The 58,671-nt window shown below is 34.0% G+C and overlaps 3 protein-coding genes across 6 annotated transcripts in view; 1 reads left to right on the top strand and 2 right to left on the bottom strand.

The window, feature by feature from the left end:
* Positions 1–9,744: 9,744 nt before the first annotated feature.
* On the top strand, positions 9,745–20,375 carry LOC106078626 (beta-hexosaminidase subunit beta-like). The gene is made up of 13 exons (XM_013239566.2): positions 9,745–10,045; positions 14,147–14,265; positions 14,466–14,578; positions 14,725–14,835; positions 15,220–15,321; positions 15,507–15,615; positions 16,238–16,442; positions 16,796–16,879; positions 17,067–17,139; positions 17,271–17,442; positions 17,524–17,614; positions 17,850–17,954; positions 19,425–20,375. Exons 1-13 carry the CDS (start codon positions 9,774–9,776, stop codon positions 19,489–19,491), a joined length of 1,623 nt encoding a protein of 540 aa, XP_013095020.2. The 5' UTR covers positions 9,745–9,773; the 3' UTR covers positions 19,492–20,375.
* A 3,829-nt stretch (positions 20,376–24,204) lies between these two features.
* On the bottom strand, positions 24,205–44,800 carry LOC106078641 (WD repeat-containing protein 41-like). The gene is made up of 14 exons (XM_013239585.2): positions 44,556–44,800; positions 42,416–42,525; positions 41,583–41,631; positions 40,857–40,982; positions 38,755–38,817; positions 38,526–38,634; positions 38,174–38,236; positions 36,813–36,914; positions 35,603–35,757; positions 32,197–32,327; positions 31,015–31,134; positions 25,141–25,228; positions 24,836–24,904; positions 24,205–24,349 (listed from the first exon to the last, which is right to left on the bottom strand). Exons 1-14 carry the CDS (start codon positions 44,604–44,606, stop codon positions 24,275–24,277), a joined length of 1,311 nt encoding a protein of 436 aa, XP_013095039.2. The 5' UTR covers positions 44,607–44,800; the 3' UTR covers positions 24,205–24,274.
* Positions 44,801–52,502: 7,702 nt separating this feature from the next.
* LOC106078563 (disintegrin and metalloproteinase domain-containing protein unc-71-like) overlaps positions 52,503–58,671 on the bottom strand; it is a 29,332-nt gene continuing 23,163 nt past the window's right edge. For all 4 annotated transcript variants that reach the window (XM_056029280.1, XM_056029264.1, XM_056029273.1 and 1 more), the window contains 4 exons: positions 58,247–58,490; positions 57,820–57,916; positions 57,613–57,669; positions 52,503–57,457 (listed from right to left, as the gene is read on the bottom strand). In XM_056029280.1, the coding sequence (XP_055885255.1) occupies positions 55,756–57,457; positions 57,613–57,669; positions 57,820–57,916; positions 58,247–58,490 (2,100 nt within the window). In that variant the 3' untranslated portion in view covers positions 52,503–55,755. The remainder of the gene's footprint in view (positions 57,458–57,612; positions 57,670–57,819; positions 57,917–58,246; positions 58,491–58,671) is intronic.

Here is a 58,671-nt window from a genome sequence, read left to right as displayed (position 1 = left end):
CAGCTTTCATTTAATAAAAATAAGGCGAATTTTAACCAAAACAAGAAGTTTAAATACTTCATTGACTTTTATAGTCCCTGGCATACAAATAGGCCTAGAGATCTATATCTCGACCTCTTAAAAAACAGACAAAAGCGATATTTTGCTAGTCGATAGTAAAACTAAAAGGCAGATCCAACTGTTTATCTGCTTTTTGTTGGAAAACTACTATCTACTGTAGATGGCTCGTAAAGTTAATTTGGCAGTGATTTTGTACTTAGTAAAGTATGAATAAAATGCAAAGACGAATTTATTTTGTAATACAAAATCTTAATTTTCACTTATTGTCCTTTTCACAACCCAGAATGGGCCCCGCGCAATCCGTTTCGCATAGGGCCCCGCAATCTGTAGGACCTGCCCTGCTACCATGACATAGCGTGCCAAATAGGAAAGGCAGGGAGCATTTTCCAAAGGCTGCGGCCTATTTGGACAAGCTGCAGCTTAACACAATCTTCATTCCAACAGCAACGTATGCATGTGAGAATCATCTTCCAAAACTGAGAAAAGACTAAATGTGGCTCAACAAAAATGGCTAAATGACTGATTTTAGGAGTCAATAACAAAGATCGGATCTCAAATAAAGAAATCCTATGCAGAGCTGGGAGTCGACCACCTCATGAGGTTGTAACCGAGCGTCGCATGAGGTTTGCGGGACATGTCCTCCGATAGAATATATATGTAGTAGCCAGGATTTTTTTTCGGGGGGGGGGGGGGGGGGGGGACAGCGTGTCAGGTGGGTTTTGTCCTCGCACTCATCTAGGGTATGATGTACTCCGCCGGGCTCCCCACCTGAGCAGTGTTTATGAACTTTATGCCGGGGTTATAGTTTAGCCTTGGCTCGTCTGCCTGGGCACCCCTAACAGTCCAGTAATCAATTTATGCAATAAATATCTAGGAACGAATAAACCAAATATTAACGTATACTAGTGAATAACAATATTGCATATAACAACAAAGGTTTAATGAGTTAATGATATATATGATATTATGAGGCATACATTATGAATAAATATCAATAGCAATTACAGATTACATTCAAAGGGCTATAGCACACCTTAATCTCAGTGCCATAGTCAATCAGGCTTCACAACGCCAACCCAACGCCACGGGCAATAGTCAACTACAAAGCCTACAACTCAGACTTAACTCCAGCAGAGTCCCAAGCCTGCGTCCCTAGATAAGAAAAATACACACTCCTTTGATACCGCCATTCTCACGATTATAAAAGAAACGATTGTAAAGCTACGACATGTAGAGGATAGTAAAATAAACTAACTTACCCAATACTGGGGAATAACACCACACAGATAACTCAATCTCAAGGCACACCAAGAGAACACAAAGAGACTCATCTCAAGGCACAACAAGAGAACAATGACACCAATATAGCGCATCCTTAGGAACAGAACTAATAAGATCTTATGGTGCTCAAACGAAAATACCCTACAAGATGCGCACGACACAGCGATATATATATATACATAGGCCTATATATATATATATATATATATATATATATATATATATATATATATATATATATATATATATTAGTGTGTGTGTATATAGAATTAATTTTTTTTACATTCTGACTCTTCATTCTTTCAGAAGACGTTTATTATACCCTAGAATAAGTTTTTCTTGGAGTTAGTGGAAAATTTGTAGACTTCCCTACCCGCACCAGTAATGGGGTCTGGGGGAGCGCTCCCAGCGCGGGGCGAATCCCCGCCGCCAAGCACTATTTCCGGTATTAAAAGCCTAAAAATGCATATTCTGAGGTATCTACCGTGCATTATTCTGCTATTAAAAATTTTTATTTCAAAACCTGTGCTATTCTTACTGACTTAGATCCTCCCGCGCCGTTCGGCTCATTGGGTGGCAAGCTGTTTCCACAAAAATATGGCAATGTCTGAAGTCTCTTCACACCTGCTCTGAGGACCTCTCTGAAAGTATGGCGTGAAGTTGTACTAGGATGTTCCTGTTTGCGATTTCCTCGTAATGGCCTCCATGTCATTGCAACTCTTATTATGCGTAATTAATTCTGTAGAAATACATGTCCCGCAAACCTCATGCGACGCTCTGTCACAACCTTAACAAGGAGTTGACTCCCAGTTCGGCAAAACATTTCCTTGATTTAGAGCCGATCTCTATAACTGACTCCTAAAATCTGTCTTAGCCATCTTTGTTGAGCCACATAGGGGCCTATAGTCTTTTTCAATTTAGGCAGATGACTAACTACTGCACTTTATTAATGGAGCCCAGCTACTGGTAGAGATGTGTAACCTCTCTTGGCTACTCTCTTGGAATTAGGTGACTGCTGTAGTTTGCTTTAGATTTTATATCGAAAAGGGAAGTTTTATCGTCAAAATCATCTGTTGTGAGGTTTTTAACTTTTTAACAACTTCAAAACCCCATTTAGCTACGCTTATATAATTTTGTGACTGTAGTTTGCTTTAGAATAATATTGAAGAGGGAGTTTTCAACCTCAAAACTCTCTGTAGGGGGATTTGAAACTAAAAAACATCTGGAGTGGTGTTAAACTAAAAAAAAAAGCCATCTGGAGGAGGGGGGTTTAAACTCAAAACTCCCCTTTGGCTTGCGTAAGCTCAAAGAATTTTTAGTGTGCAATTTACTTTTTTTTTATATTGAAGAGGTATTTTTTAGCATCAAACCCCGATGAAAGGGGGTTTAAACTGAAAACCCTTTTTGGCTACGCTCATAGCATTTTTAGTGTGTAATTTGCATTTTTTATATAAGAGATATTTTTTTCGCTTCAAACACCGCTGAAGAGGGGTTTAAACTTAAAATCCCTTTGGTTACTCTCAAAGATTTTTGAGTGTGTAATTTGCTTTTTTTTATATTGATTAGGTATTTTTTTAGCTTCAAACCCACTGGTGGGGGTTAAATTTTAAACCCTTTTGGTTACGCTCAAAGATTTTTGAGTTTGTAATTTGCTTTTTTTATATTGAAGAGGTATTTTTTTTATCTTCGAACCCCACTTGATGGGGGGGGGGTAAACTAAAAACCCCTTTGGCTGCGCTGGGGAAAGTGATGGTTTAGTATTAAAATCTCAAAAAAATAAACAAAATCAAAGCAAAAAAGAAGTCACTAAAGTCCGTCTCCCCCCCCCCCCCCCCAGGCTACGCCCATGAGGCCTACCATCAACGCATACCAAGAGTTGCAATGGAATTGAGGCCAATACGAGAAAAGCGCAAACTGGGATATGTCCTCGTATAACTTGGCGCCACACTTTCATGGAGGACCTCAGAGCAGTGGGACCAGGTGGGAAGAGGCTTCAGGCATCGCCAGTGACATATCATTATGGAGACAGCTTGCCACCCAATGCACCGAACAGCGCGGGAGGACATAAGTAAGTTTGATCTGGAAACCACTGCTCAACTTCATCACATATAGATATAATAATATATTAGTCCTAGTAATAATCTTTACTATCCATGAAGAAATTAGCCTTAGTCTATACAATTTGTGCATTAAAACAAATACATTAACTATAGAAACAAAATCTACGTTCACATTAGTTTCACTTTCACACAAACGTTACACGTGAAATGTTTATGCCTACATTCATTTTGCCAGGAGAACAAATGAGCTGGGTTTTTTTTTTTCCAGTCTAGGCTATTTTGTAAACGGTATCTTGTAGGCCTAATATCTCATTTGTGATGGTACAATTTCAAAATCCTAGCTGGTTCCTAGTAGGTGTTAGTTATCTGAACTAGAGATGGGAATCGAACCCAACTTTTAAAGTTCGGGTTCGGTTCGGTTCGGTCAGATTTAAGTTCGAGTTCGGTTCGGTTCGATGACGAGTATAGTTCGGGTTCGGTTCGGTCATGTCTAAAGTTCGGGTTCGGCTCGGTTCGATGTTATGAAATTATGTAATAGCAAAATTAAGTTATAAGGTTTAATGCAATTTATTAGTTAAAACTTTTTTATTTGAATTTTTACATAAAATAAATACTTTGCAATATATAATAGGCCTATGGGCAATACTTTTGCCAAAATCTTATCTTATCTTATCTTATATAATACAGACGTTACTTCAAAAAAGAAGATGATTACGTCCTGCGCGTCATGCATTTAGTCATGCATATTAACCAATGACTTAAATTCTGCCAAGTCACTGGTTTTCCTGGCTAGCTCAGGCAACCCATTCCATGCTCTAATAGCACTAGGGAAGAAGGAGTATTTGTACAAATTTGTCCTAGCATATGGGACGAGGAATGTGCCTTTATCTTTGTGTCTTTCAGAGTATTTTATTAAATTTTGTTTTTGTATTTGAAGATTATGGTTCAGTGTTTTATGTATGATTGCTACTTTACTTTTGAGCCTTCTGTCCTGAAGGCTTTCTAAATTTAGTGATTTTACTAAAGGTGTTACTCTAGTCAAATGTGAATATTCGTTTGTTATGAATCGCACTGCTCTATTTTGTGTCTGTTCTAGTTTCTTAATGTTTTCTTGAGTTGAGGGGTCCCAAACAGAGGATGCATATTCTATTATTGGCCTAACCAAGGTTAAATAACATTTTAGTTTTATGTTCTTATTTGATTTATAGAAATTTCTTTTAATAAATCCTAATGCTTTGTTTGATTTTTTTGTAGTTTCATCAATATGTGGATTCCATGACAGTTTTTCATTTATTATAACACCTAGGTATTTTGCGTTTTTAGTCTGTGTTACTGGTTTGCCATGAATAAGATAAGTGGAATTAATTTGTTTTAGTTTTTTTGTTACTCTTAACAACTGACATTTTTCTGGGTGGAAAGACATGCTCCAATTTGATTCCCATTTCTGTAATTCATCTAATTCTCTTTGTAAAATATCTGTGTCTTGTGTTGTTTTTATTGTTCTATATATTATGCAATCGTCTGCAAATAATCTGACTTTTGTTCCTGAACTAATGCAATTTGGTAAATCATTTATGTAAATTAAAAATAGTAGTGGACCCAAGACTGTTCCTTGAGGTACACCTGAGTTTACTGTTATCGGTGTTGATTTAGAGCCATTTATTATTACAGTTTGTTCTCTCCCTATCAGAAAGTCTTTAATCCACTGATGCAGTGGACCATTAATGCCGAAATATTTTAATTTTTTAAGCAAACTATGGTGGTGAACTTTGTCAAAAGCCTTAGAATGTAAATAATGTTGCCTACATACATTTAAAGCGTAAAAATTTCTTAATGGAGATAGAAATGAAGATGCGGCAGGTTTTCGCTCAAGTCGGCAAGAGGTTTAATTCAGGGCGTGACTCGGCGCTAAGCGAATTTTTTTAAAAGGCTAATATCGATGTGCTTTCTTTCAGAACTCACTATTCATCATAATAAAAAATGTCGAGGGCCATATGAAATCTAATAATAAAGAGGCAGACCTGGCCAATAGAATTATGCAAGGGACACTCTAGGTAGGCCTACATATTGCGCACGTACTTCTATAATGGGCGTGATCTTTTTAAAGAAATATTCTTCGTGTAAAGACGTCTCTATCGATGATTTTTTTTCACAAATAAGTCGTCACTATTATAAATTGCAATATACGGAAGAAATTCGACTATTCTGAGACAAAAAAATGCAGAAGAATCACACTAGCGGAGATGTTTTAAAATGTTTTCTTCAAAACGTTTTGACCCATATTGTGCATACGCGCCTCGCAAAAAGCAGTCTTCAGTTGACAAGGTCTTATTAGAAGATAAAATGACATCTCCTCTTAATATATTTTAATTTTTAAACATGTAATTATACTAATATTCAGATAAGTTACAATAAAAATAAAACTTTTTTTTTCGATGCCCCCTCTCTTTGTTAGTTGGTCGTTGGTTTGTCGCTTACAAACAGCTAGTACAATTGAACCAATATAGGCGTTTTATATTTTTACCGGTAAGGATAGTATAGATGGACTTCTTATAGTCCGACAGTTACGCTGGGCAGGGCACGTATCCCGTATGGGAGACGAACGTATGCCAAAGGCAGTCTTTTTTTTTTGGTGAGCTAAAAGGTGGTCGACGTTACAGAGGCGCCCCACGGAAACGCTTCAAAGACCAGCTTAGGCGTCAACTTTGCTTAGCTAACATAGAAGAGAGCAGCTGGTTGCATGCGGCCTTAGAACGAATCAGTTGGAGTTCACTCCCGAAGGCCGCGGGATACACATTTGAGACCAAAAGAAAACCCGCTGCCGTGGACAAACGAAGACGCGAAAAGAAAAACTAAATCGACCACCTGCGAACAGTAGTTATGCTTGCCCTGGATATGGCAAAATATGTAGGTCACAGCTGGGCCTGCGCAGCCATGGGAAAAACTGCATTCCTATCTAATCTTCGGACTCGAAGACAAGCCTTATAATAATATATAAACTTAATAAACTTTAAAATAAAGTTCTTATGTGAACAACTCAATATAGCTTAACTGTTATTACAATATTCACATATTTAACTTGAGATAGAGATGTAATATTAATAGTGATGGGAACTAAACTAAATTTTTTTAGTTAAACTAAAACTAAGTTTGAACTAAAAAAAAGTAATTAAACTTTTAGTTAATCACAAATTGAAAAAAATTAGTTAAACTAAACTAAGAAACATAGTTAAACTTTTACTAACTATTTTGACCTTTTTTAAGGACAAAACAGCCAAACATGAAAATATAAAGTATAAAGCACAACCAATCTCTTTAGCAAAATGTTTGTGCACATGAAAAAAGATTTAAATGTCTTTATGGGATAGATGTAGATCTTAATAGAATCACTAGAATGATACTATTATAGAAAGAAATTAGAAGTAATTGTCGAAGTTCTAATATAAGTTACCTTTTAGAAATAATGATAAAACTGCATGTTGACTCTCTAACTAACTCTATGTTCTAGAATATTCTGGATCTAATATCTTCTACAAACGAAATGATCAGAAATATAATCTGGATCTAGAATTAGATCTAGCTACTAGACCTAGACCTAGATCAAATAATTAATATTTTAATCTAAAAATAATCTAAGAAATACTAGTTACTACTACTACTACTAGATCTAAAATCTAGATAGTCTAGTCTAGTAGATATCTCTTAGTAACACTAGATCTAGAGATTTTAGATTATTATTTTAATTATGATTATAACTAGGTATGGGTATTTAGATCTATATACTCTAGTAGATAATACTAGATCTAGATCTAATAGATCTAGATAGTAGATATAAGTATAATTATAATAGAAGTAGATCATAGATGATTAGATGTAGATCTAGAATCTAGTCTAGATTAAGTTAATTTAGTATTAGATCTAGTATAGTGACGACTATTATTAGTATTATAGATCTATCACCTATGCATCTTAGGTCTTAGTATAATAAGTAATCTAGATATATCTAGATCTAATCTAGACTCTAATTCTAGAATAGTTACATATTATATTATAGACAAGAATCTCTAAACTAATGGATCTAGTCTAATAAAGTAAAGTAATATAGACTTCTATATTATTGACTTATAATTTTAAATTTACATCTAGATTTAAGACTAAGACTACTAAGAGTTAGACTCTACTTAAGACCAAGAGACTAAAATAATTAAATATATAGACTATTATGACTATTGATCTAATAGTAGTATAAGTATTCAGTAGTAATAGACTAAACTAATAATACTAATAGACTTAGACGTCACTTGACTCTAACTCTAGATCTAGTAAAAAGTTTTTAAATAAAAAGAGTCGACATTTCTTTTAGATCTATAGTATAGTAAAGCAAAATTCTTTGCCTGCAGCTATACAGGAACACACTGGTATTTAATAAAAAGCAGCAAAATGTAGATCTATAGAATCAGGATTTATAAGGCAGTGAAACTTGCTAGAAATATAATGAACACGTGTATTTTTTTGAAAAGGCGGGAATAGCGACCATTATAGGGTAAAGGTCAAAAGGCTTTCTAGTGACCTGTGCACCCTCTTGTTTATTCTCCTCTCTATTATTCATTACATATATTCTCCAAATTACATCGATTTAAATATTTATTGGTATGTATGTTAAAGAGGTTTGTAAAATTTGTAATTAAACTTTTTAGTTTGTAACTAAAAAAAAATAATTAAACTAGGATTTTAACTAAACTTTTATTTTTTAATTAAACTTTGGCCTTAACTAATTTTTTTAAGTTAAACTAAAAGTTAGCAACTTTTTAGTTAACTTTTGCCCATCACTAGATATTAATGAAATATAGCCTACTGATATTTAAACAAAATCTAGGTCACCACAAAACAACGTCTTTACTCTTTCATGTCTCAAGATTGTCTGCCCTTTCACATTTGCATTACGCTAATTTCATCATCCTTAATGCATAAACACCAACCAATCGCTTAACCTCTTCTTACCGCCACCAGAAAAAACACACACACACTTTATGACACCCCTTTTTGTCAAGAATTTGCGTCTCCCCATCCCCCAATTCAAGGTACTAACCATCCCCACCCACGGGAGAGGACCCAAAGTTTGAGAAACGCTACATTAAAAATACTGATGATCAATAATGCAAAACACAATAATAGTAAAAATATTCAGGGGCGTAGATAGGAATTTTTCATCATTTGGGGGCCCGGGACGGGCTGGACCTCTTTGGGGGCCCCTGCATTTTTGCGTAATATTGAATATTTATTGTAAAAAAAACAATAATTTGGGGCCCCCCTCAAGTGGGGGCCCGGGGGGATTTTACATTTCTCACCCTCCTCCCCCACCCTTGCTACGCCACTGATAATATTCCAATATAGAATACTTCACAATTTTGTAAAAATAAATCACTTAATAGAAGATAATTAAAATGTATTTTAAACTAGAACACAAATGAACTTATTTATATCTACACTCTCTAATCGGTAAAAAATATTCTACTCTCAACTAATAGCCATCTCAAATAAAAGTGACAATATTTTAATGTCAACTTTCTACTTACTAGGAACTTGAATCTAGATCTAGATCTAATTAGAGGGCGCCTATTCGACTCAAAACCAATATTGCTAACAGCCCGCGAAAATTCAAGGTTAGGGGAGAGTCGGCACGTACGGAAAAACCCATGGGTATCAAAGCGCGCCGCTTTTTTTTTTCAAACTACCATCACCACCCCCTCCCAAGTTTTCAAAGTATAATGGAATCATTAGAATTTAAATAACATATTTAAGTAATTTTTTTTTAACCCAAAATATTAAATAGGGAAGTAAAAATTGCAAAATTAGTTCGGTGAAGAAAAGGAGGGTTCGTTCGGTTCGGTTCGTACCAAGCAGTTTCAAAGTTCGGGTTCGGTTCGGTCATAAGTGAGGTTCGGGTTCGGTTCGTTTCCCATCTCTAATCTGAACCCTCCAACATATTAATAAGAACGAAGAACATATAAGGGAAGAAAAAAAAGGTTTCGTCAATGGGCACATTTTGACGAGACCATTTGTATTGTAATCGGGTAAATATTCTTTGAATATAGTATGGTGAAAAACGCCTCGTTTTTTTTTCTGGTTCCCTACAGTTTACCTTGACAAGAAAAATTGGAGGGAGGGGGCAGCTTTTCAAAGAACATATCTAAAGAAAGCAGTAAAACATCGAGAACAAAAAAGGGAGGGAGGGGGTGTGGGAGATCGTCTCACGTGAGATTGGGAGCATTGATCTAGGTCGGCTACGTCTATATATAGATCTAGGTCTAAGTTTTTCCACAGACTATATATAATTGTGGTTTTTCTGTAACGGATCATGTGACTATCAAAATGGAGAAGTGGAATACAAGTGCATTTTTGTGCACTTTAATTTTTGCATTAACATCTATCTGCAACTCTTTACAAACCTACCCAACCGTCCAAAGTATTGGTCAACCATGGCCTTTACCTCGAATGTATTCACCAACTTCGACCGTTCTTCAGATTGATGCAATCAATTTTAATTTTGTTAGCGTCGGTGAAGTTGATTGTGAAATTTTGAGGAATGCATATAAAAGATATTACTCCTTGACATTTGGTGGCTATAAGAAACTTGGACTGAGGTAAACAACATTTCAGAAGATAGCTAGTGAGTAGCGTAGAAGTGAAGAAAGATCCACTCACCATCTAGATAAGTTAAGAAGATCTCTCTCACTCTCTCCCATGTAGATCTCTCTTCATCTATACTTAAGTTTAAGTAGAATGTATACTATAATTTAATAGAAAGTAATATTAGGCGTATGTATGTATGTATGTACCTGCATAGAAATCAAAACCGCTTGACCAATCTTGATAAAACTTGGCAGAAATGTTCCTTGGGTACTAACTTAGACTGTAGTGTATGTATTGTAGCCCTAAAGCAAACTTAAGACCCTAATAAAAACCAAAGTTGACCAACTCTATTAAAGCTATAGTATTTTAAGGATCTAGGCTTTGTTTACAATGTTGACATGAGAAAAGATCGAAAGGATTTAGATCTAGATCTATTTTTAAGAACTACACTTTGCGCATATAGTTTTTTACTTTGACATATGAAAATACAAAAGAAGGTCCATTGATTTCATTATTTAATAAAATTAAACTTCAAATTTTTGTTTCAAGATCATTTTTTACATAAATTCGTTCCTTATATCTGCGAATATAGAATTCCTGATGTACATTAATTCTTCCATTAGACAATACCGTAACGTTACACATCTTTCCATTGCTAGGTCTAAAACTCTAATTCAACTCTAAGATGTTATAACTTCTCTTTGCAAAGATAGTTTTATACTTTAACACATGAACATACTAATTATAGTCCATTCATTTCATATTTTAATCAAATTAACATTCAAATTTGTTTTTCTAAAGCATTTTTACATGAGTGCAACTCTATTCTTAATATCGCATGAAATCAGGTCAATTAGCTATTTTTAACTCCATTCATAATATTTTTTTATTCATGAATTCATGCATTCGCTTTACTTATAACATCATTATTTTCTTTAATTGTTTCTAATGCACCATATCAGTGACTACATCAGCGATACGCAAGTTAAGACCCGCGAGCAGCGGGTAATATCTGTCTAGTATATATATATATAGTCTATATATATAATATATTGTTATGACTTTGCCATGCGCACAGCCATCCAAGATAGTGCAGAAAGAAGGTGCGCACTATCTGTGACTAAACAAGTCGGATGTTGACATTAGGACTAACGATTTCCGCCCAAGTCGAGAGCCAATATGGAGATGCTGTGCTCAAGGCAGATGTCCTTTGTGTTTGTCATGTCTCCGTGTAAATAAACGTCTATGTCCTCGTTGAGTTGCCTCCTGTCAGTTATTACAATTGGTGTCAGAAGTGGGATTATAGGTGACTCAACGAGAGGAGGTAGGATTCTAGCACAATGGCATCTTTGAAACAACTAGACCAGCTTTTAGTTAAAGAGCTAAGGCAGGAACTTCGTTACAGACGCCTGAAGCTTGGTGGTAGCAAGGAGGTGCTTACAGCGCCTCTCCGGCAAGCTCTAATTGATGAAGACGAAGATCCGGAGACCTACCTATTTGAAATTGAACCGGAGATTTATGAGCTTATTGGCAAGATAAATGAAGGTATTGATGCAATGTGTGAACAAATGAACAGTATGGGGAACAAGGTAGATAAAATGGTGCCTCAGCTGAAAGAAGGAGTAGACTCATTGGTAAAGGAGCAGTTGCCTGTAGACTCGTTGGTCAAGAAGTTGCGTGGTCAAGACTGTGGTTGCACAAACAGTGGTGACGGAGACGCTGGGGATTTGAGCGCCGTCTGTGTTGTGGGCAAGCCTTGTGGTTGTGACTTTCAAGACAAGAAACGTGATGGCAATTGATGTAATTATCTCAACGGGATTTACCGAGTCGAATGGAAGGAGACAAATGAAGAAACTGAAGTCTGTTATGTGCCTGAAGCGTTTGTTCCTGTTGTACCTGTTACCAGTAACTCAATGAGCCGGACAAATCAAGACAACGTTGGGTCTGCGTTCGAGCCTGTTGCTGTGGACTTTAAAGACCTCTGCCTATCTTCTGGTGCCTACGAAGGAAATTCGAAGCTCGGCAACTGCATCCAGAAGTTTACCATGAATTGTACGTGCTGCGCATCACACATAGAATTTAGATGCCAAGAAAACCACCAACAGGGCATATGTACTTCTACCATCATCATCGACATTGGCATAGACGAATGTCAATCGGACTACTCTAAATCTGAGCCATCAAGAGGAAGACATTTTCCACTGTATTCTGGACGTGAAACTGTTGTCTGAGGATGACTGCGGTGCATTGGACTTTGTTTGCAACGTGGCTGCATGTGAACCTGCAGCTCCCTTGAGAGGCATCTGTCGGGAAAGTCTGCTGAGACAGCGTGTCCAATCAACGGCTGTGCTGAAGAAAACAGTGCTCGACAATATCTCTTTGTGTGTCAAACGGCCACGTCATCGTCGCAACAACAGCCTGGTCAAATGGAGAAAGAGAAAGCGGCACTGGAGGAAAACAATGCGGATGGCTTCGTGGGGAACACGCTCCCTGCCGCCTGTGGCTCCCACTGATCGACCTCCACCTGAACTGTCAAACCTCAGCTGCACTGTTTCTTTTCGGGATGAAAAGTGCTAAGACGGGGGCAATGTTATGACTTAGCCATGCGCACCGCCATCCAAGATAGTGCAGAAAGAAGGTGCGCACTATCTGTGACTAAACAAGTCGGATGTTGACATTAGGACTAATGATTTCCGACCAAGTCGAGAGCCAATATGGAGATGCTGTGCTCAAGGCAGATGTCCTTTGTGTTTGTCATGTCTCCGTGTAAATAAACGTCTATGTCTCGTTGAGTTGCCTCACTTAAGTTATTACAATATATTAAATATATATATATATAGGTCCTATATATATATATATATATATATATATATAGGCCTATACATATATATGAGAGAGAAACTAATCTACAGTTCTAACTGAAATTTTGCCAGCAAGTCTTATAAATTTATCTAGGTCTTTAAAGTTAAAGTATTAATTAATTACTTAAAATATCTATCTATCTAGATCTAGTAATTTTCTGACTAATTGTATAGAATAGTCATAATCGTCATGCTGAGTCTTATATCTAGATCTATCAGTCTTCATAAATTACTTAAATATCTTATCAATTACAGATGTTAAAACTTCTACAGATAACTCCACTTCTGACTTCTTATCTAGATCTGTTCTATATTCTATATCTTGATCTTTTGAACAACAGCTTTAACTTTAAGAGAAAGAAATCTCTAGATCTATCTTTTGATCCATAATAAAATTCTCTTTTTTTCTCAATTAACTTTTATAACATCAATTTAAAAAAAAAAAGAAAAATATTGTTACTCATTATAGGCACATGTAATCTGACCAAAGTTAGACTTTATATTATATATATAAAGTCACTGGATATATAATGCACACTACTCACAGGGCTTGCATTTGGATATGTAAGCAACAGTATGATCTAGATATTTTTTAAAAAATTTTATGCCTGATGGTCAAGAAACAGTTTTGATACAGCATCACAGACTGTGTGAGCAAGAAATGATCACCATTTTCTTCTTATGTAAGATTATAACTAAATAAAAATTATAAAAAATATAATGTTGTTTTTTTTAAATTCTTTGTGAAGATAAAGTAGTTCTCAAGCTAAACAATCTCAAATTTATGTCACAATCTCTCAATTTTATGCTACAGATTTTTATTTCTATATAGATGAATACAATGGATGAAGAAATATGACCCAATGAGAAGTGTATAGGTATACGAAAACCATATTTTAGCTGCAGAAGTAAAAAAAAAGGTTGATTTGAATTTCAAAAATATAATATGGGAGGTAAACGTGAATAGGAAATGGTTTAAAGCCAGACTGATAACATAGAGAGAATGTTGTCCAGGCTTGTGGAGGAAAACATGAAAGTATAAACACTAGGAGGTGTTGAAGCTTGCACTATGTCTACATACAGATACAATAGTGTTCAATGATGATCATGATTTGAAAGTAGTTTATAATTTTGAGAATGTATGACCTTTTTTTTTTGTTTAAATAGTTTTTCTTATCCTAAATATATTCATATTTATGGTCTAGTTTATTTTTTAATGAATTAAATGAGATGCTTTATTCTTGTGATTAGCAAGTCATTAAAGTTTTCTTCGGATACTAAATTAAAACAAGTCGTCAATGTGCTTGAAGTGGCTGTTGAAACGCCTTGCAGTGGTACAATCTATCCTAATCTGCAATCTGATGAATCTTGTAAGTTTCATTTTTAAATAAATTATAAGCTAGTTATGCTCCAAATTTTAAAAAATCAGTTTACTAGAATATTTTATACTTTAAAGACATGAATGGAAATGATTTCTATCTAGTTATTACATTCTGAGCTGTATACTAATTGTAGTAACTAAAATCAGAATCTTCTTGTTGTTAATTTATGTTCCATTATTATTCAATAGATACTCTGATTGTTTCTCCTGGCTCGTCTCGCATTGAATCTAAAGAAGTATGGGGAGCACTGAGAGGTCTAGAAACTTTCAGCCAGCTTGTTTATCGATTGGACACTGGAGCTGTAAATAAAAGCATTTATATTTTAGTTTATCACTGCTCACAGTTTTTTATAATATACTGTATTTTAATTTTCTTTGAACCTAGTGGCTCATTTTGTGAATTACATTGAACAGTTGACTGTTGCAATTTATTTCTTTATCTAATCAGTTTGCTGTAAACCAGTCTCTTGTAATAGATTCCCCAAGGTTTCGTCACAGAGGACTTCTTCTAGACACATCCAGACACTTCATTTCTAAGCATTACATTTTTCGAACTCTGGTAAGTGATATGCAAATTTGACAAACTTGAAAATGAATGTTAGTTTACAATTTAAAATATCAACTATATAGATGGAATCATAAAACAGCCTGTGCTAATAATAGTTTAATTAATAGATGATGAAACATAATACAATGTTATATAATGATTAATCAAGCATAACATCACAGCAATATCTGAAACTCTGAGAGATATCACATTTTTACTCCAACACATCCACTAACATGACATCCAACAATAAAGCAGATGCAAACAAATGCACATTTAAACTTAAACATAGGCATATACCTGACAAATAGAAAAACAAATATAACAGTATTTTTTAAATTTAATGTACATATTTATATTTTTACATATATATATATATATTATATATATATATAGGATGCTATGGCTCAAAACAAGTTAAACGTATTTCATTGGCACATAGTGGATGACCCATCATTTCCTTATGTCAGCCAGTCTTTTCCAAATCTTAGTTTAAAGGTAAGCAAAATAAAAATAAATCCAGCTATGTTTTATTTAAACTTTTATCTTCTATTGTACAACTCTTTAAGTTTGTTGCAAGAGGAAACAAAATATAATTATTTGAATTGCACATTCATACAAAAAGTGATTTCATAGCCACATTATAGATTTAAAAAAGAAGTTGTTTTTTTTATTGTACACAGGGAGCCTACAATCCCAACACTCATGTTTACACGCCAAAAGATGTTTCAGATGTTATTGAATATGCAAGAATCTTAGGTATTCGAGTTCTTGTTGAATTTGATTCACCTGGTAAATACCTTTTTTATTTTTATTTTTCCTCTGATGTGAGTTTTCTAACAAATTTTGGGATGAACCATTAAATTTTTCCAGGCAAAACCTTTTTATTGGCAAAATTAAATCTTTTATGCTACCTATAAAAAGCTAATGAAAGAAGTAGATTAGGATGAATTCTAAATTCTACATGTAGATACCATTGAGATAAAGAGGCCACATCATCATTTCATAAAGCATTAATCTAAGATATTCATACTTTCTGAACCAGATAGAAGAATAGAAGTCTAGATTATTCTAATCTCAATGTTAAAAAAAGTAAGGCCTCTGGAAAGAAATGTACTTACTAAATTGAAATTATTACCCAACTGTTTCTTTATACCTGTCAACTTGGATTTCCTGTCTATTGCATTTAGTATTTAGGATTTCTTTAAATAAAAAAAAAAGATAATGTATATATTTTAAATTTGTGTTTTTTTAAAGTGCACATAACTCTGAAAAAAAAAATTAGAGAGGTATTTTATCCATAGCTTCATAATAGAATCTGAGGCTAGTTAGGTTGCTTAAGTAAATCTGCAGTGTTTGTTAGACCTGTTATTTGTTTTAAAGATTTATTTTAGTATAAAACTTTCTTTTTGAGGACACACTGAATCCTGGGGTAAAGGTCAAGATAACCTGCTAACAGAATGCTACTCAAAAGGCAAGTTTAATGGAAATTATGGACCAATCAACCCAGCTCTGGAATCATCCTTTACATTCCTGTCAGCTTTCTTTAAGGAGATCAATCAGACATTTAAAGATCACTACATTCATTTGGGTGGAGATGAAGTCAGCTTTGATTGCTGGTAATGTATTCTTTAATAAAAACATTTTTTATTAGCTTAATTAGGCTTATGAATTTGCCATAAATAAAGTGGAATTAGTAGTTCAATGGATGGTTACAAATTAATGTACATTAATAAACTTTTTTTTAAGCTTTACATTATTTACTGTTTTTAAAATTCATACTTTAGACAAAAATGCCATTACTTGTTAAACTGAGATTCTCAGACCATGTCCTAATGTTAAGCAACATTTTCTTCTGAAAGTTTCCAAATGATGCATTAGTTAACTGGATTTAGGAAAGTCATGGGTTGTATTTCTTGTTACAGTAGTCTCATAAAATAATTAATACTGTGTATATAAATTTTTGATTCAGGAGCACCAACCCAGTCATTCAGAAGTTTATGCAAAGCATAAATATTACAACATATGCTCAATTGGAGGAGTATTATATGCAAAGGTTGGTTTACCATGCATGATAGATTGATATGATTTTGAAGTATTAGACTATTGCCTGTTTAATGTTTCTATTTGTAACTGTGTTTTAGATTATGTTTAAATATTTGTGCTTATCCATGTTTACATTATTTGACAAAATGTATTATATATGTTAGGCTATAATAAATATTTTTTTTGCATATATCTAGACTTCTAGACATTGTTGGTGGCCTCCAGAAGGGTTACATTATTTGGCAGGAAGTGATTGATAATGGGGTCAAGGTAAACTCAATTTTCTTTATTTTCACAGTTACCTTTGCAGACATATTCATATAAATGAACTTTGTAGCTACTGACTTAGGATAAATAAAAGTTTAAATTGTTTTACTAGTCGTTATCTTTTGCTTACTAAGGTACGTGATGACACTGTAGTACATGTCTGGAAAGATGGCTGGCAAGATGAAATGAGCAAAGTCACAAAACTAGGTTATCAGACATTGTTGTCATCTTGTTGGTACCTTAACTTGATTCAGTATGGCAGTGATTGGGTCGACTACTATAACTGCGAGCCACTCAAATTTAATGGTAACTATTTTTTTTTCTTATTAAAGCAGTGTTGTTCTCAAAGCAATACATTTTTCTAAAAGCAATTTCTCTTTGTATTAGGTACTGATGAGCAGAAGTCTCTAGTAGTTGGAGGTGAAGCCTGTATGTGGGGAGAATACGTAGATAATACTGTTGTACTGTCTAGAACCTGGTAACTATATTAATATTTCTCTTCAATAGTGTATACTAGCAACCCACTGTAATCTTTTCCTAGTGACTCAATTTCTAATTTTTAAAGATTCAGTTATTTAAAATAATGATTGAAAATTATAGAATATATATGCTATTTATGTTAACTAATGATTCTAGTTAGCTAATTAGTAATCATCTGTTGAAGTTTTTCCACATATTTTGCAAGTTTTTATTTTTTAATTACTATATTTTAGGCCAAGGACTTCAGTTGTTGCAGAAAGACTTTGGAGTCCAGCTGAAGTGAATGTATTTCAAGCAGCTCTACCTCGGCTGTCAGAACACAGATGTAGAATGATAAGGTTGATAGATATTTTCAGTACATTTGATCAAATATACATTTTTCTTGTTCCTAAAATAGTAGACATTCTGCTTTTTGTGTATTATTTTTTATTTATTTGTACAAAGAAAAGTAAGAAATAATAATTAATTTAACTACGTTTAAGAAGTTTAAGACCAACTTATTTAAAATAATTTAGACTATCTTATCTTATAAATTACTGAAGTTTCTTCAGCAGTGAAGATAATTATGTCCTATGTGTTATCTTATCTTATGAAATACAGACATTACTTCAATAAAGAAGATGATTACGTCCTATGCGTGTTCCTAGCTCAATCTAGTCATGCATGTTAATCAATGGCTTAAATTCTGCTAAATCATTGGTTTTCCTGGCTGTCTCAGGCAACCCATTCCATGCTCTAAGAGCACTTGGAAAGAAGAGGAGCATTTGTACAAATTAGTCTTAGCATATGGAACAAGGAATTTGCCTTTATCTTTCTGAGTATTTTATTAGTCTTTTTTTTTTGTATTTGAAGATTATGGTTTAGTGTTTTATTTATAATTGCTACTTTACTTTTAAGTCTTCTATCCTAGTTTTATGTTCTTATTTGGTTTATAGAAATTTCTTTTAATTAAAACCCTAATGGTTTGTTTGATTTTAATAGCTTCATTGATATGGGGATTCCATGATAATTCTTCATTTATTTTGACATGTAGGTATTTTGCATTTTTAGTCTGCGTAACTGGTTTACCATGAATAAGAGGTATTTTTGTTTTCGTTTTTTTGTTACCGTACTCTTAATAATTGAAAATTTTTTGGGTGGAAAGACATGCTCCTATTTGAGTCCCATTTCTGTAATTCATCTAATTCTCTTTGTAAAATTTCTGTATCTTGTGTTGTTTTTCTTGTTCTATATATTATGCAATCATCTCTAAATAATCTGACTTTTGTTCCTGAACTAATGCAATTTGGTAAATTGTTTTTGTAAATTAAAAATAGTAGTGCACCTAAAACTGTTCCTTGAGGATTCACCTGAGTTTACTGTTGTTTATGTTGATTTAGAGCTATTTATTAATACCGTTTCTTCTCTCCCTATAAGAAAATTCTCAATCCGTTGATGTAATGAGCCATTTTATTTTTTTAAGCCAGCTATGGTGGTGAATTTTGTCAAAAGATTTAGAAAAATCTAATAATACAGCATCTATTTGCTCATTATTATCTAAACCTATTAAAAAATCATTAATTAGTCCTATTAGTTGTGTTAATCTAGTCATCCATGGTAATTAGAGATTTAAACTTTGCCTAGTCATTGGATTTTTTGGCTGATTTAGGCAACTCGTCTGTGCTTTAATGTCACTAGGGAAGAAGGAGTACTTGTACAAATTTACTTAGCATTAGTTTGCCTCTTAAGCTCTGTTCTATGTCTGCCATGTTCTCAAAGCACCTTGATCTTACTTATTCATCTGTTAATTTCATTATTATTTTAAATAGGCGAGGTTTCCCTGCTGAAGAAATCAACGGACCTGGATTTTGTGAAACAGAGTATAATGACTACTAACAAACTTGGAGTTTAAGCTGTAGTGATGCCAACTTCAATCAATGTATCATGTCCTATTGTTGTGCGACTGTACAATAACAAGAGTAATAACACAATCATGACAGTAGAACATCAACACAAGATTAGTCTCAAAACCTTCATCAAACCAGTACCTGATTGGAATGTACAATGTTTTTTCTAAAATAATTTAAAATATCGTAACTCTTCCAATGTCTGTAATGTTCCATGTAACTTGTGATAAATCATAGTTTTGATGTAACAAATCACAATGTTTCATGTATTTTTTTTTTATGTTGAATATTTCTTTTGTCACAAGTAAATTAAATTGTAAAAATATTGTTTTCAAAAATAGTATTATAGATTATAGCTTTTGTTCATTTTTCATAAAATACATTAACAAAACTAAACACTTAAAAAATGTCATCTTAATTCTAAAACATATAGCTTTTTTCTTCCCTCCCACTGCCAGAGTGTAATTGAGCCTGACCTAATGACATACACTATATTCTGAGAGTATTGTCACATAGTTTTATTCATGACCAAATGATCTTGAAATACAATTTTTACATTAGATGTGATGAAATATTTTGTAAATATTGTTTTTTTTTTTGTTTTCACTTACTCTTAACAAATATTTGCCCTAACATTCCATAATTAGACAAAAAAAATCAAAATTTTAGTGATCATATTTCATTTATTATTAAATTGGAATTTTTGTAAATAAATGTAATGATCACAAACTTAATGTCTTTTAGTTTATTTCAAGCTACATCTCACTAGCTGTTTTTTTTTAAACTTACAAATTTCTATCTTTTGTGGAGTTGTACAAAATTAAAATATTCTGAAATTACATCATTACAATAAAATTTAAAAAAAAAATTGTATTAAGCGTAGTTGTATTAATTAGTTTGGATCAGTCATGTAAGCAAATTTTAATAGATCTAGATCATGGGTTGGCAAATTATGACCCACGGGCCACATGCAGCCCCTGGACAGCTACAAAAATCAGGTGTGCTACATATTATACATACATACAAAAATTTTAATATATTAGAAATAATTAATTTTAAATATCTATATAAATTATGGAAACTTCTGATTCTTATCATGTATGATGAAGAGGCTAAAGAAACATTATCTCTACACGTCATTTTAAAAAGTTTAAAGTAAACGAAGATTATTCTTATTGGCAATATTTCAAAACATTCAGACAAGACACAAACTCAGGCCAGTATTTAATCATTGCTCTGAAGAACTGTTTGAAAGTGTTGGGTTGGAACAAGATGGAAAGGGTAACAACTGATGGAGCCCATGCTTTGACTAAGAAAAGCTTAAAATAAATTAAAGAACAATATCCCAAACATAAACTCTTAATGGGAAAGTTTGTGTAAAACTGCACTGGATATCTTATTGCACCAATAGTCTCCTACCACAGACTTAGCAGAGCCAGGGGCCTTAAACACAGGCAGTTCCGAGAACTACTTGAAATTTGGAAACAAATATTCCAATGTTCGGTACCACAGTAGTATATGCTGGATTAGCATGGGGAAAGGTATTGAAAAGAATATGCAATCTCAGCAAGAAATTGTTGTGTTCCTTGAAAGATATTGACTGTGACTTTGTTACTAATATTTCTAATGAAGAATGAAAGACAGACTTCATGTTTTTCATGAATTCTTTACACATGAAAAGTATGTGCATCTTAAATCTTTTCAAACAAAGCTATCCTGTTTCTCCAGGCAAGCCAGTGAAAAAAAGGTTTGTCATTTTCCTTTGCTGAAAGTTAAAATTATTTCAGAGAAATGGTAAAAAAAAAGTAAGACTTATTTATTGTGGAATGTGAAAAAAAAATGTAAGACATCAAGAATTTGAAACCTGTTTTCCATACCCTGAGCTCACCATTTAGTGCAGAGGCGGATTCAGCTCCAGAAGGCATACTTCCATGCCAATTACGACATGAAAGAGAAGTTCCTGTCATTTCTTCAGTGGGAGTTTTATTGGTGCCAGAAGCTATATTTTCACTCTTAAAAAAAACTTTGCTTCTAAACTTTCACATTTTTTGGATCCACATACATCTGTGAATAACCTTTTTTTTTTAAACATAAACAAGTGTAAGAGCAGGTCGATGCTGGTATTTGACTGCAGTCACAAGCATGGGTTGTTTACACAAGATATTCTGAAACAATATGTATACAGTTCAATACTTCATATTAAGTACAACTCACATTTGTTATGAAATGTTGATGTAAAAAGGCAGTGGCAAAATGCTAACTCTTCTTGTAATTTCTCAATTTAGAGCGTAAAAAATGAAATATAAATCTGAATTAAAGACATTATACACAGTTAGCTAGCATATTTTTTCTAATTTGTAAGTATATACATATATGCCCCCCTCCCTTTTCCATTTTTTGTTTTATGCGGCCCTCGATAGGAAAAGGTTGTCTACCCCTGATTAGACTAACAGTAATAGATCTGAGCGATTACAAATATTTTTACAAATTGTTTTTGTAAAGCGCAATTTCATTCTTTTAGCTATCACTTGTCTGGACTAGTTTGAAAGGTTGGAGGTAGAAATCTGAGTGATCCGTTTTTAAATGCATTTATTTAAAATAAAGTTGATGACCTGAATTAAAACTAGAGTCTAAAGCCAATAAGCTAACCTCTGTGCCAGGAAAGTGCTTATGAAAATAGGTTTTATAGTTATCTGTTGTTAGTTTCAAACTTTTCTCTCTACAAAGTATAAAGGGGACTAATTCAACTTATACTACCTTATCAGTCAAGTACAATTTCTTTCTTTTGTTTGAGATACCAAACAAAATAATTACCAATAGTTAACTCTTTCTCTCCGTTATTAGTTTTCCATGTTTCGAAGGACTTTTTTATTTGGTTCATTACTATTTCAATCCCCTTTTATGATTAAGCTTCAATAACAGTCGATTGTTATCAGAAAATTTTTATTTCGTATAGAAGTAAAGGGGAATGCATGCTCTTTTTATATAACACAAAGTCAAGTTTATAAAACTAAACATTAGTTTAATTTAATGAGGTCAAATCAACGATGGTATCGCCGATTAGGAGAGAAAGAGTTAATTAACTGATTGGTTAATTTTTTTATTTGATTCTTGTTTTGTGAGCTAAAAGAAATAATTGTGCAAACTTTTAGGTAGATCTGAGAAAAAGGTCAAAATAGGAATTAGGAATCCTGCCATGGACCTTAGAATTGGTCAGTTCAGCCCAGATCTCATAAAACATTTTCCTTGTGTTACACCCACCCATAACAAGTCAGCTATAGACTCTTTAACACACTGCTATCAATGGCTTTATAGTACCTTATTGTTTGTATGTGATAGGCCTATGGTATGTTACATCATGCAGACATTGATTGGCCTAATCTGCCTGAATGTACCTAGTGAGAGACAAAGACTGGCTCTCTCATCAGACAATGTTCACCAATGTATCACTAAATTGCTCTTTACTAAGTACTAAAACAGAATGTCACTTCAAGTTTTCAAATGAAGAGACAACACAAATCTCTTACAATTGCAGAAACCAAGAAAGCTGGTGCAGAAAAACATGACATTCTATTACTTTATTTATGATATTGATTGTTGCTAAAAACTGAGGATTTTACTAAGGGAAGTGACTTTGGAGAACATACATATTACATGTAATTAGGTATTTTCATAGTTATAGAATTCTATCTCCATTCCAGATTTGATGGCAACCTCCTAAATATTGCCAGACTGAGGGCGGATGACGCAGCGTTAGGGGCACACTCACAAGAGGAACTTCAGTCACTAATGTTCCGCTTCTCTCAGGCCTGTAAAGAATATGGCTTAACTATTAGCACGAAGAACACTAATGTTATGGGACCACGTGCTACCGCACCACCCTCCATCCTCATAGACGATAACAAGCTGGATGCTGTAAATGAATTCTGATATCTGGGATCCACAATTCAAGATGACCTGTCTCTAGAAGAGGAGATTAAAAAACGCATAGGGACTCAGGTCAAGAGTTTGGGAAAACCAGAAGCTCACTACAGTGACCAAAATGGAAGTCTACAAGGCATGCGTTATGAGTACACTACTGTATGGCAGTGAATCATGGACCATCTACGCAAAGCAAGAGAGAAAACAAAACTAATTCCATTTGCGATGTCTCCGTAGGATCTTGAAAATCACATGGAAAGAAAAAGTGTGCAACACAGAGATCCTTGCGCGAACAGGTATTCCCAGCCCTTAGACAATGCCGCTTGCGCTGGCTTGGATATGTTCGCCGGATGGAGGACAATTGCATCCCGAAAGTCATCCTCTACAGACAACTCGCGACTGGCTCAAGAAAAACTGTATTAAAAGATTAACTGAAAACGTTTACATTCTTCTCTTTTCCATGTAGCAAGGTCATATTTTTTTTTATTCACTCTTTCCACAATGTAATTGATAATATTAAAGCACTTAGGTATAAAAAAATTCATTGTAGAGTATTGCAATTGTAAAAAAAACCTTGAGAAAAATAATAAGAGTTTCAAGAATATAGAAAAAAAAAACTTTTTTATAATGAGACGTGAAAAATTTATTTTTATAAATGATATAAATGTCAACAGTAATCACATGCTTAATTTTAACAAGTAAATTTGTTAAATAAATATCACAAATATACACATACACAAATATCACACATATACTATTTACAAAATACATATAAAAGCAATTTCTTTTCATGAACAAATTTATTAACATTGCATTAAGAAAATTCCTTAAAATCAATTTAGTACTTGGCATCAGACGATTCCATCAGCGTTTAAAAGAAGTTTTTGAACTGCTTGATTCCGTCTTACTTTTTGCATTTCAGAATTCTTTGACATGATGCAGCATGAAAAGAAAGAAACATTTATATTTTTTTAGATCCAAGTTGTAAAATAAAAGTATTCACAAATAAAATCTGAAAGGAAATCATTTTGTACACAAACTTTCTAATTTTTTAAAGCCACAAATCAAGTGTACAACAAAAAAGAAAAAAAATCATCCAAACTTGTGTTTGATTTAGTAAGAAAATGCCTTATTTTATAGTTACTTAATTTTGATGCTCCCCCCTCCCTTCCTAACTAGAGAGAAGTCCATCTGAACTGTAAATCTTGTGTTTGATTTAGTAAGAAAATGCCTTATTTTATAGTTACTTAATTTTGATGCTCCCCCCTCCCTTCCTAACTAGAGAGAAGTCCATCTGAACTGTAAATCTTTCCAATTTCCTAAGGGCTGCTAGAGTACCTGGTCATTTCTAAAAAAAAAAAAAAAAAAAACACTGGTATATGTATAATTATTTAAGTATGACTAAAATATACCTTCCAAATAATGACAATATTATCTGAGCCACAAGTCACAATGCTTTCATATTCAAAGTCAAGAAAACCCTTGGGGATGGAAAAAGGGTATTAGTCTTAAACAAAACAAACAAACTGTACTATAAATAAATCATTATTATATTTAACAATTTACTATTTTTGTCATAAATTTTATGATTTAAAGATGAGATTAATAATCATAATTTTTATTTCAAAATAGTACTTTCCACAAATATATATTTTCACAGGTATCTGAGAAAGATTTATATGAAGCAAACATCACAAAAAAAAAAGTTACTGTTTACCTGTATGGGTCCTCCATGTGCACAACATTCTCCCAGTAAGCTTGGTTCCCAGACTGAGTTTTGTGCCAGATTCAGCAATTCATGTGATCTGTGAATAAAAAAAAAAGTTTTGAACTTTGCTGTGCTAGTAGTGTTAATAACCTCACATACAATTAAATCATAAATATCTGACAGACACATTCATTCACCATCTAACATTAGTTCTCTCACTTGGGGGGACAAAAAAATAGTGAATTGCTATTTCTTTTAGTTGCGATTCCAGATAGACATTAAAAAAAACAAATTAAAAGTTTGCTTGTGTGCCTTAAGTAAAAGCTAGTAAAAGTTTTAAAGGCTAGATTTACATCTAGATGTAAAATCAAGAAGCCAAAGAATAGTCACAGAGTATTTTGGACTATTTTTTATGGAGGTCGGAGTAAGAGATACTGGACTTTATGAGCCAGTACATGTATGTGTAGAGAAGCATTGCAGAAAGTTCCATTGGAGGATGAAAAAAAAAGTTTCTAGCCAAACAACATATTTACATAAATATTTCAATGCAGCAAATCACAAGTATCAGGGATACTAGAATTCAAGGGAAAAGAGTATGTTTTGGGAAGAATTAAAAAGGAGGCTAAAATTAGACCAAATTTTTTATTTGCTTCAAGCTTTTGACACAACATGAAAGAGATGGCAGGGCCTGAGAGGTTTCATCATTTAAAAATCAGGAGCAGAAGGATGCGAAAAATGAAAGATGCTTATAAAAAGGTGCATGTTTATCTAATATGTATATTATCTATATATATTTATATATTTTAAAAAAGCCTGAGGAAACACCCAGCCTACACTAAATGCCAAGGATTTAACGAAAAATCCATACGAGCTCAGACGTCGCCTCGTAAAAGGTCTGCGCATGGCAGTTTCTTCCAGGACTGCCTGTGATAAGTCAGCTACTGGAAATAAAAAACAGACTAGCAGCAAACACCTAAACCTTTTGCAACTCAACATCTTAGGCCTACAAAACAAGACAACAGAACTCCAACACATACTCAAGAAGCATGATATACACATAGCGCTATTGCAAGAAACACTACTGCCCAAGAAAAAAATAAACATCACAGGCTACACACAGTACAGATGCCTTTGCACCAAATGCCAGGGAATTATGACCCTCATAAGAAACGACACACAAGCCACAGTAAAACAAATACAGAACAATACAGACATCGACACGCAGGAAATACTTCTTTGGAGAGGAGGAACAAAGTACACCATCAAAAACTACTATTGCCCACCATCATCAACAGCAGAAATAGACATACAACTACCACACTACACAAGGACAATAATAGCTGGCGACTTCAATGCACACACACCTTCCCTAGGCTACTCACACTACAACAAGCGTGGCAAAGAAATAGAGGATGTAACAAATGCCTCTAACCTACACCTTCTGCAAAACAAAACTACACCTCCAACTTTCCTCCACAGAGCACACAACACAACTAGCAGACCTGACCTAACTTTTATCTCTACAGACATTACCGACACTTCTAAAATAACAGTACTTGAAGACATAGGTAGTGACCACAGGCCTATACTCCTCAATATTGGAACGCCAGGTAGATACCAATCCAACAAAACAACTAGATGGAACTATAAAAAAGCTAACTGGGCAGCTTTTTCACAAGAAACTGACACAAGACTATCAAGTATAATTGAGACAGACGTTGATTCAACCTACACAACTATAGTCTCCAACATCTTACAAGCAGTAAAAAAATACATCCCTCGAGGCCAAGTTAAGAAATACAAACCTTTTTGGACACCTGAATTAGATAAATTAGTAAAAGAAAGAAACATGGCCAGGAAGACTATAGAAAAAAATCCTACTAGAGAGAACAAGACAACGTACAACAAATTGACAGGGCTTATAAGATACAAAATTAAAACAGAAAAAAAGAAAAAGTGGACCACAACATGCGAACAACTAGATCTAAACAAGGATGGTCGAAAGGCCTGGACCCTTCTGCACCGGCTAGCAGGAAAGAAACAAATAACAAACCCCCAACCTATAAAAGGCACTGACGACATAATAACAGAAAACCTTAAAAAAGGCTGAAACCTTCAATAAATATTTTGCCAGCATTAACAAGTCAAAGCCAAGAAAACAACTGGACCAGGCCTTCAGTAATATCTTAAAGAAAGAAGAAAAAGCTCCAACAGTCAACTGTCAGATCTTTGACACCCCCTTCACTCTACATGAGCTCAATACTGCCCTAAAAAGCCTCAAGTCAAGAAAATCCCCTGGACCCGATAAAATAACAAATGAAATGATTCGGGGACTAGGACCACAGGCCCAAAACTGTATACTTAACTTTATCAACCATACATGGAAAACTGGAGACATACCACAGGAATGGAGAACCGCAAACATAATACCCATTTTAAAGAAAAATAAACCACCTGGAGACCCAAAAAGTTATAGACCAATATCTCTAACATCCAACATTGGCAAAATGGCAGAAAAAATGATCAATAACCGACTTTATTGGTGGCTAGAAAGTACTTGCTCACTCCACAATGCACAAGCTGGCTTCAGGAAAGCAAGTAGAACAGAAGACCACCTCTTTCGTTTTATCCAGGACACAGTAGAAGGGTTTCATGAAAACAAGCACACTACAGCAGTATTTATAGATTTGCAGCAAGCCTATGATAGAGTGTGGAGAAAAGGTCTATTTTTGAAGATGAAAAAAATGGGCATCCATGGAAAAATGTACAGCTGGATCAGGGCATTCTTAAAAAATAGAACCATCCAAACCCGATTCGAAGGTGCCATCTCTAGTAAAAAAAGGTTTGGAAGAAGGACTACCACAAGGTTCAGCCCTTAGCTGCACTCTCTTTCTAATCTTCATGAATGACCTCCCGGACCTCATTTCGGTCAATAAGGCACTTTATGCAGACGACCTTTTAATTTGGACTACAGAGAAATATCCAGTGCTGACTAGATCCAAACTAAATAGAGCCCTCACAACTATCTCCACATATTCAAAATTATGGAAAATGGAAATAAAGAAAAGTCAGTTTATTCAATCTTTAGCCACAGCAACAAAACAGCAAAAAGAAACTACATCCTAAAAATAGACTCTCAGCCAATAAATAAAGAAGAAAATCCAACATATCTTGGTGTAAAACTAGACCAAAGACTGTCTCTAAAACACTTTATGGCAGATTTAAAAGAAAAGGCATCACAAAGATTAAACATAATAAAACACCTAGCAGGAACATCCTGGGGAGCTGAAAAGAAAACCTTAAGACAGTTATACACTGGATATGTCAGATCTGTAATGGATAACTGTCTCTCCATACAAGTAGCTGCCAACAAAACCTATCAATCATCATTAGATACAATCCAAAACCAAGCCTTGCGGTTAATTAGTGGAAGTATGAGAACTACTCCCACAGCAGCCTGTGAAATAGACTCCAATATTGAACCTCTTAAGTTAAGGCGCAACAGAGCAGCATTAGAAGCTATTGAGAGATACAGAAGGTTGGAGGACGATCATCCAAATAAATTACTAACACAGAGAAATAGGAAAAACAACCAAAAAAAGCAAAGGACTCTGATCCAACTTACTGACGAACTAGCCCTAAAACACCACCTACCCAATAACAGAGAAAAAATTACCAGGTTTTCAAACATTACACCCGGACTAAACTACAAACAACCAACCATCAAAACACATTTACTAAATAACACCTTAACAAAAGAATCAAATCCACTGGAGCTCAAAGTAGCCACGCTTGAAACAATCGAAAGCTATCAAAAAACAGCTATCCATATTTATACAGACGGATCGGCTTTCAAAGCTACCATCAATGCTGGTCTTGGTGCCTTCCTGGTCTTCCCTAAAAATAAACACTTTGAGATAAGCGCACCTTGTGGTGATTACTGCTCAAACTTCCAAGCCGAAATTGAGGCAATTACCATAGCACTCCAGACAGTGGAAAACAAATTAGATGAAGGAGTGCAACCACCATCAGATATTGTTGTCTTTACAGACTCCCAATCTACTCTGCAAGCACTTAACAGCAGCACCTCTAACAGCCCAAGAGAGTTGACAACACTCATTGTGATAATCCACCAGATGATATCAAAATTAAATATCAATATTACACTACAGTGGATCCCTGGACACATTGGCATTATGGGAAATGAAAAGGCAGATAAGCTATCAAAGGCAGGTTCATCTATGGAACAACCAGATAGACCTGTTAACTACCTCACCCTAAGGTCAATGTTAGTCAACAATCACAAAGAGGAGTGGCTCAACCAATGGGCATCAGGAAACACAGGCACAGCCATGTACAGAGAAATGACTACGCCTAACAAACTGGACAGTATTAACTTCCTCCCCCGCAAAGAACAATCTACAATCTTCCAACTAAGAACAGGACACACATCCATCCATCCATCCCAGTGGCGCTACAGCCCATGGAGGGCTCTGGCCTGCTTTAACACTTCCTTCCATTCAGATCTCTCCTGGGCCTTTCGTCTCCACGCCCTAACCCCAAGCTGCTTCAGATCTGCTTCCACGTCATCTATCCATCGCATTCGGGGTCTGCCTTTGGGTCGCCTGCCTTTTGGTTTTTGCCTGTATACGATTTTCGCCCCTCTGTTGTCTGACATTCTTTCAAGGTGACCTGCCCAACGTAGTCTGTTCTTTTTTATTTCGTTCACTATTGGTGGGTCTTCATATAATTGATATAACTCATGGTTAGTGCGTGTCCTCCACCCTGTTTCATCCTGTATGGCACCATAGATTTTCCTAAGAATTTTTCTTTCCCAAGTGTTAAGTAAATTTTCAGATGTCTTTGTCAGTGTCCAGGTCTCACTTCCATACATTGCTGCTGGTCTTATTATAGTTTTGTATATTATTTTCTTGGTTTTCCTTGAAATCGTTTTGCTCTAAGTAAATGGTGGGTGCTATAAAATGCCCTGTTGCCTGCTGCTATTCTTTTCTTTATTTCTGTTAGTAGGTCATTTTTGAAATTAATAGTACTTCCTAGATATTTGAAAGTTTGGACGTTTTCAAATTCGTGGTCTTTGATTTTGATATTTTGTCCCTCTGTTTGATTGTCTCTTGTCATTGTGATGTACTTGGTTTTACTGTCATTGACCTCAAGTCCTGCTGGTCGAGATGCTTCTTCTAGTTGTATGAAGGCTCTAGCGATGTCAGAGGTTTCTTTACCCAATAAGGCAATGTCATCGGCATAAGCAAGGTATTGTAGAGGTTGGCTGTATATCGTCCCTGTTGGTTGTGGACCCATGTTTTCTCTCCTGAAGTAGTTAGTAATTGTTCCCCTTGTGTTTATGTGTATATTTCTTATAACTCTCTCCAGTGTTAAATTGAAAAGCATGCAGGAAAGTGCGTCTCCTTGTCTTAATCCTCGTTTAATCCTAAATTCCTGTGAGTGTTCTCCTTGTATTATGACTTTACTTTTTGAGTTGTTTAATGTCATATGTATAAGTCTTGTCAGCTTGTTGGGTATTCCAAAATCCTGTAGAGTGTCATATAGGTATTTCCTTCTGATACTGTCAAAATAAACTCCACACAACTACCCCTTTGCAGACATTGCGCCCACCCCTTTGAAACCGTAAACCATATCCTCTTTGAATGCCCCTCCCTAATCCACCTTAGGCAGACCCTACTTCCACTACAGCCCAACATAACCAACACCCTTTACGGCAGTGCTGAACAGCTGAAGAAAACAGCACACTTTTTTTCCTTGGCACAGTCTGCAAAAGAGCTCACAGCTCAGCAGCAATAAAGCTGGCTAGAAGAAGAAGAAGAAGAAGAAGAATCTAATATGTTGGAGAATATTTAACCATACTGCAAGCCAGTAAATCTTTCAATTGTGGTGATGGCTCTGTCTGCTTTCCATGGATCTGATGAAGGCTTACGGCCCCAAAGTCTCATACATCTATCTTCTGAACATGTTGCTAAAATTTCCCTGAGAAATTAAACCAAATATTCATAATGTTAATTTGCATCATTTCATTATATTAATACAATTTATTAAGTTAGATTGCAGCCTAATATATATTCACATTCACATTTTGAATTTTGAGTTTGCAAGAAGCACAGAGATAAAGTGGATTTTAAAATGTATGAAATAGTTTTAATCAATAAAGTTATTGATTGAGAATTAATATACATCACTGTTTCTTTGTAAAAAAAAAAAGATAAGTTTAATCACACTAAGTTCATCCATTAAATATTCCTACAGTAGTTAAACTTTTAAAAAATCAATGCCAAATAACAATACATAAATCAAGTTGACTTTCATAATATTCTCTAGGTAGGTGAGCTCAGGCAAATGTTGATATACGAATGTTTTGTGGCCAGCATAACTTTTTTTTCCTAAAAATACTAATTGGAATTAGGGAACTACAGAATAAAAATGTTTTCAATCATGATTCAATGCAAAGACATTCAGCTTGGTTTATGACGATATATAAAGTATACTGAAATATTAGTGATCACCCAATCCAACTATATTTGTTCTTCCAATGATATTTTAATTCATAGTATATTTAGCTTAGTGCAAGCCTGAAATAATTCTAAAGAGGGTGACAGCTATATATTGCAAAGACCTAAAAATAATTAAATCCTTTTGTAAGCAATAAATAAAATTATATTGAGTGGGCAGTCTCAAAGAACTAAAAGAAACAACAACAAATGTCTTAAGTGGACAAACACAAATCTTGTTGAAATGTAAAGAAATGGTTCATGTTCACCTTGATACAGCTAACAGTCAAATAGAAAAAAATATGTTACAATAATGATTTTACAAGTGTAAATGTCTATAGTTTAGTTACTTAATTGTATCAACACAAAAACTACTTGTGGACAAGTAAAAGATATGTTATTCTAGTTCAAATTTATTAAGGAAAACAAACCTATTAAGTCAGAAATATATTAATAAAATAAGACTATATACTTAAAAAATCACATGATTGTTTTTCAAAATATTATAAATATATTATTAATTCACTCAACAAATAAAACATACCCCTCACAAGTGAATCCTAGACAAGTTATCTTAGACAGATGTGCTGTTTTTTTTCTAATAACAAGTTTTCCTTTATCTGAAGCTATATCAAAGGCATAAAATCCACAGCCTACAGCAGCAAACAAGTATCTCTTAAAGAAGAAATACATTATGTTGAAAAATACATTGCAATATACACAATATACTGTAACATTTTTTTTGTTGAAATGTTCAATTGCTATCAGTATATTCAAAGACAAACTGAATCGAGAACATGTCCAAGTGCTCATTGGAAGTGTGAAAGGAATCCAGAAGTGAAAGAAATACTTTAAGGGATGTGTGGCTGGAGAGGCAAAAACCGCTCAGCTACATAGCAAAGGGTTTGGAGTTCAAAATTCAACTCAATCTGAGTTGCATTTGCTGAAAGCCTAAAGGCAGCACAAAAACCTTATCCTAGATGCCCCTGCCCTCTCTGGTTCACAAAAGAGATTGGACTATAGCCCACTAACCTATGAAGCACGTACAAACAAATTTCTTGCATTAAACTAGGCTTATGAAGTTGCAGATTAGATTTTAGAATGATCTTCAAGCTTATTTGCTTTCCTTCAGCTAAATCACACTTAGGACCAAATACATGAAATTATTAAGTAAGGGTGCACCGGATAGTAATTTTTGATATTCTGCCACAGCCAAATATTGCCGAATAGTAAAATATTATATTCGGCCGGAGCCGAAGCCGGATACCTACATGTCTTGTAATAGCTTGTAATGCTGAACATTTTGCAAAACTGTTAAATAACATACCTATATTCGTATTATTTTTTTTTCCTTTTATATATACCTTATTGTTTTAAACTCTGTTACTGATTGATGAATTAAAGCTTAACAGTATTTATAAATAGATAGGCCTAATTAACTAACCTGTATAGCATGAGTGTGTGTGTGTGTGTATGTACGAGGCCATCAACTGTAAAGGGTGTGCGTGGAAGGGTCAATGTAAAATATGTAAGTATATATTTAACTAGTTACTAAAGTATATCTCTCAAAAGTAAAATCTGGCTTGTAAAGTGGGTGGATGTATGTATTCCTGAATTTCTGACCAACTGCTGATCATCAGGCTTGTAATTTAAAGTCCTATGACCGCTTCTGGTTCTGGCTTTAAGGGCTTAATACTGATAGTAGCTACTAGTTAGTAGTTGGAATCTGAAGCGTTGTATATATATATTTATTGTTTTGAATTAATTCATTTGCGGCAAACAATATTTAATTAATAGCGGGAGCATCAATAATACCTATTTATAGCTTGAACGAACCTTAGATGGTGCTGAAGCATAATTTTAATTGTAGTCTGCAGGCCTATTATTGAGATCTATGTTTAGATCTACAGTTGTATAGATCTAAGAGCATTAGGAAAACCAAATATAGAAGAAAAAAAAACTCAGCCACACCCTCCCTACCAAAAAAACATAAATAAACTGTGTGTTCGAATAATTTTAACAACCTGGTCAAATAGACTCAGTGAGCCTACATATGTAGTCCTAGAGTAGTGTGTATAGTTGATGGTGTTGACCATCACACGTTTTTTTTTTCCTTGGGCATATGCAATAGTGTTGAGTGGTCAGGCAAAAAAGATAACACATTGGCCTGGTCAGTCAAGAATGTAGATCTATTATACCTATACACTAGTTACAGAGGTCAAGTGTTTCTTAACACCCCAGTATATTTTTTAAATTTGTTTGCTAGATCTAATTGCGATGCTTTAAATCAATTTCTTTTATGCGATTTTAAACTTTACTGTAAGCTTTTCCGTTTTATAATAAGTCAATAGAATTAAACAATGAAATTAGCTTTCTTTCTAAAGGTTTTCATACAAGGCAAAAAATACACACATACACACATGCACATCTTTGTTTTATTTTATTGTGCTAAGAACGTAGGCCTATGTAAAAAACATCTTCCTTAATTATTACTGATTTTAACGTGGTTTCTGTAACTGTAACAAAAGGGCATGGTAATAAGCCTATGGGTGTTAGGAAAAGTAAATCAACTGTAATATTTATGTACAGTGTAGTATGCTTCCTTAGCATGTTGTGTTTTTCCATTCTGGCTTAAAAATGGTCAATGTCTATCAGTAAAGTGAGTGACAAGGACTAAATAAATAAAATAATTAGTTACTGGCTTACTGGGCTTTGATTTGTGTTTGTTCTGTGTAGCAAAAGGTCACTCGTTTAGGTGTGTGATCTTAAGTCCCCTTACTAATTGAGATTTATATCCAAGTAACTTGGCACAAGGGAAGAGGTATGGCCTCTAGTCCAGCCTCGTGATTGAGATTTTTCTACAAATAAGCAAACTCATTGTCCGGTAACCATGTAGATGTGTGGCTTGAAGTCCAGCCCCCTAATTAAGATTTACTACCAAGTAAACAAACTCAGTTCCCTCGTGTGCCCCTGTCCATCATATCTGACTTGTGGTCACCTGTCCATCAATGAACTCAATGTGATGGACTAAACAAATAAAAGGGGGTGGGAGTTGTTCATCTCTACCCTGGAGATATACCTGGTTACCTGTATAGAGGTGTGACTTGAAGTCCACCCCCCTACTAAAGATTACTACCAAGTAAACAAACTCAGTTCTCTTGTAAGGTGTGACCTCTAGAGAGTGTCAATATGCTGACATTAAACCTACGTCCATGGTATTGGACTTGTGGTCACCTGTCTATCAATAAATTCAATGTGATGGACTAAACAAATAAAAAGGGGGTGGGAGTTGTTCATCTCTACCTCTGAAGATATACCCACACAGCTAGAAAGTGTGACATAGTCAAGGAATATAACATTTTAACATGTTAACTAACCCGCTCAAAGGTCAAAACAAAATGAAAATGCCAGCCATTGCTGCTCTGTATGTAAAGCGCATTAATAATGTTAAGTTTCATTTCTATTTCTATTAACTATTATTAATAAGCCTTGTCTTTATAATGAAAGATGTTTGGTGTATATTCATATAGGCTCTATTTTTAAGCACATTATTATGTTTTAATATAAGCATTAATACATTCCATAATAGACATTGACGAAACGAGGTCCACTTTGTACATATTAAATAGGTGTACTATTTACTATTTGGCCAACTATCGGGCAGTGATATTCGACCGGAGCTGAATAGTGAAAAAATGCTGAATATTCGGCAGAGGTCGGAGCGACTATCTGGTGCACCCTTAGTATAAAGTAACTAAATAATCTGACTGTATCTGTGAAGTTGTGTTTTAATTGATTGTATTCATATTCCCAGATGCCATGATTATTTCAGATGTGATGATCAATTTCACTTAATAGTTGAGACAATGCAAACCCTTACCTTTTAACTAGATATGCAGCATACATAATAATTATACAATGGAATAAAAACAGAAGAAAAGAATACTTACTTCCTGTACACAGACAAGTGATTGTACATTATAAGAAAATCTCTTGACATCACTTTTATCTTCTGGGACTTCATGGAGAACTTTGGTTTGCTGTAAATTTGATGATGTCCATAAGAGAATCATTCCATCCACTGAGCCAGTGGCAAAGCAGGAAGCTACAAGGACAACAAAATATTTTAGATTAACTACTAAAAAGCATAAAATTCAATTCTTATAATAAAAGAGAAATAGGAAAGATGTTTGGCCAAGATAATCAAATGTTGTTTTTTTAAAGACATTTTAGAAATAGATATTAAATTCTAACAAAACCCACTTGCTGAACAACATGTCACATGATAGTCATGCCAACTAATGAAAACAAATTAAATTCAGCTAGACTTTTGAAAATTTTGTTATGGTATCATTAACTGAACAACTGAAGAAAACAGCACACTTTTTTCCTTGGCACCTTGGTTAGGCCAATAATAGAATATGCATCCTCCGTTTGGGACCCCTCAACTCAAGAAAACATTAAGAAACTGGAACAGACACAAAATAGAGCAGTGAGATTTATAACAAATGAATATTCACATTTGACTAGAGTAACACCTTTAGTAAAATCACTAAATTTAGAAAGCCTTCAAGACAGAAGACTCAAAAGTAAAGTAGCAATTATACATAAAACACTGAACCATAAACTTCAAATACAAAATTTAATAAAATACTCTGAAAGACACAAAGATAAAGGCACATTCCTCGTCCCATATGCTAGGACAAATTTGTACAAATACTCCTTCTTCCCTAGTGCTATTAGAGCATGGAATGGGTTGCCTGAGCTAGCCAGGAAAACCAGTGACTTGGCAGAATTTAAGTCATTGGTTAATATGCATGACTAAATGCATGACGCGTAGGACATAATCATCTTCTTTTTTGAAGTAACGTCTGTATTATATAAGATAAGAAGATAAAGAGCTCACAGCTCAGTAGCAATAAAGCTGGCTAGAAGAAGAAGAAGATCATTAACTTTGAATATGTTAACAACATCATTAATTATTCAGAAATTTCAGCTATTAAATGTTCTTGATAATTCACATATACATTCACTAAATATTCATGACCTATGGATTCTTTAAATAGAAACATGTCCAGCTTTGAAGATCTTGTGACCTACAGATACCTTTGAATTTGTTCAATCCACCCAAAACAGCAGTTTACTTTTAGTTCAACTTACATGAAATTGGAGTTAGAGATTGAATAGCTTCAAAATGGGATTGAATGTGATCAATTTTCTCCAGCTTAGGTAACATTTTATCCAGGTTTAGTTTATAGACAACTAGAGAAGAGAAGAAAAAAACATAAGTAAATACTTTTTTTTTTATTGGAGATTTTCATACAATAGCTATAGCTTTAGATGCTTAGAAACATTTATAATTGAATTCTTCACATCTAGAATAAAACATGAATACATGAAATTTTTTTTTTACCTGGTTCCTACCTCACTCCCCTCAACAACACTAAAATTGTATATAAATCTAACCAACGATAGTCTTTGGTCTAGTCTCGCACCGTTTTTTTTTCTTGAAATCAACAGACTTAGTTATCTATTTTGATCTAGGCTAATTTTATCTACATCAAGATACTATTTAACTTTAGAATAAGTTGCACTTTCAGCCCTTTGCTTGTTGTAATAGCTGCTCTTAGAAGGAAAAATAGTTAAATTTTCTAGATCTAGATTTACTATATAATTCAATTGACCTATATATTAAAATACCTAGTTTCTAGATATAGTCTAGTCCTACAAATTGCTTGGGATATGTCACATCTGAAAAAATTCTGGGCTTATAGCTCTATTTAATAATTAAAAGCCAAAGCTGTTACTTGTGGCTTTGCTCATATCTTGTTCTAAATTGTATCATTCCTATTTGATTTTAGGATTATATTGTAGATCTAGAATATAGTACTAGTTTTTGAAACAACAATGTCTACTTGTTCCAGATCTCATACTTGCTTTAGTAGTTTTAATTCATTTATTTTTTAAAAAGAATAATCTATTAACTGCAGGAATATCATTTACACCCTTTTTATAGCTTTATTGTATTGTTAGATATGTGGAGATGAAGCATTTAATAGATTCTATAGTCTGTATTATTGAGATTTAGGTCTACAGTTATATAGATCAACTCAGATCATTAGGACAACCAACTGTAGAAAAAAACTAACATTTTCATCCACACCACTACTTGTCCAAAAAGTAAATAGGCTGTGTGTCTGATTTTAACAATCTGGCCAGATATACATACACATGTAGGCCTAGTCTATTGTAGTGTGTAACCACCACTCAGTATACACATAGAAACGGGGTGAAAATCTGACCATTTTGGAAAAACATTAATTACTAAGTTCTTAAAGAAAATAAAGAATAATATAATCATTATCTGTAAATCAAAACAAACATAAAAAAGTGTTAAAACCACCAGTTTCCTGTTATAACTTGTTTAAAAACAAATGAGCAACTAACTAATTTGATATGAAGATCAAATTTAGGGTTGGAAGGGAAAATATTTCAATAAAGAAAATGTAAAATGTGTTTACCAAGGTCCCTGTCAGCAGCAGTAATAAGACGATCATTTTTTATGGTAATCATTAAATGGATATCTGTGGAAAAAAAAAATTATTCATCACTGGCATGACATTATTTATTAATGTGAGTGACATTTGTACAAATTAAGGATGAATGACTTATGCCAATACACTAGAGACATAACACTATGAAGATGCATTACCTAGATACTAACCTAGATACTACTATATTTATCTTAATTTCTTTTTTTTTTTTTTAGTTAAGTTAAAATCAGTCCTATTTACTGTTTCAATAAACACCCCTTACTGTCTAGGTTGTCATTTTAAGGAAATAAATAAACAGTTTATTCAAGTAACCTCTAACCTTCTGCAGCAGAATTTTTTATCAAATCTAAAAGTTTTCCATTTCTATTCCACAATGATACACTATTTCCTCCAGCACAAAATATTTCTTGATTGATTAACAGCAAACACTGAAAAGTAGTTTTGAAAATGAGTCGAGGATTGAATAGAAAAATTGAAATAGTTCAGAAAATATTGCTCTAATAATTTCAAATGAAAAGTTTGATTATAACTGTGTATATTTCACTCACCCTTATAGAGGATTCATGCACTGTTAAATCTGCCAAACACTCTCCTGTTTCAGCACTCCAAATCTATACAAATATAAACATTTTTTTTTTCTTCAATGTTGTATTTAAAGAATTCAAAGTCAGGCTATTAGTTGATCTCTTGAACCAAAACAAGTAAAAAAGAATTTCTTTAAAATCAAATCTTCCTTTGTGAAACTGATGGTGGTCTATAATTTCTCACTTAAGTTATTTCTTGTGATGCTTCATTATTGTTAGTCTTTCCATTGAGCTCTGCATAATCAAATTATTCTATTAACAGTCTAGTTAATGATTTCTGCAAAAGGTAGTGTGCAAAAAGTTCATGTACATCAATTCATTTACTCAACTCTTTGCTGAATGTGACAAGTCAAAAACTCGCTGTCAGAGTCACTCAAATTTATCACAGCATTAATTATTATTTTTCATTATTTATTTATTTTAATTATTTTCCCATCCTACCCCTAAATTCTCCACCCGCACCACCTTTTCCGCTCCAGGCTAGACTTAGTTGACCACATTGGAGATAGCTAAAGCGCGTCCTTTCATTTATCTGCCCTTGATCGGGGAAAGGTAAACACACAATCTCTTTTGTCTTGCCCGCCAGATGTCTGAAGGACGGTCGCGGTTGACACCACCTTGGTTTGAATGCAAGCTAATCCTTCCCCCCCCCTTCTCTCACGTCTCTCTTTGATCTAAGAGATTACCCTGGTCAACACACAGCGTGATATTCCAAGGTTCGGCTCCCACCTCGAGTCAAATCCACCCACGTGTAAGATAAATCTTAGCCTAGGGCATTTCCTGTGTCCCGCCCACATTTTCCAGGCATATATAAAGTAGATCCAAATCAAATCAGACCCTCTTATTTCTCATTGTCGTTGAGCTATTGAGTCTGGACTACTTCATACATTCCTTCTCCTAGAGGAATACCTGGTGCCTCCCTCAGGTGTCTGCCTATTTATTCATTGGATCAACGATCTATTTACCTGCATCTGTGCTTTGTGCTATTCGGTACTGCACTTGCCTACTGACATCTACTCAACTCTACCACTTGGCGCTATCAGCATTGCCCGCCTATTCGACAGCCCACCTGTCAAGCTATTAGGTGCGACGTCCCTATAGATTCAGATCTGTGTGAGACGTCATAGCTACGCCAACCCTCTGCAACTCACTGGACATATCCTGTCAACTACGCTGCCCACGGCAGATCAGCTCTGCCCGCAGTAACCTTGTGCCCACGGTAGCCGGCCACCCGCTCTACGGTGCCCACTACAGATATTAGATTTTGGGGATTGAGACTCCACAAGAACTATATCACCGGCGTCCCTCTATCCGCTAGAGCGCCACCTCCAGCTGCAGAACCTCAAGCCAGGACACAGCCAGCTGCGACATCAACAGGACAACCAGCTAAGTCAGAGGACAAAGTGACATACTCTCTTATTAAATGCACGAGTGATGATTAAAGCTAGTACTCACTAGAGATAGATGCAACCCCCCCCCCCTTTTTCATTCTTATATGTATATTTATGTAAATAAATATTCTTTTATTTTTAACTTTTGTATCTATCTTTCATTGCTTGTCTCGTTGCGTGTCTGCTCCCGATTCATATGCTGATAGGTTGGTGTGTGATAGCTTTAAAAATAATCATCCCCTATACAATAAACGTGCCAAACACACGTCACATTTCCCCACCTGTCACACTGAATACAAAATTTGAATCAAGTGTGGGAATTTCCACTGAAAGTGTGTTTAAAATGTTCAAGCTAAATTCTATTTTAAGATGATTAAAATTTTGAAAATTATAATAGTCAAAAAAGATTTTTCACTTAAGTGGCCAATTAGGTAGTTTTTTTCCCACAGATATCATAAACAAAGACAGTGAAATATTTTGGAAAATGATCAAAACTGTTTTTGAAATAACCATCAAGTGTCCAGCCATCTTTTGAAAAAAGGTTGCAAGCTAATATGAGGAAAAGTAAAAAAAAAAACAACAAGCATTATAAATACCATTTCTTTTGTACTCTTAACCCCCTTTCCCCCTTTTGTTCATATAATTTATGTTTATTTTGTAGAACATAGAACACACTCTGATATGCTTGTCAGAAGATCCTGTGACTATACAGCTATCATTATTTTCTTCCACTCTTGGAAGCAGAAGTAGACTTGTGATGGGAAGGGTATGGCCTATCAATGTTGCCACATGACGGCCATACTGCAATGAAAAAAAAAACAACAAAAAAAAAAAATTTCATTAAAATTGTTCAAAATTGCTCAAAATATATAGTCAAAATTGAAAATGACTAAAAAATGTAAAACCAAAAAATTTTTTTTTTTTTAAATACCTGAAAGTTAAAAAAAAATTATATATTTATTTTGACAGGAAGTTTTCTTCATCCTTCAATGGAATGACCCAAATTAGAATTCTTTCTCCCACAATTTTTTTCTTTTCAACCACAAACTTTTTGTCCCTTGAATTCTTGAAGCCCTTTTTATTGCCTTTTACATCCTTTAATCAAATGGCCTCCATCCCACAAATTTAGACAATGCGCACAAACTGTTTTGTTCCATGAGTTGTAGCCATCAAAAAAATTTTTGCGATCTCAGTTAGCCTGCCACATAAATTTTCAAGCCCCTATACATGAAACATTTAAACTTCACTCCTCCAGAGGAAAAGTTTGAAAAGAAAAAATTCCTTTATGATGAGTCAGTCAGTGGTATTTCACTTTATAAATTATCTGCATACATAGCATAATATTAAAATAAAAAACATGAACAACACTTTTAACAGCCAATGTAATATAAAACTAATTACCTGCACATCCCATATAACTGCTATATTATCATCTCCAGCTGAAACAAACCTTTTTTGAATACAAAAGACAAATATTGTTGAAATTTTCAAAGATTAAAAATAAACATGAAAAATTGTTTTTCAAAGTCAAAATGATTATATCTAATATAAATATGTATAATATGTATTTTCAAAGCAAAAAGAAACTTTGAATTGTTCAAGTAAAGATAAGTAATATATTTTAGTGTAGATTTAAAAAATCAATGTTTAAGTCAAGTGTACTATAAAAGAAAACAGTAGATTTATAAGAAGGGAACAGCAAATGAGATCTATCACATAAGCTCTTTGTGATGCCAGTTAAATGCTAGGATGGGCATTACAAAGTCAAGGAAAACATGTTGCCATTTTTTTCCATTTTCCAATAATAGCCTTACCATAAAGATGTTCCTCTATCCATTAACAATGAAATGAAACATTGTATCAATTTATAATGAATGATAAATAGATTTAGCATTACAATATAAAGTATTACCTTTTAAAGCATATAGAAATAAAGCTCCAATTCAATTTATATAAGTTCATAAATAGGGAAAATGACACTGTTTACCTATTTATAAGAGCATTGGTTTAAATGATGTGTTACTATCACAATAATTAGATTTAATCCCCTTTTACCAATTGAGACCAGTTTTGCTGGGTAAGCTCAAGGTCTTTCTGACAGCAATCGCAAATGAAAATTTTGAAAGTCTACAACATGAGCCCTTCAAATCTGTATCAATCAAATCTACCCAATCACACCAACTTATCAATTTATTCAAAAATGTTTAAGGTTAAATAGCAGTCTCCAGTTTTACCTTTTATCATTGATCTGTAAAAGTAGTCTAACAATGTCATTGTGGTATTGCAGTACTAGTATCTCTGTGTATGGATTGTGCGGCTGGCCATCCTCTACTTCTTCACAGGGCTTTGAAATTATCAGTTTGTCATAACATTAGAAAACATTTTTTTTTACAAATATTATTAGTGTGCATTTCATAGTTAAATGTAGTTCTAAGTACTGTGTATTAATTATGTATTCATTTTCTTTTTTTTTTTCTCTACAAGTTATATCTACATCTACATCAACAAATGTATAAATTAATCTGTCAATTATTTTTCTCTATTTATATATTATACTATATATATAGTAGACTTAAATCATTTCTCTAATCTCAATAGATATCTAATGTGTCGGTTAATTACTAGATGTTGAAAGATTTAAGTGTCTTAAGAAGTAGTGAGGGTAATCATGTAGATCAGAGTCCCTAATTATTTTTCAGGACATTATTGTTAAGGCCTGACCAACAATACAGCAAGTTTGTTTTTTATCACAGTTAATAGTGGATCTAGATAATGATCTAGTTATCTGGACCTAAATCTAATGATTAATACTAATAAATTACAAACAAATAAAAATGGCAAAACTTTAAAATTAATAATTAGACTCTAGTCTTTAGATCTAGTCTAGATTATAGTCTTATTTTTATATCGTATAAATTACAGACATTCCTTCAAAAGAAGATGATTACATCCTAAGCCAATCAATGAGTTAATTTAGTCAAGCATGTTAATTAGAGTCTTAAACTCTGCTAAGTCATTAGTTTTCCTGGCTGATTCAAGCAACCCATTCCATGCTCTAGTGTTACTAAGGAAGAAGGCGCACTTATTGTATGACTTTGTCCTAGCATATGGAATAAGAAATGTGCCTTTATCTTTCTCTTTGTGTCTTCTGATTATTTTACAAGGGAGTGTTTTTGTATTCGCAAGTAATGGTTCAGTGTTTTATGTATTATTGCTACTTTACTTTTTATTCTTCTGTCTTGAAGTGTCTCTAAATTTAGTGATTTTACTAATGGTGTTACTCTAGTCCAGTGTTTCCCAAGCGGTCTTCCGCGGAACCCTAGTTTTCAAAAGGCCTAATAGGTGTTCTATGAACTACTGGAATAATTAACTAGTAGGCCACCACGTGAATTAATTGCTCCACAAAATAAGCAAAGTGTTCTGCTAACTACTCAGAATGTGTGAAGAGTCCCGTTAAGGAAAAGGTTTGAGAAACACTGCTTTAGTCAAATATGAATGTTCATTTGCTATATTTATCACAACCCTATTTTGTGTCAGTTGTTTGTTTTCTTGAGTTGATGGGTATCAAATAGAGGATGCATATTTGAATATTGATGTAATCAAGGTTTAACAGCATTTTAGTTTTATGTTCTTATTTGATTAGTAACATTTTCTTTCAATAAACCCTAACACTATTGGGCCACACAATTACCTGCTGACCACAGTCAGAAAATGTAAACTTATAACTGTATGGCTATATCATGAGGTCCTCATGGCTTGCAAATTTACAGTAGCAATAATTTAAAATAGCAATAATACATAACACTGGACCATAATTTACAAATAGAAAAGCAAACTTAATAAATAAAAAACACAAAGATAGAGGCACATTTCTTATCCCATAAGCCAACTAATTCATACAAGAACTCCTTCTCTAGTGTCATTTTTATTTGAGAATGGAATGGGTTGCCTGAAACAGCCAGGAAAACCAACAACTTTTCAGAAATGAAATGCATAGCCGTAATTTCCTTTTTTGAAGTAACATTACACAATCTATAGTATAAGATAAGATAGATCTATAATTAATCTAGAGCTAAACAAAACATCTACTAGACTAGATATAATATAATATATAGACTCTATATAATATATATTAATTTATACTAGACGTCTATTAAGTCTATATTATTTGTATATAACTATATATTATATATTATAATATATTGATTAAGAATAATTTCAATAATTATTATAATTAAGTTTAAGATTAGATCTAATCTTGTTATTTGTTATCGACTTATCATGGTCACTGTCATGTCAGTCGAGACTTTGCCGCTGTGTGCATGCGTGAATGATTGTTATTGAATTAAATTATTAATGAATTTCAATTTGCACCTCCGTGTCTTTTCTGTTCCTATCAACTGGATTTAACAGTCTTTGAAACATTGAAATAAGATCTAGATCTATAGACTATGGATCTAGATCTAATTAACAGACGTGTCACGTATGCCTAGACTAGACTCTTGGTTTTGAATGATCTAATCTATTCTAGATCTAGATCTAGATAAGAAGTCTAGCTAGGATCTACAATTTAATTATGATTATCAACGCCAGTTTCACTTTGTTTACATTTAAAAATGTCATGTGATAAAAAAATGTTTTTATTTTCCTGTCCTGGAGAAGGACATAGATCAAGTCACCGACCTATATATATATAATGGGCGTAGCCAGGATTTTTTTTGTGGGATTGGGGGGGGGGGTAATTTTTCTCCCCCCCCCCCGGCAAAAAAAAAAAAAGTTATATGTATATATGCGTGTGTGTGTGTACATAATCTTTATTACGTTCTGAGCCTTCATTCTTTCGGAAGACGTTTATTGTGCCCTAGAATAGGTTCTTCCATGAGTTAGTGGACAAATTGTGCTGCCAAGCACTATTTCTGGTATTGAAAGCCAACTAAATGCATATTCTGAGGTATCTACAGTGCATTTTCCTGCTATTAAAAGTTTTATTTCAAAAAGCTAATGTGCTATTCTTACTGATTTAGACCCTATCTTTAGACCGTTCGGCGCATTTGCCGTCAAGCTGTTTCCACAAAAATCTGTCACTGGTAATGTCTAAAGCCTCTTCCCACCTGCTCTGAGGACCTCCATAAATGTGTGGCGCCAAGTTGTACTGGGATGTCATCGCAACTCTTATCATGCGTAATTCATTTTGTCGGAGAACATGTCCCGCAAACCTCATGCGACGCTCTGTCACAATCTTACTAAGGGGTCGACTCCCAGTTCGGCATAGGATTTCTTTGATTTAGACCCAATCTCTATAACTGCTGATTCCTAAAATCTTTGTTGAGCCACATTTAGTGTTTTTCAATTTCGGCAGATGACTATTCACTGCACTTTATTGATGGAGCACCGCCACTGGTAGAATGTATAACCTCTTTTGAATACGCTCTTGGAAATAGGTGACCGTAGTTTGCTTTAGAATTTATATCGAAAAGGGAAGCTTTATCGTCAAAATCATCTGTTGGGGGGTTTAAACTAAAAAAATATCTGGAGTTGTTTTATTTTTAAATTCAAAATCCCATTTAGCTACGGTCATAGAATTTGAAATTTTTAGTTTGCTTTAGAATAATATTGAAGATAGAGGTTTTCCAACTCAAAACGCTCTGTAGGGGGATTTTAAACTCAAAACCATCTGGAGGGGTTTTAAACTTTAAAAAAAAAGCCATCTGTAGGATAGGGCCGGGTTTAAACTCAAAACCCCCAATTGGCTTGGCTACGCTCAAATAATTTGAGTGTGTAATTATCTTTTTTTTATATTGAAGAGGTATTTTTTAGCATTAAACCCCTCTGAAGGGGGGTTTAAACTCAAAACCCCTTTTGGCAACGCTCATAGTATTTTGAGTGCGTAATTTGCTTTTTTTTTTTTACATTGAAGATGTATTTTTTGGCTTCAAACCCCGCTGGCGGAGGGTTTAAACTCAAAACCCCTCAGGGTTCGCTCATAGATTTTATAATGTGTAATTTGCTTTTTTTTATATTGAAGAGGTATTTTTAGCTTCAAACTCCACTGGATGAAAGTTTAAACTCAAAACCCCATTGACTACACTCATATAATTTTGAATGTATAATTTGCTTTGTTTTTATTATTAAAGAGGTATTTTTTACCTTCAAACCCCGCTGAAGAGAAGTTTAAACTCAAAACTGAGTCAAAACCCATTTAGCTACGCTCATAACATTTCGAGTGCATAATTTGCTTTTTTTTTTTAGATTGAAGAGGTATTTTTTAGCTTCAAACCCTACTGAAAAGGGGAGGGGTTAAACTGAAGCTCATAGAATTTTGAGTGTGTAATTTGCTTTTTTATATTGACTCAAAAAAAAAACAAAGATTTACTGCTGCAGGGGTAAACGACTGTATAAAAAATACGAAAAACATGCATATATGTAACCCTGCCGGACCAAGTAAAACAAAGGACGTTTGGGCCACGAGGCCTTCATCAGCTACAAAACAAACACAAAATAAAAAACAATTAACACAAAATAGTCTTAAGTTAACTTATCTGTCCGATGTTGTTCTCTATCGAAAATGGACAAAGGCTCCTCAAGGTTTGCTCACTACACTCCTTCTGTGTTACTAATATTTACTTCAAGACTAAACCACAGCACAGAGTATCTAGGCGGCACCCTCGCTCCAAACACGGCACCAACTAGATCTAATCATGGTAAGACAAAAGTACTTAAAATCTGTCAAGCTTACCAGGTCCTATCACAGTGCAGAATGTGACAAGATCATTCCTTGGTATTTTGTAAGATCAACCTTCTCCCTAAAAAAAATCCATCATACCAAGTAGATTGGAAGACCCCAATCGGATGTAAGCAAGATGTGCCACCCTGATCTCCAAATACAGTTTGCGGAATCTTTTGAACGCGACTACAAAAGTGCTTCTGGAAATATAGGAACAGAAAAATGGGAACACCTCAAGTCCACCTTACAAAAGACTTCCCTGGACATCTTTGGAAGAAAACTTACAAAGCCAAACGACTTATAATTCGATTCTAAATCAACTATACTACCACCTGTCATCAGAACAAAGAGATGCACTCGCTACATACAAGGCGAAACCTACCCAAATGCAATCTGTTTACTAGTCTCTGAAAGAAGCTAGAGCCACTGTGCAGAGGACAGCACGGATCTGTGCCAATGAATACTGGATAGAGTTCAGTGAGAATATTCAGCTCGCTGCTCAAGCAGGCAACATAAGAGGGATATGTGAAGGAATCAAAAAGGCTCTCGATCGGGCCAGCCCAAAACAAGTCAGCACCTCTCAAATCAACCACTGGGGAAACTATCACAGACAAGAGTGAACAAATGCACAGATGGGTTGAACATTACTCCGAACTCTACGCCACAACAAGCTCAGTCACTGCCTCAGCCCTTAACGCTATCAAGCAATTACCCACAAGGAATGAACTAGACGAAGTACCCACCCTATTAGAACTCAATAAAGCCATAGACAACATGGCTGCCGGCAAAGCCCCTGGATGTGACGGTATCCCCCCAGATCTTCTGAAACAATGCAAAGCTACACTAAGCCAACCTCTACATGAACTGCTCTGCAAATGTTGGCAAGAAGGTGCTATGCCTCAGGATATGCGGGATGCAAAGATCATCACCCTGTACAAGAACAAAGGTGACAGAAGCGACTGCAACAACTACATGGGAATCTCTCTCCTAAGCATTGTAGGCAAAGTGTTTGCTCGAGGGATACTTCCCAGGCTACAAAAACTTGCTGATAGAGTCTATCCAGAATCACAGTGCGGCTTTCGCTCAGGAAGATACACAATTGACATGATTTTCTCCATCCATCAACGTCAGGAAAAGTGCAGAGAGCAAAGAATGCCTTTGCACATTGCATTCATCGATCTAGTCAGCAGAGAAAGCCTCTTTAAAATCTTACAGTTAATAGGCTGTCCACCCAAGCTGCTAAATATTATTGCGCTTTTTTGTCGGGAAATTTTGCACTATTTTGTCGGCGCTATTATGTCGGGTCACCATTTTTTTTTTTTACAAAGCTTATATCAACTCAGTGGCGTCACTAGGGGGGGTGCGTAGAATTGGAAAGTAAATAAGAGACCATTAAGATTTCTGAAGATGATGATGTTATTTCATTGTTACGTGTCAGTCGAATGATATACTTGAATATTTTAGGGGATTTTTGTTCTTAGCTAGTACCAAGAATGTTTCTGATGCTTCCTAATGGGGACGATTTAGTTACTTAATAGCAAAAAAACTGTATTCTTTTGTTGTCGACTATTTTCAACTAATTGTTTTAAAATGAATTAGAAATTTGAAACATAATTTACTGTGTGGTTGAAATTAAGTCCGATTTTGAAATATTAAAAGACGTATGAAGAATTCATCTGGATTGGAAAATTGGAAAACAAGAGTTCTGGCTACAAATACAATTGACAAGGAAGTCGTTGGTATGATTGATGTAAAGAAGAAAAACAATGGAAGCACGGACTGTTTCTATAAAAGCAGAATATTTGACATTTTGTGACCATATTAACACGAGTCTTTATTGAATAAAGAATTTCCATGAGATGATGGAAATGTTATAAAACCCATATCTGAAAGTACTCCTGTGATGTTAAAAAGTTTATAAATATTTTAGCAAACGACGTGAAAGATATTAGTGTCAGAATGACTGTAGACACCTTTGTATTTTGTTTGACAACACATCTTACATAACACACACTGATCAGATTCAGAAGTTATACGATTTTACGGGAGACAAAAAAAGCTGATGAGATCAACTTAGTATCTTAATTAAAATGTCTTGAAAAGGTTGAGCTTGAATTTATATTTGGAGCTCAAAGCTATGAAAATGCAGCTTCAATGAAAGTTCAATGTCTGGAACTTTGGAGTAGTACAGGAAATTTATTAAGAACCAATAGAAGAGCTATTTAATAAATCTTATTATATAAGATAAGATAATACAAAAAACAAAATTTAATAAAATACTCAGAAAGACACAAAGATAAAGGCACACTCCTCATCCCATATCCTAGTCTATGACAAATTTGTACAAATGCTCCTTCTTCCCTAGTGCTATTAGAGCATGAAATGGGTTGCCTGAGCCATACTTGCGTGACTGAATGCATGGCGCATAGGACGTAATCATCTTCTTTTTTTTGAAGTAACGTCTGTATTATATAAGATAAGATGTGTATAACATTCACATTCTATGTGGTCAACCATGGGTCAACACTCTTTTTCAGAAATTATCTTTTTGCCTAGCAATTTTCTATACAATTGAAATACTTTTTTTTCGTTCTGAAATTGTTGCCACTAGAAGAGCAGCTGATCTTTTATTTTACTTATCTTTACCTTATTTTTTTTTGGTGTGGGGTGGGTGGGAAGATGTACTAGAAGGCCAAAGATACACAAGAGTAGGCCTATCTTTAAACTATTGCAAAATAGTGATTAATTAAATCTTCTCTTTAACAAAAGCATAACATGTTAGCGCAATTGTTGCATTGTTGTGAAATTGAACTATAGATTAATGGCTATGTCTTCTATTCTAAATATTAAGGATGCGTGCAGAGTTTCACATGACTACGTAAACCCAGTGAACTGTAGATAAATTGTAATAAACAACTGAATTAAAAAAATTAATAGACACTCATTTTATACTTTTTGAACAATCAATTAATATAGGTTATTATAAACTATATGTAATACATCGCAACAAAAATGGGAAAAATATTTTTAAGTGGGGGGGGGGGGGTTTGACCCCATGAGCTGACCGCATCGGGTGACACCCACTCTAGTGACGCAACTATATCAACTCACTCTGTCTTTCTGTCTGGTAAAAAAGTTTGAACACATTATTTCTCCCACACCCATTCTCGGATCAAGTTGAAATTTTGCACAATTATTAATTGCTGTAGACTAGGGGTGGGCAACTTTTTTCTATCGAGGGCCGCATTAAATGATTATTAGAAATGGGGGGCCGAATACATATATCTTATGTATTTACAACTTAGAAATATACATGTATAATGTATTAAACATTTACACCTTTTTTTACACTACCAATTGAAGAATTACACCAAGATTTAGCGATTTATGAAACTAATTTTACGAATATTTGTTAAAATTTTGTTATTGCCTTTTTACATCACAACAATTCGGTTGTGCTGTTGTACTTAATGTAAAATATTTAATTTTACACTCGTGCATAATGTCCTGGAACTGTGGTGGAAGTAGCTAACTAGTTGTGGAAGTAGCTAACTAGTTGTTATCCCTGTGACTGTTGTTAAATTAGGGTTAGGGTTAGCATCGAGTTGTTCTTACACTTTTTTTTTTCAAACAAAATAGGCTTGTTCACGATTTATGTGAACCCAAATAATGTAAAAATTTAGCTTCAAGTTTTTTTTTAAAGTGTGGAAATACAGCTTCTGGCACCCATAAAACTCCCGTGGAAGGTCATAATTTGCTTGGAGGTATTTCGCCTGGAGCTGAATTAGCTTCTGCACTAAATGGTGAAGTGAGGATATTCAAAACTGGTTTCAAGATCTTGATGTCTTAAAATGTGCATTGCAAATTCAAGAAGTCTTGCACTTTTCAACCATTTTACTAAAAACTTTTCAGCAAAGGAAAGTGATTAAACCTGTTTTCATTTGCTTGCCTGGAGAAATGGAATCGTTTTGTTTGGAAAGATGTACATACATTTCATGTGCAAGCAACCCGTTGAAACTATAACGATGAAAAACATGAAGTCCGTCTTCCACTCGAATCCTCATTAGAAATATTAGTCACAAAGTCACAGTCGATGTCCCTCAAAGAACATAACAATTTCTTCCTTGAGATCCCTTATTCTTCTCAATACCGTGCCCATGCTGACCCAGCGGATAGTACTGTGGTACCGAACATCGGAATGTTTTGTTTCCACATCTTCAAGTAGCCTACTTCTCGGAACTGCCTGTGGTTAAGTCCCCTAACTCTGATAAGTTTGATCGCTGATAATTGGATCAATAACATGTTTGTCATTCAATGCAGTTTTGTGCAAACTTTACCGTGTGGAGTTTATAGTTGGGATATTGTTCTTTAATTTATTAAAAAAAAACACGCTTTACTCATTCAAAGCACGGGCTCCATTAGTTGTTACACTTGCCATCTTGTTCCAAGCCAACCCAACACTTTCAACCCAGTTCATCATAGCATTGAATAAATACTGGCCTGAGCTTATGTCATAGACTAAATGGTTGGAAATATTGCAAACAAGCATAATCTTCATTTGTTTTAAACTTTTTAGAATGATATGCAGAGACAATGTTTATTTAGCCTCTTCATCATAAGAATATATTTAAAATTACTTTTTTTTTCCCCCTTTATTATATGTTTAATCTGTGGTCACACCTGAATTCTGAAGGTGTTCGCGGGCCGCATAAAACACTCTGGCGGGCTGCATGTGGTCCGCAATTTGCCAACCCCTGCCTTAGACAATACACCAATCTATGAAAAAAAATAATTAATTAGTTGATTATTACAGATTATTTATTTTTTAAAATAAAAACAAGGGAAAATAGTCCTTTTGTATTCACATATATTCTCTCAAATAATTGCACCTGTCATTTCTCCCACACCCATTTAAACAATTATTTATTGTACCTAACAAAACATAAATCATTTAAAAAATTAACCAATTAATTATTTTGCTAGGTATTGAAAAAGGGAAATAACATCTACATTCTTGAGTGTTACAGTTGTATATGCACAGAGTTAAAAATTTGCCTGCTAATTATTAAGCTCTTAAAAAATCTCCCGGACAAGACTTGGGAGCTTAATGAGCTCCACCAGACTCAAGCTGATTAAGGGGTTCATGAAAGAATTTTTCTTTTTTCCCTTCAACTTTGTGATGTATGTGTCCAGTGTTAAAAGATAAGATTTTATTTTCACATAGTCATGTCAGCTCATCATGTATGCAGAGTAGCAAATCTTCATTGCAACTGAATAGAAAGTCTGACTATCATCTGAAACAAAAGAAAAAAATTAATTTGTGATCTTAAGTACTTAAAATTGCAACCTTTTTTAAGTGGTGAAAAAAAAAGATGTAATAGTCTTCTTGTCTAACAAACAATTTGTCTCTAAATTTTGTTACGAAGCAATCTTAAATTGAGCATTGTTTTTGAAACAGTATCTGTTGCAATTCATTGTTGCATTTTATTTGGATTCAACAACAGCAAAGGATTTCAATCACTGAGATACTAATTAAAACATGATAAAGAAATTATCAGAACTAGTCTGCACTAACATAGAATGAATAAATCAAACTCTAGTGGGTAGTGTACATTTATTCAAAATAATATCAAAGTACTTAAGCATTAAATAAAAATCAATGTGAAAATAATCAAAACAATATCGAGATCCAGTTTGCTCCAATAAAAAAAATATTTCAAAATTGATGCAATAAACAGTAAAATTTCTTGTAGCAAAATAAAATTCAGCATTGAATTATAAAACCAGCACTAAAAATAGTTGTTTATAAAAAGCTGTCTTCGTTTCAAATAAAAAAAAAAGTACTTAAAAAAAAATTGGTATAAAAACATGATATGGCTAAATTTCACAACTGATATGAACAAGATGTGTGTGTTTATGTACATCATGTACTGACCCTGTGACTAAAACATGACTGACACTTAAAGACCACATAAGTAAAGCTAGTAACAATATCAAATACAACAACATAATGGTTCAGCAATCTACACATAATACATATTTACATACATTTCTTGTCTTTTGTATTGCAAAAAAAAATATTAAAAAATTTAATATAAATATTGTATATGAAGAAGTTTACATTGAATGAAGTTTATTCAAATAAATGTTGACCAATATTTTAATTATATTTTAAATGATGGCATAAAGAAAATGGTATATAAAAATGTTTCATTCAATTCTGTAATAGGCTGCAGGAAGGTGAATCATTAATGTTTTGAAATATACCTTTCAATTTGTTACTTTTTATTCCTATCACTGACTGCTTAGTATAAAAAAAAATACATGCACATGAAGCTCTAAGAAATAATAAGACTAAGATACAAGTACATTTAATGAAGCCTCACCTTCTAACCATAGACCTATGAATGGTCCTAAAAGCCAAATCATATCATTCATACAAATCTTGAAAGAAATAAGTTTAGAGAAAACTATGTCAAATTAAATTTTAGCCTCAACCAAACTAGTTGAGACATTAATTGAACATATACAACTGTTCAGACAGTGTTGATTTTTAATATAATCAAAGTTCAATATGAAATGAACAAAATACAGTGTTCAAATTTTCTTTGCTAGTGGAAAGGAAAGAAAAAAAAAAGGTGTTGCATGAAACAATGATTTAATTACAGAAAGCATTAAAAAACAAATGGTAAAAAAAAAATGTCAATGAATGAGTGAATTATATTCATTTGTTAAAGATGTTTGGTAACAAACAAAATTTCTTAAAGATTTTGGAATAAGTACAACAGAAAATCAATAAAATATAAAAATGTATAAAATATAATAAATGCAGATGTAAATTGGTAATAAAAACATTTATTTTGTGTAGGGCATAAGAATATCAAAAGTCAGACCTGCTAGATACCATTAAAAAAAAGCTTTGTTAATACTAATCCAAAATATGTACATTAAATGCCATCTAGACATAGTGAATAAGACTGGATGATATTTAAATACACATGTGCTAATGAAGGTGGAAGCTGTACCTATAATGGTGAAGTCTTAAGGCCACAATATCTTGCAGTCTACAGTCACATGTCCATACTTGACCACAAGCAATGCAGAATGCAAATAATTAATTGAAAATTTTTAACTAATAAAATATCAGACAGTTTAGAGAAAAAAAAAAGAGCAGATTTGCAGATATCTTTTGCAACTTTGATTATATTTATGCATATAAAGCAACACCTTTTATGAGATAGATCTATAATAATAAATGATGATTGTAGGTGATAATTAATGTATGCGAAATAGAGATAGAAATACCGCCATTAGTTCTATTTAATGCTAAAAAATTACATTTTGTTCTAGTCTACCAAAAAATCTACTAACTTAAGATTAACATTTTTGATAATATGTTGTATAAAACATATGGTCAACATTTTTGATAGATTGCAGAATGCCATTACTTAAATATTTTTATCATTAACTCTGTAAGATCTTTTTTATTTTTCAGAAGTAAAAAAAAAGGGTAAAAATTAAGCAGTTTTTTTTGGGGGGATACCATACTATTATAATACTCAATGTGCTGAATAAAAATTCTTTAAACATAGGACATTAAGAATGAAACCATTAAAGCAAATTAATTTTTTTCAAAAGTAATATAATAGTACAGACTAAGCATTAAAATGTTTCATACTTGTCATCATTGCATACATTGTAAGGCAATGTAATACTTCATATTAAATATTATTCAAATAAATAAAACACATTTACATCAATAAAATGAATTTGGCTTCTTTTGAACAAAAATATAAATAAATCAACAGCTAACAACCAGTGTTTACAAATGACTAGAACAAATATATGGGTAGACGATAGTTACAAATAAACAATTCTAATAAGGGAAAAAATCAATCACATCAATATATCTATTCTGAAAATGTTAATATATTACATTAATATAAACATTGTGCAACGATCTATTAATTTATCAGTGTTCCTATCCCAGGGTGGATCTCTGCTGCTATACATCGGACCTGTGCTGACAGTAAAAAAAAGCTTGGCTACCAATCAAGGGGGCTCAAATTCAAATTATGTCTCAAGCAGAGCTGCTTTTTGAGCACCTAAAGGCAGCACGGAAACCTTCTGCCACATAACACCCCCCTACCCCAAAGGGATTGGACCATCACGCTCTGAACATTCAGTAAGAATGAAAGATGCCCTATACAGAAGCAATAAAAAAAAAGTAATATCTATTATTCAACATATCTTGGAGTCACTTGTAATTTCAATTAAGTAATAGGGGGGGGGGGGGTGTGTCCTATTAAAACAAAAAAGGAAAGCAATCACAATTCACAGTCCACTTACATTCAACATTGCAATATTTTTTACAATTATATTAATTCTAAATTTAAAATTCCAGTGTTAAAAATAAATTCTTTAAACTGGTATTTCACAAATTTAAACCCATTGTGAAAATTTGTGGTTGTGAAATGATCCATTTCATTGACAACTTTTAATGAAAAAATGTTTAAGTGAACAAGTCCATAAAGTAGTCAACTATACATTCAAAAAATTCAATGATACAAAGTTTGACATTATTCAGTGTTTTATGTAGTTAGCAAATTTATTAAAGTGGTTTTGGGCCAAATTGTTAAAATTTCTTAAATATTATTCTGTAAAGCCTTATGGTTGTCCTAGACAAAAATCTAAAAGTATATCTAAAACCCCATACTAAATAATGTTTTGGTTTTGCATTGTAAATAATAAAATCGTTCAAACAACAGCAATTTAGTTTGGTATTGAAACATAGTCATCATTTTGAAACAACATAAAGGAAACAATATTATCATACACCATTTACTAAGACTAAGAAGATTTTCCATCTAAAATAAGAGATTGCACTTCATCAAGGCTACTGTTAGAATTGCTGTCAGCCTTGCCCTGAACAGCAACACTGATAGGGCGCTTTGCTTTCCTTGACCATGATTTTTTGTCTGAGAAATGAGCTGGTATTTCTTCCAGACTTCGGTCAATGCAAGGTGTGCCATTGTCATATGAGTCATCCTTTAATGGACGACTAGCTGGGAGTGGACCTGTCAACGGTGTGCTAGGAGTAGCCCCAGATTGTAAAGGCGAGCGCTCAAATGAGCCAGCATTTATGCGAGGTAAATTTTCTAACAGCCTATTCAGTTCCTGTTGAATACCTTCTATCTCTCTGCCATCCTCTATCAGATGACCTGCTGGCACAAGCTGTATTCTGTTAGGGCCAGTCCTGATAACAGCACTATAGCTGGGAGGAGATGATGAGTGAGACCTGGACAATGACTCAGATCTAGAATGAGACTCTGAACGAGAAGGGCCATCAATACTGAAGCATTCATGATCTTGCTCGCTGCCATAGCCAGAACTTTTCTCGTATCCATTTTTAGAATTCCCAGTTCCAGTAAAAGAACAGTTGTCACCATTTAAACTCCCATGAGAAGTATTGTTACTGTCCCTACTTACCGTTGAACCAGGAGTGTGGCCCAGGGTAAAGATATTGCGAATATTTATGGGGTTCATAGGGGGTGGCATATCAATAGATGCAGGATCTTCATGAGGCTTATGTAGAATTCTTTGTCGATAACCAATATTAAGATCGTTATGGTTTTGCAAATACTGGTCTCGTGCAGTACGATGGTCTGGCACATGTGGTCTGTATCCTCTTTTCATGCCATTCTCCTCCTCATTAGGTTCACCTTTAGTAATGGACTCATTTCTCCTGAGCAAATACTGGCTGAGGTTGCCAAAGCTAGGGCCAGATGTATGTTGAGTGGAGCTGCTGGTCACAGATGTTGGGCTATGATCTGAATGTGAGGCTCTATTGAACATTTTGTCTGTTTCTGTTTCACTGCTGCGGACATCTTCGGAAGTACAGGTGGAAGGAGACAGTTGGTTGGTGGGCGGATCATCTGGTGATGGGGACAGGTCAATGGTGGCTTTGTTGCTGAGCTGCTGAACCAACTCAGAGAGATTTCTTAACTTTATGATTCGAGACTGAGGTGGAGACAGTGTCTGAGGTGGAAGGGCAGTTCTCCAAGTTGGAATCTGTTGTTGGGGCAATAGGTGGATATGCTGATGGTAAGGGTTTTCATAATCATAATGACCCTCAAGCTGCCCTGGGCGACGTAACATTGCTGGAGATGGATAATAATCAGGGAGAGGAAACTGGGGTGGAGGTGGCTGTGGTGGAGGTGGTATAACAAAATCAAAACTGGCAGATTCTTGAAGATGGTCCATGTTCTCAGTGGAATCCTCACGGAAAATGTTACAGATTTCTTCTGCCTCTGCATCTTCATCCTCATCATACATATAAGGACCAACACTGTCGTGGGACCCACCATTGGAATCACTGCTGTTCCTATGGTCCAAGGCAGTGAGTCTGGCAGTAGAGTTTTTCAGTATTCCTTTTTCTGGCATTACACTGTCAGGATCCATAACAATGATGGGTGGTGGAGGTAGCTCACTCAATTCACTTTCATCTTCAGTATCATTCCTCAACTTCTTGCTTCTCCATCCTTTCTTTCTCCTATGATAAACAAAAAATAATAAAAATAATTTTTTAAAAAGTTGTTATTTTAGTTATGACTATCTTTAATGAATTAGGGACATTGTAGAAATATAATAAAAGCCAAAATTATATCTGTTCCATTATTACCACATTAAACAAAAATTATAGTTTACCTTTTTTTCTCAGTTTTTTGGGAACTGTTTGAAACAGTTTTAACTGGACTGCGTCTCCTACAAAAGAAAAAAAATATTTTCAAGAACGTACATAAGGATTTGTAAAAAAGGAAAAATGCTCATTATTTATGAGCAGGAGTGTTTTATGATATAAAATTATACGATAACAGTAATATAAGTAAAGTTATATAAAAACAAAAATTTGACCTGTAACAGATAAGAGTTACACCCATTGCTATAAATAAGCCTCCAACAACTGTTCCCAAAATTATAATGAGCAATGTAGTACTGATACCAGCATTATCTGTTAAAAAAAAATAAATTTAATTAGAACATAATTATTATTGTTACATCAAGCTAAATAAAATAAGTTTTGTTTTGTTTTCAAATTAGCTTTTGGTTTGAAAAAGAGAATGATACCTAGGGATGAATAAATTGCTGATGCCTCAAAAATATTTTACAAAATAAATTGTTCAAGCCCAGGATTAGTCTTCATTTAAATTTAATTCTCTTTTTTAAAAATTATATCAGCCATCCATGTTTAGTACTAACAAGCATTTTAAGGAAATAAGCATTAAAATATAAATAAAATAATAGATAATAATAATAAGATAAAAACTATAAGAATAATTACTCTCAGCAATAGGAGAGGTTGCAGGTGTGTTCAGATCAGCTAGATAGCTCCCTTCTGGTTTGTTGGATTCTTTTTCACTAAGTGGTGCCACTTTCATTTCTATAGTTGTGGTGGATCCTAGTGATGATGCAGACACGTGGGAAAGTGGGGACTTCTTTTCCACTGCAGAATAATTTAATTTGATGGAGCAATCACTGCCATCCCAACCATGTTCACAGAAACACTGGTTACCAGGTGTACATACCTGTTGATACAATACAAGTAGCTTTTTAGTTTCTAAAGTTTAACTAGTAGTAACATGCTACATGTTTCAAACTATTCTACAAACTAAAAATTGTCAAAAAATCCAATATCAAATAGATCTCTCAAGAATAAAAAAAAATGATAATACTCATAATACAAAGATAATTCTAGATTATTCTTAA

The sequence above is a fragment of the Biomphalaria glabrata genome, chromosome 1 (assembly GCF_947242115.1).
Source record: "Biomphalaria glabrata chromosome 1, xgBioGlab47.1, whole genome shotgun sequence".
NCBI classification, from domain to species: Eukaryota; Metazoa; Mollusca; class Gastropoda; family Planorbidae; genus Biomphalaria; species Biomphalaria glabrata.
Note: the sequence above shows the minus strand (reverse complement) of the source record. Positions and strands in the feature narration are given on the sequence as shown.

Bases quoted from the DNA above. Each gene is read 5' to 3' on its own strand.
- LOC106078626 (XM_013239566.2), top strand. From the start codon at position 9,774: ATGGAGAAGTGGAATACAAGTGCATTTTTGTGCACTTTAATTTTTGCA. The intron at 14,836-15,219 runs GTAAGTGATATG...ATATATATATAG, and splicing joins ATTACATTTTTCGAACTCTG to GATGCTATGGCTCAAAACAA. The intron at 16,443-16,795 runs GTAATGTATTCT...TTTTTGATTCAG, and splicing joins GAAGTCAGCTTTGATTGCTG to GAGCACCAACCCAGTCATTC.
- LOC106078641 (XM_013239585.2), bottom strand. From the start codon at position 44,606: ATGTTTCAAAGACTGTTAAATCCAGTTGATAGGAACAGAAAAGACACG. The intron at 41,632-42,415 runs GTAAAACTGGAG...TATTCAAAAAAG, and splicing joins TTACAGATCAATGATAAAAG to GTTTGTTTCAGCTGGAGATG. The intron at 38,635-38,754 runs GTGAGTGAAATA...ACTACTTTTCAG, and splicing joins TGCATGAATCCTCTATAAGG to TGTTTGCTGTTAATCAATCA.